Raw genomic sequence first — 72,089 nt, 5'->3', positions numbered from 1 at the left:
ACACGTCTCTACCAAATAGTGACTGCACAGTGACACCTCTGACACACGACACGTCTGTACCAAATAGTGACTGCACAGTGACACCTCTGACACACGACACGTCTGTACCAAATAGTGACTGCACAGTGACACCTCTGACACACGACACGTCTGTACCAAATAGTGACTGCACAGTGACACCTCTGACACACGACACGTCTGTACCAAATAGTGACTGCACAGTGACACCTCTGACACACGACACGTCTGTACCAAATAGTGACTGCACAGTGACACCTCTGAAACACGACACGTCTGTACCAAATAGTGACTGAACAGTGACACCTTGACACACACGACACGTCTGTAAACAAATAGTGACTGCACAGTGACATCTCTGACACACGACACGTCTGTACCAAATAGTGACTGCACAGTGACACCTCTGACACACGACACGTCTGTACCAAATAGTGACTGTACAGTGACACCTCTGACACACGACACGTCTGTACCAAATAGTGACTGCACAGTGACACCTCTGACACACGACACGTCTGTACCAAATAGTGACTGCACAGTGACACCTCTGACACACGACACGTCTGTACCAAATAGTGACTGTACAGTGACACCTCTGAAACACGACACGTCTGTACCAAATAGTGACTGCACAGTGACACCTCTGACACACACGACATGTCTGTACCAAATAGTGACTGCACATTGACATCTCTGACACACAACACGTCCGTACCAAATACTGACTGCACAGTGACACCTCTGACACACGACACGTCTGTACCAAATAGTGACTGCACAGTGACACCTCTGACACACGACACGTCTGTACCAAATAGTGACTGCACAGTGACACCTCTGACACACGACACGTCTGTACCAAATAGTGACTGCACAGTGACATCTCTGACACACAATACGTCTGTACCAAATAGTGACTGCACAGTGACACCTCTGACACACGACACGTCTGTACCAAATAGTGACTGCACAGTGACACCTCTGACACACGACACGTCTGTACCAAATAGTGACTGCACAGTGACACCTCTGACACACGACACGTCTGTACCAAATAGTGACTGCACAGTGACACCTCTGACACACGACACGTCTGTACCAAATAGTGACTGTACAGTGACACCTCTGACACACGACACGTCTGTACCAAATAGTGACTGCACAGTGACATCACCTCTGACACACACGACACGTCTGTACCAAATAGTGACTGCACAGTGACACCTCTGACACACGACACGTCTGTACCAAATAGTGACTGCACAGTGACACCTCTGACACACGACACGTCTGTACCAAATATTGACTGCACAGTGACACCTCTGACACACGACACGTCTGTACCAAATAGTGACTGTGCAGTGACATCTCTGACACACGACACGTCTGTACCAAATAGTGACTGCACAGTGACACCTCTGACACACGACACGTCTGTACCAAATAGTGACTGCACAGTGACACCTCTGACACACGACACGTCTGTACCAAATAGTGACTGCACAGTGACACCTCTGACACACGACACGTCTGTACCAAATAGTGACTGACTGCACCAGTGACACACCTCTGACACACGACACGTCTGTACCAAATAGTGACTGCACAGTGACACCTCTGACACACGACACGTCTGTACCAAATAGTGACTGCACAGTGACACCTCTGACACACGACACGTCTGTACCAAATAGTGACTGTACAGTGACACCTCTGACACACGACACGTCTTTACCAAAAAGTGACAGCATAGTGACATATATGAAACACGACACGTCTGTACCAAATATTGACTGTACAGTGACACCTCTGACACACGACACGTCTGTACCAAATAGTGACTGCACAGTGACATCTCTGACACACGACACGTCTGTACCAAATAGTGACTGCACAGTGACACCTCTGACACACGACACGTCTGTACCAAATAGTGACTGCACAGTGACACCTCTGACACACGACACGTCTGTACCAAATAGTGACTGCACATTGACATATTCTGAAACACGACACTGTCTGTACCAAATAGTGACTGTACTGTGACTGATACCATCTCTGACCAAATAGTGACTGTCCTGTATAACACACGACACGTCTGTACCAAATAGTGACACCTACAATAACATCTGAGACACACGACACGTCTGTACCAAATAGTGACTGCACAGTGACACCTCTGACACACGACACGTCTGTACCAAATAGTGACTGTACAGTGACACCTCTGACACACGACACGTCTGTACCAAATATTGACTGCACAGTGACACCTCTGACACACGACACGTCTGTACCAAATAGTGACTGCACAGTGACACCTCTGACACACGACACGTCTGTACCAAATAGTGACTGCACAGTGACACCTCTGACACACGACACGTCTGTACCAAATATTGACTGCACAGTGACACCTCTGACACACGACACGTCTGTACCAAATAGTGACTGCACAGTGACACCTCTGACACACGACACGTCTGTACCAAATAGTGACTGCACAGTGACACCTCTGACACACGACACGTCTGTACCAAATATTGACTGCACAGTGACACCTCTGACACACGACACGTCTGTACCAAATAGTGACTGCACAGTGACACCTCTGACACACGACACGTCTGTACCAAATAGTGACTGCACAGTGACACCTCTGACACACGACACGTCTGTACCAAATAGTGACTGCACAGTGACACCTCTGACACACGACACGTCTGTACCAAATAGTGACTGCACAGTGACACCTCTGACACACGACACGTCTGTACCAAATATTGACTGTACAGTGACACCTCTGACACACGACACGTCTGTACCAAATAGTGACTGCACAGTGACATATCTGACACACGACACGTCTGTACCAAATATTGACTGTACAGTGACACCTCTGACACACGACACGTCTGTACCAAATAGTGACTGCACAGTGACACCTCTGACACACGACACGTCTGTACCAAATAGTGACTGTACAGTGACACCTCTGACACACGACACGTCTGTACCAAATAGGTGACTGTACAGTGACACCTCTGACACACGACACGTCTGTACCAATATTGAGCTGCACAGTGACCACACCTCTGACACACGACACACGTCTGTACCAAATAGTGACTGTACAGTGACACCTCTGACACACGGACACGTCTGTACCAAATAGTGACTGCACAGTGACACCTCTGACACACGACACGTCTGTACCAAATAGTGACTGCACAGTGACACCTCTGACACACGACACGTCTGTACCAAATAGTGACTGCACAGTGACACCTCTGACACACGACACGTCTGTACCAAATAGTGACTGCACAGTGACACCTCTGACACACGACACGTCTGTACCAAATAGTGACTGCACAGTGACACCTCTGACACACGACACGTCTGTACCAAATAGTGACTGCACAGTGACACCTCTGACACACGACACGTCTGTACCAAATAGTGACTGCACAGTAAAACCTCTGACGCACGACACGTCTGTACAAAATAGTGACTGCACAGTGACACCTCTGACACACGACACGTCTGTACCAAATAGTGACTGTACAGTGACACCTCTGACACACGACATGTCTGTACCAAATAGTGACTGCACAGTGACACCTCTGACACACGACACGTCTGTACCAAATAGTGACTGTACAGTGACACCTCTGACACACGACACGTCTGTACCAAATAGTGACTGCACAGTGACACCTCTGACACACGACACGTCTGTACCAAATAGTGACTGTACAGTGACACCTCTGACAAATACGACGTCTGTACCAAATAGTGACACAGTGACACCTCTGACAACACGACACGTCTGTACCAAATTAGTGGACTGTACATTGATATCTCATGAGACACAAAGGTCCGTACCAAATACTGGACCGCCCCCCCCGCACAGTGACACCTTCCGACACACGACACGTCTGTACCAAATAGTGACTGCACAGTGACACATCTGACACACGACACGTCTGTACCAAATAGTGACTGCACAGTGACACCTCTGACACACGACACGTCTGTACCAAATACTGACTGCACAGTGACACCTCTGACACACGACACGTCTGTACCAAATAGTGACTGCACAGTGACACATCTGACACACGACACGTCTGTACCAAATAGTGACTGCACAGTGACACCTCTGACACACGACACGTCTGTACCAAATAGTGACTGCACAGTGACACCTCTGACACACGACACGTCTGTACCAAATAGTGACTGCACAGTGACACCTCTGACACACGACACGTCTGTACCAAATAGTGACTGCACAGTGACACCTCTGACACACGACACGTCTGTACCAAATAGTGACTGCACAGTGACATCTCTGACACACGACACGTCTGTACCAAATAGTGACTGCACAGTGACACCTCTGACACACGACACGTCTGTACCAAATAGTGACTGCACAGTGACACCTCTGACACACGACACGTCTGTACCAAATAGTGACTGCACAGTGACACCTCTGACACACGACACGTCTGTACCAAATAGTGACTGCACAGTGACACCTCTGACACACGACACGTCTGTACCAAATAGTGACTGCACAGTGACACCTCTGACACACACACGACACGTCTGTACCAAATAGTGACTGCACAGTGGACACACCTCTGACACACGACACGTCTGTACCAAATAGTGGACTGCACAGTGACACCTCTGACACACACGACACGTCTGTACCAAAATATTGACTGTACAGTGACACCTCTGACACACGACACGTCTGTACCAAATAGTGACTGCACAGTGACATATCTGACACACGACACGTCTGTACCAAATATTGACTGTACAGTGACACCTCTGACACACGACACGTCTGTACCAAATAGTGACTGCACAGTGACATCTCTGACACACGACACGTCTGTACCAAATAGTGACTGCACAGTGACACCTCTGACACACGACACGTCTGTACCAAATAGTGACTGCACAGTGACACCTCTGACACACGACACGTCTGTACCAAATAGTGACTGTACAGTGACACCTCTGACACACGACACGTCTCTACCAAATAGTGACTGCACAGTGACATCTCTGACACACGACACGTCTGTACCAAATATTGACTGCACAGTGACACCTCTGACACACGACACGTCTGTACCAAATAGTGACTGCACAGTGACACCTCTGACACACGACACGTCTGTACCAAATAGTGACTGCACAGTGACACCTCTGACACACGACACGTCTGTACCAAATAGTGACTGCACAGTGACACCTCTGACACACGACACGTCTGTACCAAATAGTGACTGCACAGTGACACCTCTGACACACGACACGTCTGTACCAAATAGTGACTGCACAGTGACACCTCTGACACACGACACGTCTTTACCAAATAGTGACTGCACAGTGACATATCTGAAACACGACACGTCTGTACCAAATAGTGACTGTACAGTGACACCTCTGACACACGACACGTCTGTACCAAATAGTGACTGCACAGTGACACCTTACACACGACTCTTTACCAAAAAAGTGACGCCATTGACATAAATGACACGTCTGTACCAAATAGTGACTGCACATAGTGACACCTCTGAACACACGACACGTCTGTACCAAATAGTGACTGCACAGTGACACCTCTGACACACGACACGTCTGTACCAAATAGTGACTGCACAGTGACACCTCTGACACACGACACGTCTGTACCAAATAGTGACTGCACAGTGACACCTCTGACACACGACACGTCTGTACCAAATAGTGACTGCACAGTGACACCTCTGACACACGACACGTCTGTACCAAATAGTGACTGCACAGTGACACCTCTGACACACGACACGTCTGTACCAAATAGTGACTGCACAGTGACACCTCTGACACACGACACGTCTGTACCAAATATTGACTGTACAGTGACACCTCTGACACACGACACGTCTGTACCAAATAGTGACTGCACATTGACAACTCTGACACACGACACGTCTGTACCAAATATTGACTGTGCAGTGACACCTCTGACACACGACACGTCTTTACCAAAAAGTGACAGCATAGTGACATATATGAAACACGACACGTCTGTACCAAATATTGACTGTACAGTGACACCTCTGACACACACACACGACACGTCTGTACCAAATAGTGACTGCACAGTGACACCTCTGACACACAACACGTCTGTACCAAATAGTGACTGCACAGTGACACCTCTGACACACGACACGTCTGTACCAAATAGTGACTGCACAGTGACACCTCTGACACACGACACGTCTGTACCAAATAGTGACTGCACAGTGACACCTCTGACACACGACACGTCTGTACCAAATAGTGACTGCACAGTGACACCTCTGACACACGACACGTCTCTACCAAATAGTGACTGCACAGTGACACCTCTGACACACGACACGTCTGTACCAAATAGTGACTGCACAGTGACACCTCTGACACACGACACGTCTGTACCAAATAGTGACTGCACAGTGACACCTCTGACACACGACACGTCTGTACCAAATAGTGACTGCACAGTGACACCTCTGACACACGACACGTCTGTACCAAATAGTGACTGCACATTGACACCTCTGACACACGACACGTCTGTACCAAATACTGACTGCACAGTGACACCTCTGACACACGACACGTCTGTACCAAATAGTGACTGCACAGTGACACCTCTGACACACACACACGACACGTCTGTACCAAATATAGTGACTGCACAGTGACACCTCTGACACACGACACACGTCTGTACCAAATAGTTGACTGTACAGTGTGACACTCTGACACACGACACGTCTGTACCAAATAGTGACTGCACATTGACATCTCTGACACAAAACACGTCTGTACCAAATAGTGACTGCACAGTGACACCTCTGACACACGACACGTCTGTACCAAATAGTGACTGCACAGTGACACCTCTGACACACGACACGTCTGTACCAAATAGTGACTGCACAGTGACACCTCTGACACACGACACGTCTGTACCAAATAGTGACTGCACAGTGACACCTCTGACACACACACGACACGTCTTGTACCAAATATATGACTGCACAGTGACACCTCTGACACACGACACGTCTGTACCAAATAGTGACTGCACAGTGACACCTCTGACACACGACACGTCTGTACCAAATAGTGACTGCACAGTGACACCTCTGACACACGACACGTCTGTACCAAATAGTGACTGTACAGTGACACCTCTGACACACGACACGTCTGTACCAAATAGTGACTGCACAGTGACACCTCTGACACACGACACGTCTGTACCAAATAGTGACTGCACAGTGACACCTCTGACAAACGACACGTCTGTACCAAATAGTGACTGCACAGTGACACCTCTGACACACGACACGTCTGTACCAAATAGTGACTGTACAGTGACACCTCTGACACACGACACGTCTGTACCAAATAGTGACTGCACAGTGACACCTCTGACACACGACATGTCTGTACCAAATAGTGACTGTACAGTGACATCTCTGACACACGACATGTCTGTACCAAATAGTGACTGCACAGTGACACCTCTGACACACGACACGTCTGTACCAAATAGTGACTGCACAGTGACACCTCTGACACACGACACGTCTGTACCAAATAGTGACTGCACAGTGACACCTCTGACACACGACACGTCTGTACCAAATAGTGACTGCACAGTGACACCTCTGACACACGACACGTCTGTACCAAATAGTGACTGCACAGTGACACCTCTGACACACGACACGTCTGTACCAAATAGTGACTGCACAGTGACACCTCTGACACACGACACGTCTGTACCAAATAGTGACTGACTGCACACACACGACACTGTACCAAAATAGTGACTGTACAGTGACACACGACACGACACGTCTGTACCAAATAGTGACTGCACAGTGACACCTCTGACACACGACACGTCTGTACCAAATAGTGACTGCACAGTGACACCTCTGACACACGACACGTCTGTACCAAATAGTGACTGCACAGTGACACCTCTGACACACGACACGTCTGTACCAAATAGTGACTGCACAGTGACACCTCTGACACACGACACGTCTGTACCAAATAGTGACTGCACAGTGACACCTTTGACACACGACATGTCTGTACCAAATAGTGACTGTACAGTGACACCTCTGACACACGACACGTCTGTACCAAATAGTGACTGCACAGTGACACCTCTGACACACGACACGTCTGTACCAAATATTGACTGCACAGTGACATCTCTGACACACACACGACACGTCTGTACCAAATAGTGACTGTACACAGTGACACCTCTGACACACGACACGTCTGTACCAAATAGTGACTGCACAGTGACACCTCTGACACACGACACGTCTGTACCAAATAGTGACTGCACAGTGACACCTCTGACACACGACACGTCTGTACCAAATAGTGACTGCACAGTGACACCTCTGACACACGACACGTCTGTACCAAATAGTGACTGCACAGTGACACCTCTGACACACGACACGTCTGTACCAAATATAGTGACTGCACAGTAACACCTCTGACGCACGACACGTCTGTACCAAATAGTGACTGCACAGTGACACCTCTGACAAACGACACGTCTGTACCAAATAGTGACTGCACAGTGACACCTCTGACACACGACACGTCTGTACCAAATAGTGACTGCACAGTGACACCTCTGACACACGACACGTCTGTACCAAATAGTGACTGCACAGTGACACCTCTGACACACGATACGTCTGTACCAAATAGTGACTGCACAGTGACACCTCTGACACATGACATGTCTGTACCAAATAGTGACTGCACAGTGACACCTCTGACACACGACACGTCTGTACCAAATAGTGACTGCACAGTGACACCTCTGACACACGACATGTCTGTACCAAATAGTGACTGCTCAGTGACATCTCTGACACACGACACGTCTGTACCAAATAGTGACTGCACAGTGACACCTCTGACACACGACACGTCTGTACCAAATAGTGACTGCACAGTGACACCTCTGACACACGACACGTCTGTACCAAATATTGACTGCTCAGTGACACCTCTGACACACGACACGTCTGTACCAAATAGTGACTGCACAGTGACACCTCTGACACACGACACGTCTGTACCAAATAGTGACTGCACAGTGACACCTCTGACACACGACACGTCTGTACCAAATAGTGACTGCACAGTGACATCTCTGACACACGACACGTCTGTACCAAATAGTGACTGTCTGACACACACACCAAAATATTGACTGCACAGTGACACCTCTGACACACGACACGTCTGTACCAAATAGTGACTGCACAGTGACACCTCTGACACACGACACGTCTGTACCAAATAGTGACTGCACAGTGACACCTCTGACACACACGACACGTCTGTACCAAATAGTGACTGCACAGTGACACCTCTGACACACGACACACGTCTGTACCAAATAGTGACTGCACAGTGACACCTCTGACACACGACACGTCTGTACCAAATATTGACTGCACAGTGACAGTGACACACTGACTGTGTACAAATATGACACGTCACAATGACACCTCTGACATAGTGACTGTACACAAATAGTGACTGCACAGTGACACCTCTGACACACGACACGTCTGTACCAAATAGTGACTGTACAGTGACACCTCTGACACACGACACGTCTGTACCAAATAGTGACTGCACAGTGACACCTCTGACACACGACACGTCTGTACCAAATAGTGACTGCACAGTGACACCTCTGACACACGACACGTCTGTACCAAATAGTGACTGCACAGTGACACCTCTGACACACACACGACACGTCTGTACCAAATAGTGATATGTGACTGTACAGTGACACCTCTGACACACGACACACGTCTGTACCAAAATAGTGACTGTACAGTGACACCTCTGACACACGACACGTCTGTACCAAATAGTGACTGTACAGTGACACCTCTGACACACGACACGTCTGTACCAAATAGTGACTGCACAGTGACACCTCTGACACACGACACGTCTGTACCAAATAGTGACTGTACAGTGACACCTCTGACACACGACACGTCTGTACCAAATAGTGACTGCTCAGTGACACCTCTGACACACGACACGTCTGTACCCAATAGTGACTGCACAGTGACACCTCTGACACACGACACGTCTGTACCAAATATTGACTGCACAGTGACACCTCTGACACACGACACGTCTGTACCAAATAGTGACTGCACAGTGACACCTCTGACACACGACACGTCTGTACCAAATAGTGACTGTACAGTGACACCTCTGACACACGACACGTCTGTACCAAATAGTGACTGCACAGTGACACCTCTGACACACGACACGTCTGTACCAAATAGTGACTGCACAGTGACACCTCTGACACACGACACGTCTGTACCAAATAGTGACTGCACAGTGACACCTCTGACACACGACACGTCTGTACCAAATATTGACTGTACAGTGACACCTCTGACACACGACACGTCTGTACCAAATAGTGACTGCACAGTGACACCTCTGACACACGACACGTCTGTACCAAATAGTGACTGCACAGTGACACCTCTGAAACACGACACGTCTGTACCAAATAGTGACTGAACAGTGACACCTCTGACACACGACACGTCTGTACCAAATAGTGACTGCATAGTGACACCTCTGACACACGACACGTCTGTACCAAATATTGACTGCACAGTGACACCTCTGACACACGACACGTCTGTACCAAATAGTGACTGCACAGTGACACCTCTGACACACGACACGTCTGTACCAAATAGTGACTGCACAGTGACACCTCTGACACACGACACGTCTGTACAAAATAGTGACTGCACAGTGACACCTCTGACACACGACACGTCTGTACCAAATAGTGACTGCACAGTGACACCTCTGACACACGACACGTCTGTACCAAATAGTGACTGCTCAGTGACACCTCTGACACACACGACACGTCTGTACCAAATAGTGACTGCACAGTGACACCTCTGACTGACACACACACACACGTCTGTACCAAATAGTGACTGTACAGTGACACCTCTGACACACGACACGTCTGTACCAAATAGTGACTGCACAGTGACACCTCTGACACACGACACGTCTGTACCAAATAGTGACTGTACAGTGACACCTCTGACACACGACACGTCTGTACCAAATAGTGACTGCACAGTGACACCTCTGACACACGACACGTCTGTACCAAATAGTGACTGTACAGTGACACCTCTGACACACGACACGTCTGTACCAAATAGTGACTGCACAGTGACACCTCTGACACACGACACGTCTGTACCAAATAGTGACTGCACAGTGACACCTCTGACACACGACACGTCTGTACCAAATAGTGACTGTACAGTGACACCTCTGACACACGACACGTCTGTACCAAATAGTGACTGCACAGTGACACCTCTGACACACGACACGTCTGTACCAAATAGTGACTGCACAGTGACACCTCTGACACACGACACGTTTGTACCAATTAGTGACTGCACAGTGACACCTCTGACACACACAATGTGACACACACACACACGTCTGTACCAAATAGTGACTGCACAGTGACACCTCTGACACACGACACGTCTGTACCAAATAGTGACTGCACAGTGACACCTCTGACACACGACACGTCTGTACCAAATAGTGACTGCACAGTGACACCTCTGACACACGACACGTCTGTACCAAATAGTGACTGCACAGTGACACCTCTGACACACGACACGTCTGTACCAAATAGTGACTGTACAGTGACACCTCTGACACACGACACGTCTGTACCAAATAGTGACTGCACAGTGACACCTCTGACACACGACACGTCTGTACCAAATAGTGACTGACTGTACAGTGACACCTCTGACACACGACACACGTCTGTGTACCAAATAGTGACTGTGCACAGTGACACCTCTGACACACACGACACGTCTGTACCAAATAGTGACTGCACAGTGACACCTCTGACACACAACCCGTCTGTACCAAATACTGACTGCACAGTGACACCTCTGACACACGACACGTCTGTAACAAATAGTGACTGCACAGTGACACATCTGACATACGACACGTCTGTACCAAATAGTGACTGCACAGTGACACCTCTGACACACGACACGTCTGTACCAAATAGTGACTGCACAGTGACACCTCTGACACACGACACGTCTGTACCAAATAGTGACTGCACAGTGACACCTCTGACACACGACACGTCTGTACCAAATAGTGACTGCACAGTGACACCTCTGACACACACGACATGTCTGTACCAAATATTGACTGTACAGTGACACCTCTGACACACGACACGTCTCGTACCAAATAGTGACTGCACAGTGACACCTCTGACACACGACACGTCTGTACCAAATATTGACTTCACAGTGACACTTCTGACACACGACACGTCTGTACCAAATAGTGACTGCACAGTGACACCTTTGACGCACGACACGTCTAGTACCAAATAGTGACTGCCACAGTGACACCTCTGACACACACGACACGTTTGTACCAAAAATAGTGACGGTGCACAGTGACACCTCTGACACAAACACGTCTGTACCAAATATTGACTGCACAATGACACCTCTGACACAAGATGACACGTCTGTACCAAAGTAGTGACTGCACAGTGACACCTCTGACACACACGACACGTCTGTACCAAATAGTGACTGCACAGTGACACCTCTGACACACGACACGTCTGTACCAAATAGTGACTGCACAGTGACACCTCTGACACACGACACGTCTGTACCAAATAGTGACTGCACAGTGACACCTCTGACACACGACACGTCTGTACCAAATAGTGACTGTACAGTGACACCTCTGACACACGACACGTCTGTACCAAATAGTGACTGCACAGTGACACCTCTGACACACGACACGTCTGTACCAAATAGTGACTGCACAGTGACACCTCTGACACACGACACGTCTGTACCAAATAGTGACTGTACAGTGACACCTCTGACACACGACACGTCTGTACCAAATAGTGACTGCACAGTGACACCTCTGACACACGACACGTCTGTACCAAATAGTGACTGAACAGTGACACCTTTGACACACGACACGTCTGTGCCAAATAGTGACTGCACAGTGACATCTCTGACACACAATACGTTTGTACCAAATAGTGACTGCACAGTGACACCTCTGACACACGACACGTCTGTACCAAATAGTGACTGCACAGTGACACCTCTGACACACGACACGTCTGTACCAAATAGTGACTGTACAGTGACACCTCTGACACACGACACGTCTGTACCAAATAGTGACTGCACAGTGACACCTCTGACACACAACACGTCTGTACCAAATAGTGACTGCACAGTGACACCTCTGACACACGACACGTCTGTACCAAATAGTGACTGCACAGTGACACCTCTGACATACGACATGTCTGTACCAAATAGTGACTGCCACAGTGACACCTCTGAACACAACGACACGTCTGTACCAAATATATTGACTGCACAGTGACACCTCTCTCTGACACACGACACGTGTGTACCAAATAGTGACTGCACAGTGACACCTCTGACATACGACACAACTGTACCAAATAGTGACTGAACAGTGACACCTCTGACACACGACACGTCTGTACCAAATAGTGACTGCACAGTGACACCTCTGACACACGACACGTCTGTACCAAATAGTGACTGTACAGTGACACCTCTGACACACGACACGTCTGTACCAAATAGTGACTGCACAGTGACACCTCTGACACACGACACGTCTGTACCAAATAGTGACTGCACAGTGACACCTCTGACACACGACACGTCTGTACCAAATAGTGACTGCACAGTGACACCTCTGACACACGACACGTCTGTTACAAATATTGGACTGCACAGTGACACCTCTGAACACACGACACGTCTGTAACCAAATAGTGACTGCACAGTGACATATCTGACACACGACACGTCTGTACCAAATATTGACTGTACAGTGACACCTCTGACACACGACACGTCTGTACCAAATAGTGACTGCACAGTGACACCTCTGACACACGACACGTCTGTACCAAATAGTGACTGCACAGTGACACCTCTGACACACGACACGTCTGTACCAAATAGTGACTGTACAGTGACACCTCTGACACACGACACGTCTGTACCAAATAGTGACTGCACAGTGACACCTCTGACACACGACACGTCTGTACCAAATAGTGACTGTACAGTGACACCTCTGACACACGACACGTCTGTACCAAATAGTGACTGCACAGTGACACCTCTGACACACGACACGTCTGTACCAAATAGTGACTGCACAGTGACACCTCTGACACACGACACGTCTGTACCAAATAGTGACTGCACAGTGACACCTCTGACACACGACACGTCTGTACCAAATAGTGACTGTACAGTGACACCTCTGACACACGACACGTCTGTACCAAATAGTGACTGCACAGTGACACCTCTGACACACGACACGTCTGTACCAAATAGTGACTGCACAGTGACACCTCTGACACACGACACGTCTGTACCAAATAGTGACTGCACAGTGACACCTCTGACACACGACACGTCTGTACCAAATAGTGACTGCACAGTGACACCTCTGACACACGACACGTCTGTACCAAAATAGTGACTGCACAGTGACACCTCTGACACACGACACTCTGTACCAAATAGTGACTGCACAGTGACACTCTGACACACGACACGTCTGTACCAAATAGTGACTGTACACAGTGACACACCTTGACACACGACACGTCTGTACCAAATAGTGACTGCACATAGTGACACCTCTGACACACGACACGTCTGTACCAAATAGTGACTGCACAGTGACACCTCTGACACACGACACGTCTGTACCAAATAGTGACTGCACAGTGACACCTCTGACACACAACACGTCTGTACCAAATAGTGACTGCACAGTGACACCTCTGACACACGACACGTCTGTACCAAATAGTGACTGTACAGTGACACCTCTGACACACGACACGTCTGTACCAAATAGTGACTGCACAGTGACACCTCTGACACACGACACGTCTGTACCAAATAGTGACTGCACAGTGACACCTCTGACACACGACACGTCTGTACCAAATAGTGACTGTACAGTGACACCTCTGACACACGACACGTCTGTACCAAATAGTGACTGCACAGTGACACCTCTGACACACGACACGTCTGTACCAAATAGTGACTGCACAGTGACACCTCTGACACACGACACGTCTGTACCAAATAGTGACTGCACAGTGACACCTCTGACACACGACACGTCTGTACCAAATAGTGACTGCACAGTGACATCTCTGACACACGACACGTCTGTACCAAATACTGACTGCACAGTGACACCTCTGACACACGACATGTCTGTACCAAATAGTGACTGCACAGTGACATATCTGAAACACGACACGTCTGTACCAAATAGTGACTGCATAGTGACACCTCTGACACACGACACGTCTGTACCAAATAGTGACTGTACAGTGACATCTCTGACACACGACACTTCGACGACACGTCTGTACCAAATAGTGACTGCACAGTGACACCTCTGACACACGACACGTCTGTACCAAATAGTGACTGCACAGTGACATCTCTGACACACGACACGTCTGTACCAAATAGTGACTGCACAGTGACACCTCTGACACACGACACGTCTGTACCAAATAGTGACTGCACAGTGACACCTCTGACACACGACACGTCTGTACCAAATATTGACTGCACAGTGACACCTCTGACACACGACACGTCTGTACCAAATAGTGACTGCACAGTGACACCTCTGACACACGACACGTCTGTACCAAATAGTGACTGCACAGTGACACCTCTGACACACGACACGTCTGTACCAAATAGTGACTGCACAGTGACACCTCTGACACACGACACGTCTGTACCAAATAGTGACTGCACAGTGACACCTCTGACACACGACACGTCTGTACCAAATAGTGACTGCACAGTGACACCTCTGACACACGACACGTCTGTACCAAATAGTGACTGTACAGTGACACCTCTGACACACGACACGTCTGTACCAAATAGTGACTGCACAGTGACACCTCTGACACACGACATGTCTGTACCAAATAGTGACTGCTCAGTGCACTATCAGAAACACACAGTCTGTACAAATAGTGACTGACAGTGACACCTCTGACACACGACACGTCTGTACCAAATAGTGACTGCACAGTGACACCTCTGACACACGACACGTCTGTACCAAATAGTGACTGCACAGTGACACCTCTGACACACGACACGTCTGTACCAAATAGTGACTGTACAGTGACACCTCTGACACACGACACGTCTGTACCAAATAGTGACTGCACAGTGACACCTCTGACACACGACACGTCTGTACCAAATAGTGACTGCACAGTGACACCTCTGACACACGACACGTCTGTACCAAATAGTGACTGCACAGTGACACCTCTGATACATGACACGTCTGTACCAAATAGTGACTGTACACTACACATCTCTGACACACGACACGTCTGTACCAAATAGTGACTGCACAGTGACACCTCTGACACACGACACGTCTGTACCAAATAGTGACTGCACAGTGACACCTCTGACACACGACACGTCTGTACCAAATAGTGACTGCACAGTGACACCTCTGACACACGACACGTCTGTACCAAATAGTGACTGTACAGTGACACCTCTGACACACGACACGTCTGTACCAAATAGTGACTGCACAGTGACACCTCTGACACACGACACGTCTGTACCAAATATTGACTGCACAGTGACACCTCTGACACATGACACGTCTGTACCAAATAGTGACTGTACAATAACATCTCTGACACACGACACGTCTGTACCAAATAGTGACTGCACAGTGACATCTCTGACACACGACACGTCTGTACCAAATAGTGACTGCACAGTGACACCTCTGACACACGACACGTCTGTACCAAATAGTGACTGCACAGTGACACCTCTGACACACGACACGTCTGTACCAAATATTGACTGCACAGTGACACCTCTGACACACGACACGTCTGTACCAAATAGTGACTGCACAATACGTCTGTACCAAATAGTGACTGAACATTGACACCTCTGACACACGACACGTCTGTACCAAATAGTGACTGCACAGTGACACCTCTGACACACGACACGTCTGTACCAAATAGTGACTGCACAGTGACACCTCTGACACACGACACGTCTGTACCAAATAGTGACTGCACAGTGACATCTCTGACACACGACACGTCTGTACCAAATAGTGACTGCACAGTGACACCTCTGACACACGACACGTCTGTACCAAATAGTGACTGCACAGTGACACCTCTGACACACGACACGTCTGTACCAAATATTGACTGTACAGTGACACCTCTGACACACGACACGTCTGTACCAAATATTGACTGCACAGTGACACCTCTGACACACGACACGTCTGTACCAAATAGTGACTGTACAGTGACACCTCTGACACACGACACGTCTGTACCAAATAGTGACTGCACAGTGACACCTCTGACACACGACACGTCTGTACCAAATAGTGACTGTACAGTGACACCTCTGACACACGACACGTCTGTACCAAATAGTGACTGCACAGTGACACCTCTGACACACGACACGTCTGTACCAAATAGTGACTGCACAGTGACACCTCTGACACACAACACGTCTGTACCAAATAGTGACTGCACAGTGACACCTCTGACACACGACACGTCTGTACCAAATAGTGACTGTACAGTGACACCTCTGACACACGACACGTCTGTACCAAATAGTGACTGCACAGTGACACCTCTGACACACGACACGTCTGTACCAAATAGTGACTGCACAGTGACACCTCTGACACACGACACGTCTTTACCAAAAAGTGACAGCATAGTGACATATATGAAACACGACACGTCTGTACCAAATATTGACTGTACAGTGACATCTCTGACACACGACACGTCTGTACCAAATAGTGACTGCACATTGACACCTCTGACACACGACACGTCTGTACCAAATAGTGACTGTACAGTGACACCTCTGACACACGACACACGTCTGTACCACATTTATTGGCTGACACACAAGTGACACCTCTTATACTCACGGACACGTCTGTACCAAATATTGACTGTACAGTGACACCTCTGACACACGACACGTCTGTACCAAATAGTGACTGTACAGTGACACCTCTGACACACGACACGTCTTTACCAAAAAGTGACTGCACAGTGACATCTCTGACACACGACACGTCTGTACCAAATAGTGACTGTACAGTGACACCTCTGACACACGACACGTCTGTACCAAATAGTGACTGCACAGTGACACCTCTGACACACGACACGTCTGTACCAAATAGTGACTGCACAGTGACACCTCTGACACACGACACGTCTGTACCAAATAGTGACTGCACATTGACACCTCTGACACACGACACGTCTGTACCAAATATTGACTGCACAGTGACACCTCTGACACACGACACGTCTGTACCAAATAGTGACTGCACAGTGACACCTCTGACACACGACACGTCTGTACCAAATAGTGACTGCACAGTGACATCTCTGACACACGACACGTCTGTACCAAATAGTGACTGCACAGTGACACCTCTGACACACGACACGTCTGTACCAAATAGTGACTGTACAGTGACACCTCTGACACACGACACGTCTGTACCAAATAGTGACTGCACAGTGACACCTCTGACACACGACACGTCTGTACCAAATAGTGACTGCACAGTGACACCTCTGACACACGACATGTCTGTACCAAATAGTGACTGTACAGTGACACCTCTGACACACGACACGTCTGTACCAAATAGTGACTGCACAGTGACACCTCTGACACAAGACACGTCTGTACCAAATAGTGACTGCACAGTGACACCTCTGACACACGACACGTCTGTACCAAATAGTGACTGCACAGTGACACCTCTGACACACGACACGTCTGTACCAAATAGTGACTGCACAGTGACACCTCTGACACACGACACGTCTGTACCAAATAGTGACTGCACAGTGACACCTCTGACACACGACACGTCTGTACCAAATAGTGACTGCACAGTGACACCTCTGACACACGACACGTCTGTAACAAATAGTGACTGCACAGTGACACATCTGACATAAGACACGTCTGTACCAAATAGTGACTGCATAGTGACACTCTCTGATACACGACACGTCTGTATCAAATAGTGACGGCACAGCGACACCTCTGACGCACGACCTCGTCTGTACCAAATATTGACTGTACAGTGACACCTCTGACGCACGACATGTCTCTACCAAATAGTGACTGCACAGTAAAACCTCTGACACACGACACGTCTGTACCAAATAGTGACTGCACAGTGACACCTCTGACACACGACACGTCTGTACCAAATAGTGACTGCACAGTAAAACCTTTGACACACACGACCCGTCTGTACCAAATAGTGACTGCACAGTGACACCTCTGACACACGACACGTCTGTACCAAATAGTGACTGCACAGTGACACCTCTGACACACGACACGTCTGTACCAAATAGTGACTGCACAGTGACACCTCTGACACACGACACGTCTGTACCAAATAGTGACTGCACAGTGACACCTCTGACATGTACATAAATCCTCTGGGTATCAATTTCTGGTATTCTATAGTAAATAATAATAAAAGAAGAGACGGATCATTGAAGTACATGTATGTAAACCTTGAACTGAGGGATTGATCAACTTCAAGTTTGAATACCGCCTACAAATGTATACATGGTCCATGTACACAGTACTTATACATCTTACCAGTTATACATAAAATATAACTGAAACCATATACAATTGTGTGTGTGTTGGGGGGAAGGGGATGTACCTATATTTATAATATGAAACATGCTATACTTTATATACAATGAATGATATCACAGTGCAGTTCATGCTTATGAATTTTGCTCTAGAATTACAACCTGATAATGCATTTTGTATATTTTTGTAAAGAGAAATTCAAATATACTTACTCAACATAAATGTGCCTTGGAATCCTTGGTGCAGTTACAGTATAATTCAGCTGTCAATGTAAGTTCATAACAACTGTTATGTAGGCTTGTGTCATCAATAACGTCGATATCGCTTCAAAGTTTGTTTGTTGAATATCCTAATCAGAAGGTTGGTCATGTTGTTTTGGTAACGATTTAGGTAAAATATCCACATACATTTGCACATGGCCCGTGTTGTAAATCGAAAGTGGCTGTCCCGCTCAGGAAATACCCCACTACTATAAATAGATATCGCTGTCGTCAGCATCATATAATTCTTGTTCTTCGTCAAACAATGTTTTAAAATTCATTATTCTAATGATAAATTTAATATATTTCTTGTGTAAATTTTATCTTATATTTATATCGTTTGAGAAAATCAACTCAGAATCGATGCCCATCTTCCTCGCACAGGTGCTTGTTTTGTACCGATGACGTCAACATATTAGAAATTGTACCGGACCGCGATTTTCGTCGAAACTACTAGCAGATTTGTAGAGGCAATAGAAAACTTATTTCGGCATGTAATGAATTACAAATTTGTGTATTTTGACCAGTGGTTTCTCGGCTTTCGTGGTATGTATGGTAAATAGATATTTTGCTTATTTTGTATTAGGATTTCGTCGAAGTTTACTGTGTAGTACACATGGTACTTATTACATGTACTAATGCTACGAGAAAAATAATGTTAGAACGAATTTCTTTCAATATAATTAGTCACACATAAAATTGACATTATCAACTACAAAATCCGTGAAATACAAGTATTATTTCTTGCTACTTGTTGCATAATTCGAGATACAATGTCGAATCTTCGCTCCGGCGATTACGCCGTCTGACACACGACGTCAACAATTTGAAAATGCTCGGAATTAAGTTGGCATGAATTTTTAACTATTGAAAGAGAAAAAAGACGATGCCATATGATTTTTTTCTCAGAACAAAAGTTGTCGGCTATAATCTATAGTTTTACAGGATGTAAACAGTATCCCGATACCTCAACAAATAAGGATATTGCGATTTTTCTAACACCGACACGAAAATGCGTAGAAATGCGTAGTTGGGAGTTAAGGGGTTAAAAGTGTATACAATGGAACATGATTTTGAACGAATCTTTAATGTACTTTCGAACTGTGACACTAACGACATTAAGGAAAAGCTTTGGAAGTAAGTTATTATAACTGGATTAACACTAGATGTAAAAATAAATAAATTCACATTGTCATTACAGTCTGTCCCCGATAGCATAACACTTCTCATTCTACAAAAATGACCAGGATTGTATATCGCCGTGTTCTAATTCCTTATTACTAATCGATGACTAATGTATGTGCTTATATCCGCGTATTTTGCGCCCGATAGGAATGAGACTTATTCACGTACAACGTGATACCCGATAACGTTTGTGCAGTACTAGTATCTCCAGTGGAGGTGGAACGTAACTATTTGTAATCTTCCCGCTGAAATAACGTTAGCGCGGGATATCATCTTTTGACGTTATTCCATCACCAATAGAAACAATAGTCCCGCACAAACGCTATCGGATATCACGTGATACGTGAATTATTCCCATTTGCAAAAATAAATCGCCGTTGAATACAATTCACTTAAATTCAATAGAGCGCTTTCACTGTAAATCGTGAAATTCAATCGGCGCCAAAATGTCGATGTGTATGACAACGCCACTAGGTTATAGTAACTTGTTAATAAAACAGGTGACCGCCTTATATCCCTACGGCCCAATAATACGAAAGCCCATTAGGCCTAAGGCCAGTTAGTCCGAAGGCCAGATAGTCAGAAAACAGATAATATAACTGGAATTTATAAGCGAACAGTACTCGAAATGAAACAAACGTATATTACATTTTTCGATGCAAAAGATTTGCTGTAAACTTGCTAAGGTATACTTACATGTATGTGAATTAAAAAAACAACATAATATTGAAATACGTAAACGTATCTGATGTTAAAGATTACATACATTTTATGTGTACAATGCAATCCTGTTTAACATTTCCCCCAAAAAATAACATTATGCGGCCCATTTCCGTCAAACAAGTCAAAGAAAGGGGAAGGAACCGCAAAAATAAGGCGTTAAATAAATAGAGGTTACATAATGAGTGGTTGTTGAATATTGAATTTATTCTACACGAGTGAGGTCTTTTTTAAAATTCTTTTTTTATAACTTTCAAAAAATAACTAGTGTGAAATAAATTCAATATTCAACAACCACGAGTAGTGTGACCTGTTTCTACTCTATTCTATTCGTTTTTATCCAATAGAAATACGGAAGAGATACGGCAACGTGTATTTACCGAAATATGCAAATAAGGTGTAGTAATATTTTCATCAGCAAAAAGACACTAATTGGTATTCAAAAGTCATCGTTTGACAAAGAATCCATGGATATCAAATTCTTCGAATTGGGAACATCTTTAGGGTTAATTAAAACTCATTGAACGTCTTATTCAGTTCAAATATTCATAGTTGCTTCCAGAAAATAAAACTCAATATTGAACTACATGTAAATTGCAATCGCAAGACACGGCATCGTCTATTTCCCGCCAGATTATCATCAAGATCAAGTTCGTTTCATACTAGTTAAATCTACGAAAATCATGTGAAATTCTTGTCCGTCATGTATTATTAGTACTTATGGTCTACTTTACATGTATGAAAACGTCACTTATTTTGAAACAATGACCACGACGCGTTCAAACATCAGTTTTGGACGTCAAGCGGCGATCACAGCATAGAATGACGTCATTTGATTATTGATGACGTTGACAATGATGACGTGACACTGAGAAATAAGTAGTTCGGTCAAAGTTCACCGAGTCACAAGCCAATCAAAATGCGTACAGAGTTTATACCACGTGTGGTATAAACAAATTCTTAATCAACAGCTGAAGTGTTTATTTAACGGTCTGAGAGTTGAATACCACAGCCTGTTGTGGTAGAAATGTATATATTGTACAATAAGATTTGAATATAAACATCATTCATTCACGGAACAGTTTTAATCCTAACGCAATACAGTGCACATAAGGCTTACAATCGGACATCTTAAAGCTTGTATGTTTGTAAGATAATCCATAGAATGTATGCTTGTTAGATATTTTATAAATGTAACATATTAACTTTTTTTATTTGTTTATTTACTTTTTTAAAATTTTGATGTATTTTTGACTTTGCAATGCTCCATGAAGAAATGACAACTTGCCGTCAATAGAAATTGTCAGATTAGCAGTGTTGAAAAATGTTTTCGTTAATTATTACAACTATATAATTAATAATATAATATTTACTAATTTTCGGACTAACGGGCCTTCGGACTATTGGGCCTTCGGACTATTAGGCCGTAGGGATATAAGGGTATCACCATACAACATCATGCATTAGAGTTTGTAAACAGAATGTGGTGTCTATGTGTGGGGAAATGTAGATCATAATTTGTAATATCTATATTTAATTATATTGAATCAAGAACGTAACGTGAAAATGATGATATTAACTGTTTCCAGGTTTTACTTAAGTTTCTGGACATGACATTAAGAGCTGCTAGACCAAGGTCGATTTCCAAAATAGACATGGCCAACGTGAGAATCAGTTTGGTGGAATCATACCATTTGTCTCAATTTAAAGTGTTTTCCCAGAATAAATCTTAATAGTAAATGGAAATCAGACAATGGTCTCAGTAAACGTGGTCAGCAGGAGGTTATCGGACACTGCCCGGCGTGATAATTAATATCTATGAACGTCAAACAAGCGTATAAGTCAAGGCCAAATAACCCCTCTACTGCAATGCCCTCCTGCTATAAGACAATGCATTTGCATTAAACACGTATCAATTAAATTACATAGTGGATATATGGAATATAAAGCATCCATGCAGCATCCATTAGTGGCTGTCACGATTTTTGTTATACACACTGTATATTATATTGTATCAAAATACGAAGACCTGCGAACATTTTGATATTATGTTTGTCAATAGCAATAATATTTGTCGGCTTTTTAAAGAATGATTCATTGCTTTTCAAATCGACAGACATGTTGTTTTCCCTGAAATGTTTTCTTTTGTTATTGTTGTTTTCCCTGAAATGTTTTCTTTTGTTATTGATCAATTTGCAGGCGATGTGTATACAGTATATGTAATCTTAATCACGTCTACATCATTAGAAGAATTTTGCAAAAGAAACTGATTTCGATAAATGTCTCCAGGTCTTGCTATAAACACCTTACATTGTATAGTGTATGTTAATCTGCTTTCATATCATCCGTCATCGTTGATGAATACTTAAATGTTTCATTAGTGTTCTGTTGACCTTATAGCAAACGTATTGTAGAGCAGTTAGGTAACGTACGTAGTGAAGCTGTAATCGTGAGAAAGATAAGCATTTATCGTACATTGTGAAGCTGTATTCGTGAGAAAGATAAGCATTTATCGTACGTTGTGAAGCTGTAATAGTGAGAAAGATAAGCATTTATCGTACATTGTGAAGCTGTATTAGTGAGAAAGATAAGCATTTATCGTAAATTGTGAAGCTGTATTAGTGAGAAAATGTTCCCGGCGGCCACGGCAGCCCCGTTTCAAACCACCGTGGACAAAACGTGGTGACCGCGAGACAACGTGAGACAACGCAGAAGGACGTGATAGACAAACGTGAGCGGTCGTGATTACCGTGGATGCCGTGCCAGATTTTTAAACTGTCAAAAAATTTGCCACGGCAGTCACGTTACAGATGATGAACGTCAGAGGACGTAATAAAACGGAATTGACGTAACAAAACGTAACAGCGCGTACGAGGCCGTAACAAAACTTCCAGACGGTCCGTGGTGGAACGCGCAGCAAGCACGTTCCCGGGAATCTCACGGTGATTTCAAGTTTTGTGACGTTCTGTTTCGTTTTTTTCCACGTTTTGCCACGGTTGATGCAGATTGACTGCACGTTTTGTGCTGGTTGGTCCAGGTTTGTCAAGGTTTTGATGGCATGCCAAGGTGGACGATAGCCGTTCTGATGCGTTCTTTCAAGGCACATCACGGCTTGTAGCGGTTGAAAGCCCGACGTAATACGGCATGTTACGTCCTATTACGGTCTTACGTTGCAAGCAATATATGATAGAGTATCATTGCCTTGCCTAGTGCATTTTGCTAATTTTTGAAATTATTTGTTTTAATAGATAGAAATAGTCATTATCAAACACATTTAAACCATCAAATTATTGTAAAAGGCAGATTAAGTGATAGCCATTACAGAAGAAAAAATTTGCGTAGAAACACTTGGCTATAATAATTATATATTTCTTTTAACACAATTTGTAACTAAACGTGTTTGAAATTACATTTTCGGCAATAAATATTGTTTCATTAGCTCCAAAAAAGCCCGTAATCAGGCTTTCATCCTTAGTAAGCCTTGGCGGTCCGTGAAAAACGTATCGGAGCTTGATCAAAACGTGTTTTAACGTAGCAGACCTCATCAGATCGTAACAGGACTAGAGAGAACGTAATGTTACAGTTATCCTTGATAGACCGTGCTAAAGCCGTAGTGTACCTTTAACCTCCGGGAACACCACTTTCCCCTGTATCCACGGTCCACCACGTAATCCGTAAAAGACCGTGGCAAAAGTTCACAAGACCTAGCTCAACTTGAATACAGAGACAAAAATAGCCAAAATTCCACGACGCACCACGTTTCGGGAAAACAGTGCTACCGTGGTCGCCGGGAACATAGTGTAAACCCAGCATAGCACCTTCAATAACGCTGCATGTCTACTCACGTTCTCTGCTGTGCCAGCCGTGCCGTTCGTTCCCCTATCGGATGAGGAGAGGTTCTTTTGTAGCCACAGACTCTAATATTGTTAGCCCGTATACTCGGCGGATCGAGTTACTACCCTACATATGTGTATGGCCGATATAATGAAGTTTTAGGCCTGCATGTAATGAACCCGTAGTATGCTGGTATGTTCATCAAACGGAAACCACTTTTAACCCTGAGCCTGAATATCTAACGGAATTTTCACGTGTATGGTAGCATACGTTATCGCAACACAAATCAGGTAAACCGTTTTCACGATACCAATCGCTACATACAAATGTAACATATCTATCAAACTGCATGCGGGTATCCTACTGCACAATAATATGGTTTATGTGGAATTAATGTATTCATATATGTAAACAGAATTGTAATTTAATCAGATTTAAATGATCAAATGATAGTTATCAAAGTGCATTAAAACTTTTCATTCTAAGGAATACATCTCACTCAGCGCCATTGTTGAAAACTGAAGGCTATTTGGTCATCGATATGATATGTTTGTTTGTTTGTTTGATTATTTTAACGTACTATTAACAGCCAGGGTCGTGTAAGGACGACCTCCCATGTATGCAGTGTGTAGCGTATGTGAAATGTGAGGTGGGTGTTTTGGAGACTGTGGTATCTTTGGTAATCTACACAACATTTGCAATTGTTATGCAGAGTTCATTTTTGGACAAGTCTGCTTTTTGTGGTGTTGTGAGCCTGTAAAAACCATGGTAACCAAATTTGTTTTGTTTTTTTAAATGCAAAAAATTGGGATTTTCAACCCAAAATTACACCCCCTCTAGGAGAATTTTTCTTCTTGAACACAGTTTAAAACCAAGCATCACTGCCGTGATAGCGGAACTGAGCCTATTTCGACATAGGTATATCATTAAACTTTTGAGCAATCTTACCTCGTACCCCGGCTATCAATTTCTGCTGCTACAGTATTGAGTTTTTCCATCTTAGACGCACATTCGGATATCCTCTAAGCCATTAATCTCGAACCCATTTTGGGGAATTTCTTTATGCAAATGTGAAGCTTGCATATAATTCTCTAGATTGAATTCACCAATTTTAGGACATATACATTTTTTAATTTTTTATGCATATAATAAAACAGGGGCTTTCTGCTTAATAAAAATCTCACCCATGGCCATTCGGTCTTACTGTACACTGCTACCTATACTGACAACGGGCGAACCAGTCTTCAAACTCCCTGTTTGCCTAGCGCTAAGCAGGAGCAGAACTACCACTTTCATAGACTTTGGTGTGTCTCGGCCAGGGGAAAGAACCCAGAGCCTTCCCCCAGGGGCGAATGCTCAACTCCAGGCCAAAAGTGAGGCGGTGCCAAAGGAGGCATTAGGAAACATAAAGTCAGTTAGGAAGAAGAGAAAATATAATATCCTAAATGTAGTCGCCTTTTACGATCATGCATTAGGGGCAGCAGGTATGTGTAATTCTAAAGCACTACCTAATGTCGTAGTTCACGTTGCATATAGATCCATAGCCATGCTATTATATTATACTATTAACAGCTACCTCACGGACGCTCTCTCCTGAATATTGTTTTTAGTGATCATGTGATCATGATACAGTGGCCCTGTAGATAGGGCTTTAGAACTGAACCAGCTGCCCCCATGGCACGATTGTAAAAGGCGACTAAATTTAGTATCTTATCTTTTTTCCTAACTTTCTTCTTCCTAACGCCTTCTGTCGGCTGAGCGCTTGCGACAGTGATGTTGACTCTGGGCCCTGTCCCCTGGACGAGACACACCATAGTCTATAAAAGTGGTAGTTTCTGCTCCTGTTAAGCGCTCAGCCTTAAGGGAGCGGAACGACTGGTTCGACCGTTGTCAGTATAATGTGACTAGGTGGGGTATGTTGTTTGGTGTCTTCGGCGGCATGCTTCAGTGATATAGAACTATAAAAAGAGCAAGAGTCCCTCTACACAAGACACAAGATGAATATACCGCAGTCTCCCAAAACATGCATCGCATACTACATACACGCTGCATACCCACTACATGGGATGCCGTCCTTACATGACCCTGGTCGTTAATAGGACGCTTATTCAATCAACCAAACAATCAAAATGATAGAGTGGTCAATTTATGTCCTGGTTCCGTGCGATAGTGAGACTTGACCTTGGCCTGATTTATAGTGCTTCCTGTCTGAAGCATAGTACCATATACTGCATAGTGTTTAAATTTCACGGGTGTAAAATTTCGCAATTTCCTTGTTTGGCATTTGAGTTTATTTTCGCGAATTATCTTCATTTAGATGATGGGTTATAATATGTAAAGCCATGATTTTGATACACTTTGCGAGGTATTAAACTTCGCGAGTTTGGGTGGATCCGCGAATTTAGCAAAATTAAAACTCTCCGAGTATTATCATCTACACAGTATACATAACATCAGTTCATCTTATACACCAAGCTTATCTGAATCACAAACGTTAAGTCGAATACTTCCTATCAATTTTAATGACTCCTGGTCTTGTCGTGTGTGTGAGTGGGAGGCCTGAACCCAAAGCCCCAATTGCATATACTGTGATGTCTTAATGAGTCCCTTAATTAATGGGACCCGGATTTAGTTCCTTTGGCTGTTACTGGGTCGAAGGTACAGACATCAACGAATTGTTTCTTCTACAACAAAAGGTAATATGTCCAAAATTGCCGTAACTGAAATACATGATACATGGAGTAGTGATGGTTCTGCTTCCTATGAAAGAAAATTGAAATAAACTACTTCATTTTATCGCTAAAACTGAACTTAAAAAGACAAAAATCCCATTCATCCACTTTACTTTCAAATGTTATTGATTCTAATTAGAAACACACTTAAGAAAAAAAATCGAATTGGATTCTGACGGAAGCGGAAAAGCTCTGGTACTCCAAGAGGACATCCTAACTTTTGATTTTTTAAGTCATGATATTGAATCGTCGATAACGCATTTGGACTCTGTACTTTGAGCGATCAATTGGCACTACATGCCGTGAATTCCCTGTATGAAACGTTACGTGTGAAGCCATGTTTGTTACGAGTGATAATAATGATTAACATTAGTTAAACGTTTCTTCATTAAAATTGTATTTTTTACTTTGTTCTTTCAGTTCGACTATACTACAATACAGATTCATTTATCGTTACTTTGAAACAGAATTATCGTAGATGAACGACGTGAAGGATACCTTAGAGTGCTCTAGGTTTAGTTACATTATGTTTTCTCAAAAAATGCCATTAAATCGGTTGGTTGGTTGATTATATCAAAGCCCTACTAACAACCATGGTCGTTTAAGGACGGCCACCCGTGTATTCGTGCGTGTTGTCGGCATCTTTTGTCTGTACAGTGGAACTGTTGCCCTTTTTATAGTGCTATATCACTGAAGCATGCCGCCGAAGACACAAAAAACAAGACACCCCGCACGGTCAAATCATATTGACAACGGCAAAACCAGTCGTCCCAATTCCTTGTTGAGTGCTCTTTTTTATAGACTTTGTGTTTCAATCAGTGGAAGAACTGTTCACAGCCCTTTTTAATAGTGTCAAGGGAGACTATATCACTATAAGAAGCATTAGCGCCTTTTACATTTATGCAATAGGGGCACAAAACAAGCGGCCACCCCGCATACGGTCAAATGATTGATCATATACGTGACCTGTCGGAACGGATAGCAAACGCAGATCGCATATAGAACATTAATTCCGGTTATGTGACCTTAAGTGCTAATTAAGCCAGGTCAATGATATAATTCATTTAAAGATACCTAAAATCCCTTTAGTTTTTTCAACGTAAAAAAATGTAACCAAATTGTAAATACAAGATCATTGAACGTCTTTCAGTTTGTAACCATGTCATACCAATATTGAAACGCTTTCAACATGGCCAATATGAATGCCAACTGGGCAGAGGCAAATTCAACATGAAGCGCGCTAGATTGCCTCTGTCCAGTTGGCATTCATATTGGCTATGAATGCCAACTGAAAGACGTTCAATGCTTAAATATTTCTTGTCTACTTGCAATAGTGGAGCTCTTGCCGTTATTATAGTGTTATCTTAATCAAAAATGGTGGCGAAGACATTGAACAAGACATCCTAACCGCTCGCATTATACTGAGGACAATCTAATTGTAGTGTGTGTTAAACGGTTCAGTTAATTGCGTATACCACCTCTGTTATGTAATATGTTAACGCATGCGTAGTACATGTACAAGTTATGTAAAAAAGAGGCCGCATGGCGACAGTGTACCTTCAATGTTTTTTTTTTATTATTATTATTAATTAACGTCCTATTAACAGTTATGGTCATGTAAGGACGGCTTCCCAAGTATGCGGTGTGTTGCGTGTATGTTGTGCGAGGTGCGTGTTTTGGGAGACTGCGGTATATTTGTGTTGTGTCTTCTTATATAGCGGGACTGTTGCCCTTTTTATAGTGCTATATCACTGAAGCATGCCGCCGAAGACACCAAGCAACACACACACCCGGTCACATTATACTGACAACGGACAAACCAGTCGTCCCACTCCCGTTATGCTGAGCGCTAAGCGACACCAAAGTCTATAAAAGTGGTAGTTTCTGCACCTTCAATGGTGTTTAGTTATTATCTTGTATGTATGGGATTGTTTACTGTTTAATGCACAATACGTACAGATGTAGCTACATTTATTATCACTACAAGTTATTTTAAATTAGATGAAATCGCAATATTTTATTGCTCTGATTCAGCGTCAATTTGACCACGCTGGAAAAGGTGGCTGCGGGCTTTCGAATTATATGCGGGAGTGAGAGGGGTGAACGACCCTGCCCAGAAGAGGTCTCTTCTAATTTATTGTTCATTGTACAGGACATATTTTTCAGGACAGAAACCTAAATGGGAAGGACGTTTATGAAACAAAAACTGTTTGTACCCTGAATGACAATTTAACACCAGAGGTCAATATTCCATACGACACTTGCTCAGATAATGTCACAGAAAGATGAAACAATAGAACGGTTCATAACTCGACCAAGGCAGAAAGCGGAGACATGCGAGTTCGGAGACATTAATGCTGTAAATGTACAGATAAGAGACCATGTTATTGAGAAATGTGCCCAAAATAACCTCCGTCGAGAGGTTTTGGAAAAGGAGAGAACACTCACAATGACTCAATTACAAGAAATCGCACGAGCTATGGAGCAATCAGAAAGACATACTAGAAGCATAGAAGGCATTAAGGAGGAAGTAAACAAAGTAGCATGGGGCACCAAAAAAGGAGGAAAGTAAGACCTTTTCTAAATCATGTTAAGATTACAGGAAGTCCCGAACCATAGTGATAGGACCATATTATAGCCGTGGGAGAGAAGGACACTTAACCAAAGTCGATACGTGCCCAGCTGAAGGACAGAAATATAGGAAATGTTATGGTGTTGGTCATTTTGAAGTAAAATATAAGACGAAAAGCCAGAAACATACAGTTCGTCGATAAAAATAAACCGGGATATTATGCATTCACTGTTCATGGAAAACATATATCACAGAATAACATTACAATGAATGTAGGAGGAGTCCAGATAGAGGCTATCGTTGACTCGGGAGCCAGCCGTAATATTATCTACAGGGACATCTGAGAGACCATTCAGAAAAAGTCTGCTAAATGTACATCCACGAAGTGTGACAAACAGATATATATGTATGGTAGCCAGACACCTATTCCAGTGTTTGATCGTGTAGTCTTTGGTGATAGGTTCGAAACCAATGTAGAGTTTCTAGTGATTGAGGAGAGTCAGACTCCTCTTGGCAAGGACGTATCCATAAAGCTAGGAGGTCTGAGGCAAGGACAAGTAGCGTCAACTACCCAGACACACAGGCTGACTTCATCAAAAGTATCGACATCAATCAGCGATCAAAGACGATCTAATGAGGAAATATCTAAACGCGTTTCGCGGGCTCGGAACTTAAAAGAGCTTTGAACTTCAGATATCACTTGACTCCGAGTCAAGCCTATTGCACAAACACTAAGGAGAATGTCGTAAAATCTGAGGGACAGACTGGAGAGAAAAAAGGAACATGGAGACTTAAACATTATCGAGCCAGTACATGGGCCAACATCTTGGGTTTCTCCGATCGTAGTGGTAACTAAGGGTGATTCGGACACCAGACTGTGTGTAGATATGCGCAGGCCAATACTGCTGTACAACGTGAACTCTATATCCAATTCCTACCATCGACGAGGTATTAAATATGAAATGTAGCAAAGTATATAGAAAAATAGACATCAAGGGGGTATACCGCCAGATCATGTTGGCTATAAATTCTAGAGATATCACAACATTTGTAACCCACAAGGATTTGTATAGGTACAAATTCAAATTATTTTTTTATTTTAGTGGGGGAGGAGAAATAGGTTCCCATGTACCCCTCTGGCAGTTTTTCGAAACATGGTTTTTTAGGACCGATATGATGTCTAGTTTCATTTTATGCTTGTTGCCATTGACAACTAATGTCTCATGGGGGTCATATGGCGGCCATCTTGGATTTCAGGTATCAAAAATGGCCAAAATGACACATTCGCATAGATAGAGAACCAGACAACATTCAGAGGCAAATAAACACATTTTTTGATATGATTGATACATGCTGAATACGATTAAACCATAATAATGACGTTATGTCTTGTCATTTTAATGAAATGACGGGAAAATAATAAAATTTTCAGCTTTTTTTCCCCTAAAAAATCGATAAATGTCATAATTACATCGCAAGTAAAACAATTGATGGACAAAACACCTGGTACCAGTCATTTCGAATTGCACTTACTCTTGTGTAAACATACGTGTATTCTAAAAGGATTTTATGTTTTTTTAGCAGAAGAATCGTGGACATCCCCCTCCCAACACTACTCATAGAGAAAAAAAATCTCATAACTATTATTACATAAATTACATATTTCCTGATCTATGATTCAGACAGTTCCAAACAACAATTACATTTTTAACAGCCAGGGTTATGTAAGGATGTGCCAGGTTTATTGGTGGAGGAAAGGCGGAGTTCCCGGAGAAAAAACACCGCCAGCAGTCAATACCTGGCAACTGCCCCTGTAGATTCGAACAAGCTAGCTACACATAAGTGGAGGGCTTGTGGTAATATGTCGAGACATCATACCAATCGGCCATCGCGGCCCCAATTACAACTAGACTGTGGTTAGAACCGTAATAATCCACTTTCTCACATAGCTAGCCATGTAAGATAGAGTTGTCCAATGAAAGACAGCTATGTAAGTACAAAGTTGTGACGTCACAATTGCCGAACAATCAAATGACGTCATATCAGTCAAAGTTGACGTCATTTTTCTTCTATTTCGATCGATTTGCCGGATTTATTTACCATTTCATTTGTTTAATTTGCATTTAAAACCGTTTTATTTAAGATTTCTTGTTTATATTTATTAATATAAACCAAACTTTGATGAGCTCTTTCGAATGGCGTTCTTATTTTTAAAATCGATCAATTATTTAAGAAGTTAAGATTTTGTAACAAAATGGCTGCCTCACCTTTCGTGCAAGTAACTCGACAAGCAATGTGAGAAAATAACTCTTTCATATGTAAATTATGTAGGATAGAACTATTCCACCCTCGGGTACAGAATTTTGGGTCAGAAACCTCGGCAAGCCTCGGTTCTGACCCAAAATTCCGTACCCTCGGGTGGAATAGTTCCTTCCTACATATGTACATATGAAAGAGTCATATACTCTTTTAGTGAACAACTGTAAACATAGAACTTTTCGGCTCTTGCCAGAACGAAACGTACCACTGTGTTCGAATTATTATCCTTGATTTTTTTGTCCTGAAGACACGATTGTATAGCACAGCTCATTCCAACAAAACGAAATCCTTTCGGTGTCACGACTGTTACTTTGGATTTCAACAAACTGCTGCAGGTTGGCGTGGGATTTCATCACTCCAGGAAAATAAATGTACACATCTATTTCGACGATTCCCTCATACTCCACCGAGTCTAGGAATCATTGGGGCGATGACAGATGACAGGTTGGGGGACTTACCTCGACGGCCATTGCCAGTCGAGGGAGTGGTATGGGGATCAGGTTTCCGAGCACATCAACGTGCTGGGGATAAGGCTGTTCGGTTGGCTCTGCAGGCTTTTCGGAAGATTCTACATTCCAAGGTGGTTTGTGTGAATACATACAACTCTACAGTTGTCGCGTATCTAGAGAGAAAGGGTGGGGGCAAAGTCCCACGTCCTTTGTGCCCTCGTCATTCGTGTTCTCCTCTTCTGTCAGGAAATGCGGTTGACTGTCTTAGTCCAGACAGGTTGAATGTTCTGACGGATACTCTTTCCAGGCGCCGCAAGCCGGTTGTGACAGAGAGGCAGCTAAATCTCCCGATCTTCGAGGGCATTTGCTAGGTGTGGAACAGACCTCATATAGACCTTTTCTCCACTTCGCCACTAATTGTCCACTTTTGTTTCTCCGGTGCCAGACCAAATGACTTGGGCTGTGGACGCTTTATCTCTAGATTGGGAGGGGATACATGCTTATGCATTCCCTCCATTCAACCTGGTGGGCAGGGTTCTAATAGAAGTTTCAGGAGCATCATTTCCCCCTCCTTCTGATAGCGCCCCTGTGACCGAGACAATCCTGGTTTCCGGAGCTCTTGTCGTTTCTGTTGGTGGATACTCCTCTGGTTTTCCCACTCAGAACAAATCTCCTGCGCCAGCCTCAGTCCCGGAAGATCCATTCAAGAGCGTGGAAGGTATCTCAGGAGGCCTCGCTCAGTCAGTCTTTTCTTAAGACGTGTCAGCTCGCATCGCCCGATGAATAGGTCTTCCTCACCTGCCGTCTAACAGTCATGGAAGATTGTCTGTGATTGGTGTATCGGCAGTAAGATTGATCAGGTCAAGGCCTCTGCCCAGCTGATTGCGGATTCCCATCTCTATTTTTTTTAGGGAACGCAAACTTGCCTCTAGCACTATTGCAGGCTATCACATGGCTATTTCCAGTGTACTGTATTCTCCTGGTAGATCAGAGTACGGTAGTTAGCTCCACAATGGAATATATCACTTGTGTTACTAAAAGGGGCTCCTTAAGAGCCTTTGGTATCGGTCTCCATTAAGGTTTTAACTTTTGACTTCCTGTTTGCTTTTGCGTCAGGCCGTAGGAGTAGTGATATCCATCTATTCACTTTTCGTGCTTCGTTGGGCCAGATATAGCTCTGTTACCCTACTCACTGATCCTGTCTTTTTGGTAAATATTCACAATCTCTATTGAGTCGAAGGAGAATGATCGGCTGCTTTGTCCCAGTCGGACGCTTGGGTGTTCCCTTGACAAAACAAGGGGGCGATGTACTATTCTTGCCCTTTAAACAGGGTCAGCAGGATTTCTCCTCCCAGTACATCTCCAGATGGATATGTCAGGTGATCAGGGTTGCTTATGAGCATTCTAATTATCAATCTGAGGCGAAATGAAAGGAGATGGTCCATGAGGTTAGAGCCCTTGCGGCTTCTTTGGCTCTCCATAATGGGTCCTGGTTCCAGGACATCATGTCTGCTGCCTTTTGGCGTGGTCAGACTACTTTCAATGACTTTTACCAACGGTCCCTGTCCTCTCATTCTAATTGACTGTTTTCCTAGGATCCTGTTGTTGGCGGCCCAGTTTGTGACTGTTCCTCCTCAGTAGATATTATATGTATTTGTAATTTTTAACTTATGCGAGCAGGTATCACCATGGTACACCTTTTTCAAGGGGATGTATATCCAAAATTGAAGGAGATTAGTTCGAACCCAGTTGTTTTCACTAAAAAGAAATAAATTATTACGGTTATCGGGAACTGCTTGAATTATGGATAAAACATGTGAACTAGCCTTTGGATACAAACTGGATCAGGGAATATCTTATATTTTTTTTAATTATTGGGGAGGGGGTTGGAGGTCATCTCGCTTCTGCTGCTAAAAACCATAAATATATCCTTTTATAATGCACATATGTTTAGACAAGAGTCAGTTCAATTCAGAATAACTGTAACAATGTGTTGACAGAATATTTGGAGTTTTAATTTATTTTAATTTTATTTTTTGTTTTTCAATTTTTTGTCTTCTGCATTTTCTTTTCGGTGTGTATGGGGGGGTTCCCTCTATTTTTCCCACCTCACTCATGCGATCTATCTTTTTATAGTACACATGTGTTTACACAAGGGTTAGTGCAATTCGAAATGACTGTTACAAGGTCATTTGTCCATCAATTGTTTTACTTGTGATGTAAATTATGACATTTATCGATTTTTTAGGGGAAAAAAGCTGAAAATGTTATTGTTTTCCCGTCATTTCACAAAAATGACAAGATACAACGTCATTATTATGATTTAATCGTATTCAGCATGATTCAATCATATTTAAAAATGTGTTTATTTGCCTCTGTGTGTTGTCTGGTTCTATATCTATGCGCGTATATACGAATGTGTCATTTTGGCCATTTTTTGTTAGATTTTTATGGGGGGAGGGGGGGGGCTCTCTTTTTCCGACCTCATTGATGTGATCTATCTTTTTAGAGTACATATATGTTTACACAGGAGTTAGTGCAATTCGAAATGACTGTTACAAGGTGATTTGTCCATCATTTTTTTTACTTGTGATAAAAATTATCACATTTATCGATTTTTTAGGGAAAAATAGCTGAAAATTTTATTGTTTTCCCCGTCATTTCACAAAAATGAGAAGACGTAACGTCATTATTATGATTTAATCGTATTCAGCATGTTTCAATCATATTTAAAAATGTGTTTATTTGCCTCTGTGTGTTGTCTGGTTCGGTATCTATGCGCGTATATACGAATGTGTCATTTTGGCCATTTTTTTATATTTTTTTTATGGGGGGAGGGGTCCCTCACTTTTTCCGACCTCATTGATGCGATCTTTCTTTTTATAGTACACATATATTTACACAGGGGTTGGTTCAATTCGAAATGACTGTTACAAGGTGATTTGTCCATCAATCTGTTTACTTGTGATAAAAATTATGACATTTATCGATTTTTTAGGGGGGAAAAGCTGAAAATTTTATTGTTTTCCCGTCATTTCATAAAAATGACAAGACATAACGTCATTGTTATGATTTAATCGTATTCAGAATGTTTCAATTATATCGAAAAATGTGTTTATTTGCCTCTGAATGTTGTCTGGTTCTCTATCTATGCGCATATATGCGAATGTGTCATTTTGGCCATGTTTGATACCTGAAATCCAAGATGGCCGCCATATGACCCCCATGGGACATTAGTTGTCAATGGCAACAAGCATAAAATGAAACAAGACATTATATCGCTCCTAAAAAACCATGTTTCGAAAAAATGCCAAAGGGGTACATGGGAACCTATTTCTCCTCCCCCACTATTTAGGTTTTACAGCCCATCAGTACAAAATACAACATTATTACAAAGCAGGCACTGCACTAAAGCAGTGTAGAGAGGACAGGTTACATGTACACATGTATAATAAATACATAGAGAATATACCGCTTTATTTCATGGCAATAAATTATTTGGTTAGCCTCATAAATGTATTTACTTAACATACACAAATCTTTCAAATTAGTTGCGCTTAGGTACAAACGGTTGATGTTTGGGTTGAGCTGTGCATATGAAATGTTTCAGAAAGTTATACAGCAAGTGTTGCAAGGTTGTGGGGTGTGTAAAATATCAAATGATATATAGTAATGTATAAAAATACGTGAATTCAACATGTCAAAACGTTTGTTGATGGGTCATGTGTTGTCAGAAAATTGGTCCATCTGAGGTCACAGTCGTACTTGATGCACGCGAACTGTCTACTCCGAGTGAAGTACGAAGTTTCTTAGGTCTTGTGAATTTGCTAGTAATTCCGTACCGTTACGGAAGTTGACAAAGAAGAATGATGAATTTGTCTGGGGAAAAGAGCAGCATGTTGCTCTTAATGCATTAAAGCAATGCTTATCACAGGCTCTATGTTATTTTGACAAGAACGCGTCGACACAGGTCATCACAGATGCCAGTGCAGTCGGTAAAGGACCGCCTTTGAACAGGAATCACAAAGTGGTGAATCTCGTGTTATTTGTTACGCAAGTAGGAGTTTAAGTGGTATAGAGAAACGTTTTTCGCAGACTGATAAAACAAAACCTTGCGCGAGAGTTGGAAGATGGGTTCTCAGATTGCAACCCATGCCAACCGGTACAAGATTCGATATATTCCAGCTTCGAGAAACATAGCCTTGCTATCTCGACTTCTATAACTTCCAGAGGAACGAGATCGTAGTCAGGAGATAGGCAATGAATATGTTAAATGTGTTGCCAAGGAAGCAACTCCGATTGCTATGACAACTTGTGAACTTACAGAATGGTCAATGGCACAAATATGAGTATACTGCTTATTTACTTACCTGTACGAAATGAGCTAACTGCGATAGGAATTAAGAAGAACTAAGCTAGTTGTTCCACGGTCATTACGTGAACGTGTTCTCAAATTGGCTCATGAAGGTTGAAGCAGAGGCTTCGGATTAAAGTCTGGTGGCCAGGTGTCAACAACGCGGTCGATAATTTTTGTAGAAAGTGTTATGGTTGTCATTCAGCCATGTAAACCTGAGTCTATGAATAGGCGTGAGTTACAGTTGTTACCATGGCAACATATTGCGGCAGATATGTTAAGGCCGTTGCCAACGGGCGATTACTTATTTGTCTTGTGGATTATTATACATGTAGTCGTTGGTTTGAAGTTGAAATAACCAAGGTGATCGGACGCTCCTGGAAAGACGACCTAAATTCTGCTAATCTGCAAATCCCGCGAAGTTTTTGTATGAAGGGAAGATGAGCACAAGACCTTCAGATTTACATCATTGTCGTGTAGATTAATTCCGAGGTGAAAGATCGCTATACTAGTGGGGCGACACCTGAAGGAGTGTCGCAGGTAAATGAAGAGATGTGAAAGGGAGATGGTGGCATGATATCAACAGTTTTGAAATGTGTTGTATATATACAAGTGGGGCAACACCTTAAGGGATGTTAAGGATGAAATGAGAGACGTTAAGGACCAAAAATTGGTAACTCTTGGTAATTCAAAGATTTTAGCCCGTTTGACACCGTGACCTTATATTAAGGTCAAGTCCGTTTATTTGAACATTCTTCCATTTCAGCATACTACAGACCCAACATTAGGTCTGTAAGACTATTGGCGGATCGCGCCGATGTTTAAGCCACGCCCCCAACGATTCAAGGGAGATCACTCCTGTTTGCTCCGACATCGGCAATGTAAACAAGATGGCGACCGCCAAATTTTCAGATGACTTTTCATCCATAATTACCTTATTATTAACCAATCGTTTAACAAAAACGAAGGACAATACCGTTTTTCAGTGATTTTGAAATAAAAACTGTGAAATTGTCAATTGATATTTTGCAAACTTTCACACATGTATATTGCAGTCAATGCAAGTCAGAGCACCAGTATTCTGTAAATATTGAAGTAGGCCTATCGCTCTCTAAAAACTTGTTGAGTGACATTCTTTATTCATGTTTTAAAGCATGGTTAGTACTTATTGTGTGTGGAAAAGTATCTCCAATTCAGCTTTGTTTCTCCAGCTATAATTCCAGTATATTTTGTATGTATTTTTTTTGTCTTCTGACAAGGTCTGTAGGTGATTTTTCAAAAGCCTAATAGGGCCCTATATAGGTTGAGGTAGGCCTAATAATCATGGCAGGATTTTTTTCATAAATAAAAACACATAACTAGACAGTAAATAAATTTAATGATTTAATGAACATATAAATTTAAAAATCAATAATACAAAAAAAAACCAGAGTATTAAGGTAGAATATTGATGTGCAATGAATTAAACAGGACAGAACTAATGTAACTGATATCTGCTGTACATCATTTATAAGCACCTGCAATATATCACTATCCCTAAATCTTTATGGTTAAATTTATCATATTAAGATAGGTTTGTTGCAAATATGTGTTGATCAGTTCAGTAGAATTTTAACATTATAGTGTAATTAATAGAAAAATCTGTATCTATTGTCATTATAACACTTCAAATGTTGAAATACATAAAATTGATAAATTAATGTTTTGTTTAAATTCATATACAATAAATGCATTAAATGTTCATTAAAAGCACACTGACTATACATAAATCAAATGTTTCAATTTACAGAGTGATCGAGCATGAGTGGACAATGTTCCCATGTACTGGCACTTATCATGATCCTCACCAAGATAGTTATAGGCCTAACTGTACATGTACATGTATATGTGCTGAATAGTCAACTCTTTCGTGACTGACAAGTACAACTGGCTGTGTGTTTTCCTCTTCAACTTGTTCCCCAATCAATGGCACTCTGTTTGAAAATAAATAAACAGAAAAAAATAATTCCATGTCTTTATTTATTGCATATCTCTCAGTCAATTTTCAATTTAGCTGACATCCAGCAAGTATCATATTCAAATAGGGTTCACCTCTTTACAGAAGATACCTGTTACCTGGTAAGGAAAGTTTCTTAACTTTAGATTTTCCCATAACTTAGATGAAATGCTCTACATTGGAAACTTTTAAGTTAAGGATAACTTAATATTTCTTAAGTTAAGTTAAGAAATATTCATGAAACATATTGAAATTAGGGTCTATACATATGTAAATAAATCAAATCAGACATCACAATGACTTTAAGACTGATTAATATACATGTACACAGAATATAAAAAAATCACAGACATGATGCAACAAATGATAAAATTAATGATTAATATTGTAACTATACATGTATAGGAACCTGATCACTTCCCAAAGCTGTTTTCAGCAGGTTGTGGCAGGCTTGTACATAAAAGTACAATACACCAAATTAAAACAAATATATAGGTCACATTTCAATAATAAGAGACATTAAATACATTAATTATTAAGAAAGGTTTGGTATAGATTTTGGAATGCACATGTATATGAAAATTTGAAATTTTTTTATCAATAATCTGCTTAAAATATATCATTTAATTAAATATATTCTATTGCATTATCAAATATGTACTTTAAAACATTATATAATGAAACAGACAGTGGATCAGGGATGGTTGGCCCTCCATGTTTAAAGTTCTGATCAGGATTAAAAAAGATATACGGTTTATAGTGTAAGAGTTCAAATAATTACTTTAAAACAACTTTAGAGAGACTAAGTTTTTTTTCCATCTTGGCAAGTTTTACATAAATCAGAAACTTAAATGCATAGTGTAAAGGTCTCGGTGTGTTAGGAATATTAATGTATGTACTACATGTACACAGTACTTTCACTCCCTATAAAAATGCACTAGTTATATGACAGTACTGATAATGCATTCTTGAATCCTTATTTTAATTATTTTAAATTTTAAATGATTTTACCTAGTCACTAGGCTATACATTGTATCAGAGATTTAAATTTAAATCTCTGATTGTATATGCACTTGATTTGTCATATATCTTTTTTAAGAAAATTGGAATTAGAATGACATTAATGTACAAAACTACCGATGGCAATCGTACATTGTATATAGATCATGAATACAGACATAACGAGGCTCTACTCTACTGACAGAAAAATATTTTCGTCTAAACCATTACACATGCTTGTACATGTATTGTACACTTTGGGCCTATGCATGTACATAGGAAGTTCGGTCACGGCCACACATGTTACCGACTTTATACCTTCAGAAATCAGTAGGTCTTGATAGTAACAAATTTAGAACTAATACTTCTTGATGATCTGTATAAAATATGACATATGCACAACAGAATATTTTATGAGTTACTTACATACAGTTTTACCTATGAACACATGTGTAACACGCGTACGTAGACGTGCTTTCAGAACATCAGCTGTTGCCTCGGGCGGTTTTATCCACTTTTCCAGCGATCTTCCTGGTTCAGGAAAGGGGTTGAATAAAACATTTCTAACAAATTTATCAGGAAGCGATTGTGTGCTGTTATATTTATCCCAACACCAACGTTAACCCGCATTCTCAAATTACACACGCCGTACAAGTCTACAGTGTTGACGTAAACAAATGGCTGTGATGTCGGAGCATTCGATTTGGCGGCTAAGGTCACGTGCAAAAGGGGGCGGTACCAAGCAGTTTGATTGACAGCTGGCGATCCGCCAATTGACAAGAACAATACAACCAGCACTCCCAATTCAAAACTAGTAGCTGCTTCTTTTACAACTTATCCTAATCTTCGAAAGGTAGTCCTACTCCTTTATGTCTCATCCTAATTTTAATTTCCAACATGAATGTACACACTACATGTAACACACTTTTTTTGGTGAATTAGATAGCTTACAAGATTTTGAATAATAATATATAGTAATTATGGGGGGGGTGTGTGTTATGAATTTCCGTGTTTAAGTATATATACGCTCTTCGTCCGTTATTGTTGTACAAACATAAGGGGAGATAACTCTTTGGAAGAAGAGCGGTTACCATGGGCATGGGGACATGCGTCTCAGTGAAATATGATGCTTCATCACCCCCCCCCCCTCCTCCCCACCCCCAATGTTATTATTTCTCAGCCACGTGATCTATTTCAACTAATCACAGACACTGTTATAAACATGAGGTATAATAGATTTCAATATCTTCCATTATCCTCGGAAATTCTGTATTGCTAAAAAAAATACTAAATTAGAAAATTGCCTCCCTTTATTCAATCCCAATTAAAATCTCTCATGTAGCCTGTCATTGAGCTAGAACAGCTTACAGGGTAATACTTCAATAATAAATAATAATTAAGACTTTGGTAATGAAAGCACACCCTTTCAAAGTCAGTTTTCAGTAGTAATGGTCAAATTAGTTGAAATTTTAATTTTAATATTGAATCAATCTATAGTTTATCATCTTTTCCTATTAGTCCAACTTTGCTTTTACAGTACATACTCTTCCATGAAGAATGTTTGTTTTTGCCATGTTACAGCATATGTTAAGTTCAGTAATTAAAACTTTAAAATGTTTAAAGTTTAAATCATGTTATTATCAAACGTATTGATTTTAAAGAGTTTCATCTGTATGATTTATAGATGTATACCATATAATATTATCAATGCAACAAATTTCAAAGAATTCTTGTAAAAATGTTAAATTAGTGAAGGAATATACAATTGTGTTTTTCAAAGAATCTGTAAGTAGGGGGAGATAATTCCATATTGCAGAAATATTTTGGGCACCACGAAGCCATCATTTGATCTTGCTTTCAGCATATAGCTTGAATAGTAATTCTTAGTCAAAATCTGTTCAATTTAAACAATATACATATATTTTTTATCAAAAATGCTCTTATTCCTTTAATTGAGAATAGTTATTATAATATTTTTTTTTCAAAATGAAGATAATGTATACACATTGTTTTGTATTTTGTTTTTATTTTATATATCCTTTTTGAGGAGAGGGAGAGGGTTTTTTTCAATTATGAACTCTAGTCAAATTTATACTTCATGTATACACTGTACATGCACATCCACATGTATATTTGTATTCTAAGCATGCTACGAGACAATACCCCTTGGGCTCCCTTATACCCCAGCCCAACCCCAAACCTACAATTGTACATTGTACCTTTATAGCTATTGTATGTATATTTCGCCACTTTGACACTAATTCTGCCCTCTGGCCATGAATTGTTTTACCTGAAATTTAACTTACATGCTGGCTCAGGTATACATACGGCCATCATACATACTAGTTCAAGAGATCTAGTATAGAAAAGGATGTGATTACGTGAATGAACGTGAAACCAGATATTTAGATAATATATTATATAAATTTCTGGTAAAACCTATAATCTAGTTAGAATAAAAGTAGCTACATGTACACTGTATCTAAAAATACAAGTTATTTATTTTTTAATAGTGTGCCTATGTATATGTCTATGAAAATTACATTAGTGCTGTTGCTATTAATGAACGACACTGTGATTCTAAATGTGTTTCTTGATGTGTGGGATTGCCCAGAAAAATTGACAAGTTTAATTGTCCATGCACACTGTTGGAATTATACTTTCATCCCCATATTACAATTGTTAGTAATTGTAAGGATCCATATAGTATCCGGAAAATTAATTCATTTATTTATTTCAAAATGAATATAAGTTATACCACAAATTTCAATATACTTGTATTTCTAAGGTTATACTGGAACATGTGTGATCACAGGCACTGTAAAACTGAAGTGCATTGCATAGTGCACTAGAGTTAACATCGTAGTGCTCTAAAGTTAACATCGTAGTGCACTTGAGTGAACACTGTAGTGAACTGGAGTTCACATCGTAGTGCACTAGAGTTAACATCGTAGTGCACTAGAGTTAACACTGTAGTGCACTAGAGTTAACATCGTAGTGAACTGGAGTTCACATCGTAGTGCACCAGAGTTAACACTGTAGTGAACTGGAGTTCACATGGTAGTGTACTTAAGTTAACACTGTAGTGAACTGGAGTTCACATTGTAGTGCACTCTACAATGTTTAGTCTAGTGCACTACGTTGTTCACTACGTGCACACTACAAAGTGCACTAGATACCAAGTTTAGTTTGCTCCCAACTGTATGCTTGTAGCAGTGATATACTACTGTAGTTTTACATGTTTCTAAATGAAAAAGATGTGAAAAACAAATCATATTAAAGAATCCTATATCCAAATTTCTGCAATAGATAAACTGGTTCTAATATATAAATAATGACATGATACCCAGTATAAAAGATTTGGAAATGCCATGTATATGAGTATGACAGACATCACAAGTTTTGTATCCATATATGTACCCTGGAAATATGCATGTTCATGAATAATCATATAAAAGGCTGGATCTGCTACCCCCATTTTATCGAAAAGAAACTATTTTTCCTCATATCAGTAAGAAATTGATAATTATAGACAATATCGTCCTCGTTGAACACTCAATGCCTTACAAATACATACATTTTAGAGAACAAGAAAGTTAAACAGTGTTTTTACATAGAAAATCACAAAAAAATACTAAAGCTACATGTTTTCATGGATATATCGCGCAATTAATCAAGTTAAAATATCCAGAATTTATGTATTAAATATTGATTGCATGACACCCAACAGGTCATTAAGAGGTAGTTTAAAAAGTAAGTTCGAACCTTGTGTTTTTGAAATGAATTTTAGTTAATTATATATATAAATGCATTAAAGTGAGCAAATAAACCAATTACCTCCTCTTTCCCATCACAGGTGAAAATCTTGTTTTCTACCTGCAATTAATTTTAAGCCAAACACACGATGATTGCCTAATATTTGTCCCTGCAATTCATTAATATTGGTCACTAATTAGGACGCACTGGTTATCAATGGTTATTTAGAAGGAGAAAAAGATGGAGTAGCTTGTTTGGGGCTGTCACTAAGGTTGCAGAGTGGTAAAGATGTCTCGACATATTTACCACAAGGGGCTACAAGTTTGAATTCCATTTGGGGTAGCTGCTAGGTACCGACTGCTGGTCAGTGGTTTTTCTCTGTGTACTCTGACTTTCCTCTGGGGTACGGACAAAAGCCCCCCCGGACAAAAGCCCCTTAGGACATAAGCCCCTAGGACAAAAACCCCTTGGACAAAAGCCCCTCCATACTAATGGAAAAGAGGACAAAAGCCCCTCCATTTTTCAAAAAAATTAAATTCAAAAATATAGTAAAAAAAATATAAAATATTTTCTTATATCAGTTTTTTTTCTTCAAATATACATGTAGTTCAAAATAAGACACAATGTAATAATTTACTGGATTATTGGGATTTTACTAAAAATTTTATAAATTGATTTCATGATTTATAGAAAAAAAAATGTAAAAAATTATGTTGATGTTAATCTAATTATGACACTATATGATAGAAATATTTTGTAATTAAACATACTTTCCTAATTATCTATATATAATCAATGCAAACATCAAGCTGTTAGCCTGGTAGGTGTGTTATGATAAAGTAAACATTAATGGTTTCTTGTATATATAACATTCTAATGTCTATGTATACATGTTTTTTTATTCTTTCTTTGATATCAATAACTCAAAAATTAAAAGAATTCAAATGATCACATCATAATTATGCTTTTTTTATTATGTTTGACACTCTTCTCTGATAATACCCAATGTATCAAATAGCAAATAAATATCTAAAAAAATAGGAATAAGAAAAAATACATTATTTTATAAAGAAGGGGCTTTTGTCCGGAGGGGCTTTTATCCTAAGGGGCTTTTGTCCGGAGGGGCTTTTGTCCTAGGGGCTTATGTCCGGGGGGGGGGGGGGGGCTTTTGTCTAGGGGGGCTTTCGTCCTACACTCCTTTCCTCTATCATCTTCTTAAATGACCCTGCAATATATGCTGATTCCGATATTTTATTTAAACATTGGCATGATATAAACGATTTTGAAATGTTTTGTGTGTAATTTTTATGTAAAAGTCAGAGCCACAGTGGCCAAGTGGTTAAGTTGTACCGACAAAAAAAAAGAAGGCACAGCTATGTTTGGCTAGGCGATTGGGTGCCGTAGATCGTGAGTTCGAGGCCCGGATTTTATTTCTCTAAAAAAAAAAATGTACCGACATATTACCACACTGCCTAGTTCCACCTCTGGGTCATGAGATTGAATCCCATTTGGGACAGTCGCCAGGTACTGACTGCTGATCGCTGGCTTTCCTCCTTATCAAAAAGAAACTTCTTTTTTTTCTCATATAAATAAGATAATGGTAATAGTAGACAATATCGATCTCGCTAAACAAGAAATCTATTAGATTAGTACATACATTTCTATATTTTGGCTATTTCTTTTAATTGTGTTAAGCATTATGGTGGAAAACATACCTAGAAAATGAATAAATAAGCAAATTGCCTACCTTTATTAAATCCCAGTGAAAAAAAAATCTGCGAACATGTAAAGAATAAGTAATAAAAAAAGTTTCAAAAGCAAATCATATTTTTATTGGTACAATACCTTAACCGATATTTTTTAAATGTATCTCATTTTTAGCATACATATAAAAAATGTAGAAAAAAATCAATTAAAAGTTTAGTTGGTCTCTGAAATGCTCGAAACTGAAGAGGCTTTTGAGTGTTTGATATAGATATCTACAGTACATTTAATTTTTAAAAACCTGTTGTTAATATGCCCCCTCCCCCTAAGTGTACAGTAACTTTTAGGTATTAATGTAACAGTTGTGTACGATAGGCCTACGTGTCATGTAAAACTGCAGTGCATATCTAATCTGTACCAGATTTTTCAGGTTCGTCTTCTTTCGTTGTCACTTACATGTATATTTAGTTTACGGGTATCCCTTGCCCAACATTGTCGTATGGACACTTTCGCTTTGATGTCATCACCACCGTGTGGTAATGACACCGGAACTAGGTACCCCTGAAGCGAGAGTGAGAAAATCAGGATTTGAACAGAGCTAAGATTGTCGCTTTTAACCGCATTTTGAGATTTTTTGGATACTGACATTTAGTACATGTGTTTCCGAATATATCAGCCACACAATGATATTTACACAATGTAAATGGTTTTCGAGAAGTGTCACAAAAAAAACTTGACAGATGTAAACATGCCCACCACACCAAGGGAGGTACCGACGTAAATCGCCAGTCGTTAGAACAGATGCTGGAAAAGAACTCTCCATCTTACATGAATACATAATTTAGTACTACATTACTCTATTATAATACATAAGGGCAGTTTCACAGGAAATATACTTCTCAGTCCCATCTATTTATGCTATGGGAACACTGTAAAATCTCGGTGGTGGACAGCTGATACATTTATTTTAATTGGCGGGTGTACGGCTCATAGCAAACAAAGGTGTACGGCTTATAGTGGTATTGGTAATCATTATCATAAAGATAATAAATGAGGTGTAAAATTATATAGATAATATTTGTTTGATGATTATACACATATTTTTTCAGTCAGATGACATATAGCGTCAGCGAAATTAGAACAAATTTCCCGACAATACTTTCACAAGGAAAAAGTGCTTATTAGAACATTTTATGTGGATTCGATCTATTGTATCATTCGAGACTTTTAAATTACAAACTCTCGCCAAATCATTTGAATATTGTGTAATAAGTTGTACTGAAATACTATGATCAATTCATTTTACTTTTAATATTGTTATTGGTAATTCTTTGATTTATTGTTGTCGGTCTAACTCTGTAGTAATTATATCTTTTTTACCGTATAGTGTCAATTGAGTAGTATTAGGGAGACCGGTCCGACCAGGTTGACACGTATCAAAACAACGCTGAAGTCAAAACACTCGTAATAGGCCTGACTAAAAGTATGAATCAAATGCACGTTCTATTTACCAAACAACTTGAACTTTTGAGGTCAGACGTGGCATCCATGCTAAATGTAAAAATGGAAACAGAACTGAAAAATCTACAATCAACGATAACATCCGAAATGGAGACAAGCGTGGAAAAAGTTACGGTTAGAATTCGATAGAAAATTAAAAGGTTTGAAAGACTCGATACAAACGACACCCACCTGCCCCGGGCCACGTATCCGATACAAACGACAAAAAACTTAAAATAGCAATTAAAAATTTACCAGTATTGGAAGAAGAAAATGGTGAAAACAAAAATGAAATGACATTACAGAATGTGAAAACATTGGTACGTGACGGTCTAAAATTAGCGGACATACAAATCACACATGCAGAACGTAAACAACCGAAAGGTAGATATGCGGGTGTTGTGATCGCTTCAGTGGACACGATTGAAAACAAAACAAAAATAATGAAAGAGAAAAAGAAACTGAAAAGTACAGACAACTACAACAATGTGTACATTGACAGTGACAAATCAAAAAGTGAGCTTGAGACAGAACGTACACTACACACAGTCCTAAAAGAAATCGGCAGAAATAATAAATACCGAGTACAGGGTACCCGATTAGTGCGTCGTACACGTGATCATGAGCGCAACTCAGGCCAGGATGACTCGTACAGTGACTCGGCGCGTACGCGTGCACGTGGTGAACAAGTGCATAACAGTGACACACACGTGAATGCTCATGACAGTCGTCCGCGGGACAGAAACCACAGAAATGGGGGATACCAACACAGAGACAATAGTTTTTCAAACTCATGGAGAATCAACGGCACAAATTCAAATAGACGTCAAAATGACAGGTTTGATAACAGAACCGAATGCGATAACAGGGACACGCGTGACCGACTTACGCCTAGGCCCACACGTGGTAACGTAAACAACCATCACGTGGGCAGGGACCGTCAAAACACACGACACTATAATGAACGTAGATAGGGAAACGGAGAATCCCGTCTGTCTCTAGGATTTTGGAATTTGGCAGGGTTGTCAGTGAATAATAAAAACAATTTTGACTTTAGACAAAAAGTAATCACCGCAATGAACTTTGACATTTTTGCGGTGTGCGAGACATTCCTGAGAGGTGATGAGGAACCACATATCAATGGATATCGATGGATTGGAAATAACCGGAAAGCTTTACATCAAAAAGCTAAGCGGGGAAGCGGCGGTGTAGGAGTTTTTATAAAAAATGACATTTACAATTCGTACGAAATTAACATTTTAAATGATAATACGGATGACATTTTATGGATAAAACTCAGTAATGGAGCAGAGAAAGACCTTTATTTTTGTGTGTGTTACCTACCACCCCAACATTCAACAAGGTCAGCGGAAAGTGATGCTTTTTTTCCATAACCTATTGGAAAGTATTTATTCTTATCAAACCTTGGGTAACATATGTATAGCAGGAGACTTCAATGCCAGAATAAGCGATTCAGCTGACTTTATTGAAGGTGTTGATACAATACCCCCTAGACACTCAATTGACGACGGATCAAATCATTATGGTGATGTTTTTATTGACTTTATGATTGAAACCAATACTTGTGTCTTAAACGGTAGATTTGGATCTGATGATTTTACTCATGTCTCAAGAAGGGGCAGATCAGTTGTCGATTACGTTATAGTTCCGCACGAACAATTATTTTTATTTGATAGTTTTAATGTACTTTTAATGTCAGACATTGTGCGCAACCTAGGCCTGGAGGGTCACACCAGCGTACCCGATCATTCTATACTCGGATTTACTATGGGAACAAAACGGACAACAACAAGAAATCAAGAAAGTATCCCGGATTCCAGCAAAAAATATAACTTATCGACGTTACAGTCAGATTTTCTAAGTGATGCCGAAAGTATCGACGCAATAAACTCGACAATCCGGATAATCGAGCGAAATCTGGAGGATAATGGAGATATTGATCAAGCGTACTCAAATCTTAAAGATCTCATATTCACGGAAATGGACAAGCGGGTGAAAATAACGCGAAAAACTGTTGGTCGGCCCAAAACCAAATACCTATTGAAACCATATTGGAACGACGAACTCCAAACACAGTGGAACATTGCTCATGAGTGTGAACGTTTATGGCTGAAATTTAAAGGGTCTCGTTCGGCAAAACACAAACTTAAGGAGAGTTTTTGTCGGGAACGGAAAACGTTTGATCAGCTTAATCGTAAATATAAACGGCGATTCCAGTTAGAGGAACAATCGAAACTTAATTCTTTGTTATTAGAGAACAATTCTAGAGACATGTGGAAAGAGATTGGCAAGCTCGGTATGGCAAATGCACGACAAACGGAAATCCCCATGGAAACCGTGAACACCGATGGTAACATAGTTCGTGAAAAAGACGAAGTCCTCGAATGTTGGAAAAATAAATATGAAGAACTCTACAATAGTCATGGTGATTCAAATGATTTTGACGAGACTCATCTCGCTGATGTAAAAACGAAACTAGAGACAAATAGTGTAGAGGTTTCTAACACGGTAGATGTTACGTCCCTTAATACACCATTTACCAGGGAGGAAGTACGGAAAGCTATCGCGCGTGCGAAAAAACAGGAAATCACCAGGTTTTGACAATATTCCAGTAGAGGTTCTCCGGAACGACGCGTGTGTGAACATACTTCTCAAGATTTTTAAATACTCCTTTGACAATAGTACTGTACCAAAAGATTGGACTTCCGGAATAATTCATCCTATCCCTAAGTCGGATACGAAAGACTTCACCAATCCGCTTAGTTACCGCGGGATATCGCTTTTGTCTGTACCCAGTAAAATTTATACCGATATCCTAGGACAACGCTTAAACACCTGGCTTGAACGTCATAACTTACTAGCGGACGAACAAAACGGCTTCCGTTCGAAGAGGAGCTGCCTCGACCACATCTATTCGCTTTATAGTGTGTTAAATAACCGAAAACTTTCCAGAGACTCGACGTTCGTTTGTTACGTAGACGCTAAAAAGGCGTTCGACACCGTCAACAGACATTGCCTATGGTACAAACTTAAAGCTATTGGCATAAGTGGATTATTCTTGGACGCGGTGAAATCTCTCTATTCACAGTCGCGATGTGCGGTACGGCTGAACAATCACGTCACCGATTGGTTTAACGTCAACAACGGCGTAAAACAAGGTTGCAATATTTCGCCGAGTTTATTCGCCATATACATCAACGACCTTGCAGAGGAAATCAATAACCTTCGATGTGGAGTCACGATTGGTGATAGCATGATCTCTATTCTTCTTTACGCTGACGACGTGGCGTTATTGGCGCCGGATGAGCCCTCCTTACAACGGATGATGAATTGTTTGCATAATTGGTGTTGGAAGTGGCGTCTTACGGTCAACGTCGAAAAAACCAACGTTATTCACTTTAGAAACAAAAGTGTACCAAAATCGAATTTCCAGTTCACATGTGGCGATCTTAATATCCAGACTACCGATCGCTATAAATACTTGGGTATATGGTTTACGGAACACTTAGACATGGAGCTTACTGTCAAGGAACTAGCGAAATCAGCAAGTCGAGCACTCGGCGCACTATACAGCAAATTTAGATTCGCGGGTGGCATGTCGTTTGGTGTTTTTAAGAACCTTTATGAATCGTTAGTGGAGCCCGTACTTTTCTACTGTGCCGGTATATGGGGAATTAACTCTTACCGTTTTGTTCAAACCGTGCAAAACAAGGCCGGGCGCTACTTCCTTGGCTCCGGAAAAAATGCTTCAAACGTGGCGACAAGAGGCGACCTTGGGTGGAACTCGTGTGCAACGAAACAGAAAATAGAAGTATGTAGCTATAGGCTTTGGCAAAAACTCAAGTGTTGTGAACCCCGGCGTCTCATAAAAACAATTCATATCTGGTCACTCTCTCGAGGAAGAAGCTGGGATAAACGAGTGGAATCCATGTTAAATATACGGAACTTGAACTCTCTATTAGAACCTACCCCTTGTTATATATCAGGTCTCAATAATGCAAAACTAGTATTCAAACAGGAGGATGTAACTAACTGGTATAGACAAATGTGGAACGACTCCGGTCAAGACAACAGAAATAAGCTTAGGACCTACCGAACGTATAAAAATAATCTTGCTCCGGAACCATATGTGACGTTAATAATGAACTATAAAACATCGACAAACCTTAGCCAAATTTCGCTGTGGGAACTTGAAACTTAAAGTAGAGACGGGACGGTATTCTCATCCTGTTATACCTTTACAGGAGAGAAAATGTACTTTGTGCAATTCAGGCTCTATAGAAGATGAGACTCATTTTCTGATAGATTGTGACTTTTACTCAGATTTGAAACTTTCTCTATACAACAAAGCATCTTTTTATTTACCAAACTTCACAAACCTTGATTCTTCTCTTAAATTACAATTTCTTATGCAGAATACGAACCTCCAATCCACGTTAGCGGCCACATTATATAACATGTACAGACGAAGATTATGTTTTGATTTTGTTTAATAATAATATGTACTAGTACATGCTTTTAAGAATCCCAACCTATATAATGATACTGATCAGGTATCTCCTTACCGATATACGATAGAACAGGCACCATTTTACGATCGTGACGAATTTTTTAACTGGATAATTTGATACTTTTTAAATATATATATATTCTTTTAAGTGTCTCGTAAGTCAGATCTGGCTGGGCATTTTTATTCTAATTGGTAAATTATTTATCATGGCTGTTTTTTACCCTGTTGTAAAAATGTGTGACACTCTAATAAATAAAATATTGTATTGTATTGTATTGTATTGTATCGTATCCCTAGGACATTGGACAATTAATTCACCACTGACACTTGAATTCTAAATGCCATCTGTTTATCTTCCGTGTTTTTGTTATTGTTATATAATCCTATGTGTTATGCTTTGTGATGAGTTACATGTAAATAGGGTCTAGAGCTCGGACGGCACGGGTCGATTTTCGGATACTCCGGGAATCGCCTACCGACTTCTAGGAAGTTATATTTAATAAATTCATATTTGGAAAATTATTTTGCATCTTTGGATTTCGTCCTTTTAATGGAAATATATCACAACGACGTCATCTCCGTTGTGAAAATACGTACATCTATAGACGCGTCACCATCTGGATAGTTAAAAATAGGAATGTTGAGAAACCTGATTTTTTCAGTTTTAACATATTTTATTGTCAATTCAAAAGACAACGGGGAGTTTTTTTACGATTTTGAAAAGCCTTCTGCGTAATATACAATGACGAAACAGGAGACAATAGACATAGACAATATTAATAACATTAAAATACAAAATTTACATTTTTATAAAACTGTAATATAATAATGGAAAAGTTAAATTTAAATATATTACAAAATCTTTTGCTGGACTTTATAGATTAATGCACGTGTCTGAAAATACTGTGGTTTATATGATCAATATAAAGCTCGCTGCCACGTAGTTTAACTTTCAAATGTATATCAATATTCAAGTTTATTAAGTTATATAATAAAATAATTCTGCAATTCACATATTTATTACATTGGAAGAAAAAAATGATAAACACTCTCACACTTATGACCACAGATACAATTTGGGCTGTTGGCGAAGTTTACACGAAACAAGTTTCAGTGGCTACATCGATTTCTTATCTTGTATACAATATTTGTAATTCTGTCACAAAAAATTGTAATAGGCTTGATCTTTTCATCAGAATTACATGATATATATTTTTTTTTAAATTGCTAACGAAGGTGATGATCTAGTAGCTTCATCCAAGCCATTCAACATAATTGCAGAGAGAAGAATGTATAAAAAGAAGATTTAGTTAGAGAAAGTCTGTGACTAGGTTTATAATCGCTGTTACTTAATAAAGGCCCACTACCTTTCCGAAACAGCTTTCAATTTTTAAAATGGGAATGTAAAACGAGATTGATAATTTTGAAGAGTCGCAAAAGTTAATAACTTACGTTGATACTACAATCATCACCATCTTCTGAAAATTTTGATTAAAATAAATAAATGATATTTTCATAACGCGGGTCGTCTTATGTTTCCCGCCGTTGTCCTCAATACCGCGCGATAGTTGAATATTATTGCGCCAGATGGCAAAACATCGAAATGAATCTCCACAGTTATCATATATTACGCAGGGAATCTTGCATATGTTTGGTATTGTTACCTCATCTAATGCCTTTATGATATGTATTTTCTTACGTTATTAATCTTTTTTTTTTTTTTTTTTTTTTTAACCTTTAAATTTTGCTCAGGAAAGGTATATATAGTGGGCCCTTTAAAGCATAGTTATTAGTATCAGCGACTTTTGGAGGAAGTAGTGAATGGAGAAAATTTGGTGCTAAATAATCCTCGATTTTGTTGACTAAACTGTTCGTTTTCTACATTTGCGTCTCTTATAAAGTGCCTCATGGCCCGTTTGGGGTGGCCAAGTGGTTATGATGTCCCGACATATTACCATATACCCTCCACCTCTGGGATACGGGTTCGAATCCCATGTGGGGCAATTGCCAGTTACTGACGGCTGGCCGGTGGTTTTTCTCTAAGTATTCCGGCTCTCCTCCACCAACAAAGCTGAGTAGCTGACACGTCCATACATCATCCTGGCTGTTAATATGGAAGTGTAAACCCAAAAAACTCAAAACGTTTTTTTTTTCCGAATATCAAAAGCTAACACAATTACAAATGATAATATATTACAGTCCAGATGGTTAAATTGATATAAAGTATTAAAATAAACACCCCCGATAGATGTTCAAACCAGAGGCAACTCACACTCTTATATTCCTTTCGAGTATATTGAGTTAGTCACGGGACGCAATTTGGAGCCGCGCGGATGAATTTAATGATGGTGGTCCAAATTCACGAACTTTTGGTGTTATATCTGTACCTAACGTACGTTCGATGAATTTGATTACATGATTCATCAAAAATAGGGTATGCGAACACATATACCATAGTTACAGTGTTATATATATATTGCAATATCATGATTTTACTTTGTAGAAAACAAAAACCATCCCACGTGTGTAAATGTTATTGTATCGTGATATGTTGTCTCCCTTTGTCTGCTGTTCAGAGTTTTTAGTTCATATGTGTTGTCTCCCCTTATGTGGAGCTCTCCAAATAAATGAGTGAATAAAGTTATGAAAGACATGAAAAGAAGATGGTCTTTTTTCTACCTCACAGCCAAGCGACGACATTACATTTAGCCAACAATGTTATTAGACCATAACATGGTGGAGAATCCTAACTCGGACTCGTTTTACTAACATTTGAAGTAGGTGTTTGATCCAAATATGTGACTGTTGTGCAGTAATCGTTTTGTGTGTGGCCGCCCACGGGTCGACCACGTGGCGTGGAAATGGCAGATATGAAGATGCTTTAGTTTATGCAATGGTGATTCACTATTAACATTTGAATATTTTATCTGAACTCTTGAATTCATAATAATTCCTACTAATGTACTGAGGATTTTAGAGACCTTTGATTTGGACTTTCCAAATTTGAAATGCTCGTTTTCGCTCCATGATAATGAACTGGGGAAGTAACTCTCAATATCACATGGGAAAAACCCGAAAAACAGCGATGTCATTCAAAATCCTCTACAAAACAAGTGACAGGTACATTTAAAGAACGTCGGAATTTAAAGAAACCTAAACACTCCAAATCCCCATCTCAGAAACGGCATGATAGACAGAGAGCCGAGAAGTGGAGAAACACACATTTAAAGAAATGTATGGAAAGTGCTACTGTTAATTCTGACAGTTGTACTGTAAACACATGTAAACAGGAATCATCAGCTGATGTGATACCACAGAAGTTCAAGTCTTCAGTGATGACACAGACAGTTAAGCCAGCTGTGAAAATTAACCCTTCTGTACCGACTCAGTGTAATGCTGTGGACTTAGTTAAGGTAAAAGCTCCAGGGAGGGCTGAAGTTGGTTGCGAGTTCCTTAGTTCCTAGTTCCGTTTAATAAACGGAACTAGGAACCAGACCCGAGTTCCGTTTAACTTAAACGGAACTAGGAACCAGACCCGAGTTCCGTTTAACTTAAACGGAACTAGGAACCAGACCTGAGTTCCGTTTAACATACATACTGGCCAACGAGCGGAGTTCCGTTTATTAGGATTTCTATCTCTAACTGCATGTTCAATTGCCTATTATAGACAGAATCGAACTTAGAGCTTCCATGAATAATACAGCACAGAATTAATCTCCTTAACACAAGTTTCCTTAAACGGATCTGACACCTAGACTCCAGTTCCGTTTAACTTAAACGGAACTAGGAACCAGACCCGAGTTCCGTTTAACATACATACTGGCCAACGAGCGGAGTTCCGTTTATTAGGATTCCTATCTCTAACTGCATGTTCAATTACCTATTATATACAGGAATCGAACTTAGAGCTTCCATTGATAATACAGCACAGAATTAATCTCCTTAACACAAGTTTCCTTAAACGGATCTGACACCTAGACTCCAGTTCCGTTTAACTTAAACGGAACTAGGAACCAGACCCGAGTTCCGTTTAACTTAAACGGAAATAGGAACCAGACCCGAGTTCCGTTTAACATACATACTGGCCAACGAGCGGAGTTCCGTTTATTAGGATTTCTATCTCTAACTGCATGTTCAATTGCCTATTATAGACAGGAATCGAACTTAGAGCTTCCATGAATAATACAGCACAGAATTAATCTCCTTAACACAAGTTTCCTTAAACGGATCTGACACCTAGACTCCAGTTCCGTTTAACTTAAACGGAACTAGGAACCAGACCCGAGTTCCGTTTAACATACATTACTGGCCAACGAGCGGAGTTCCGTTTATTAGGATTCCTATCTCTAACTGCATGTTCAATTACCTATTATATACAGGAATCGAACTTAGAGCTTCCATTGAATAATACAGCACACAGAATTAATCTCCTTAACACAAGTTTCCTTAAACGGATCTGACACCTAGACTCCAGTTCCGTTTAACTTAAACGGAACTAGGAACCAGACCCGAGTTCCGTTTAAGCTTATACGGAACTAGGAACCAGACCCGAGTTCCGTTTAACAAAAGTACTGGCCAACGAGCGGAGTTCCGTTTATTAGGATTCCTATCTCTAACTGCATGTTCAATTGCCTATTATATACAGGAATCGAACTTAGAGCTTCCATGAATAATACAGCACAGAATTAATCTCCTTAACACAAGTTTCCTTAAACGGATCTGACACCTAGACTCCAGTTCCGTGTTTAACTTAAACGGAACTAGGAACCAGGACCCGAGTTCCGTTTTAACATACATACTGGCCAACGAGCGGAGTTCCGTTTATTAGGATTCCTATCTCTAACTGCATGTTCAATTACCTATTATATACAGGAATCGAACTTAGAGCTTCCATGAATAATACAGCACAGAATTAATCTCCTTAACACAAGTTTCCTTAAACGGATCTGACACCAAGACTCCAGTTCCGTTTAACTTAACGGAACTAGGAACCAGACCCGAGTTCCGTTTAAGCTTATACGGAACTAGGAACCAGACCCGAGTTCCGTTTAACAAACAGACTGGCCAACGAGCGGAGTTCCGTTTATTAGGATTCCTATCTCTAACTGCATGTTTCAATTGCCTTTTATATACAGGAATCGAACTCTAGAGCTTCTGATGTATACTACAGCACAGAATTAATCTCCTTAACACAAGTTTCCTTAAAACGGATTGACACCTAGACTCCAGTTCCGTTTAATAAACGGAACTAGGAACCAGACCCGAGTTCCGTTTAACTTAAACGGAACAAGGAACCAGACCGAGTTCCGTTTAACTTAAACGGAACTAGGAACCAGACCCGAGTTCCGTTTAACTTAAACGGAACTAGGAACCAGACCCGAGGTCCGTTTAACATACATACTGGCCAACGAGCAGAGTTCCGTTTATTAGGATTCCTATCTCTAACTGCATGTTCAATTACCTATTATATACAGGAATCGAACTTAGAGCTTCCATTAATAATACAGCACAGAATTAATCTCCTTAACACAAGTTTCCTTAAACGGATCGGACACCTAGACTCCAGTTCCGTTTAACTTAAACGGAACTAGGAACCAGACCTAGCTCCGTTTAACACAAATACTGGTCAACCAGCCGGATTCCGTTTATCAAAATTTCTATCTGTAATAAGATGTTTAATTACCATTATAATTCTGAAATCGAACGTAAAGCTTCCATGAATTAATACAACACTTAATTATTCTATATCACAGAATTTCTTCAGCGGGTTTGACACCTAGACCCCAGTTTCGTTTAACTAAATCGGAACTAGGAACCAGACCCGAGTTCCGTTTAACACAAATACTGGTCAACCAGCCGAGCTCCATTTATTAGAATTTCTACCTCTAATAAGATGTTTAATTACCATTGTAATACAGGAAGCGAACTTAAAGCTTCCATGAATAATACAACATAGAATTTCTTCAACGGGTTTGACACCTAGACCCTGGTTCCGTTTAACTTAAACGGAACTAGGACCCAGACCGGGTTCTATTTAAGCTCAAACAGAACTAGGAACCATATTCGAGTTCCGTTTATTTGATCGGAACTAGGAACCAGACTCGAGGTCAGTTTAGAGCCGACGCTTGCATAGATGTGACTTTTTTAGATATATTTTTACAGGAATTGTCTTTGAAATTTCAGGACCATGTAATCAAAAGTAAAAATCATTTCAGTGTAGATTTCTTTACACGAAGTCGACAAGGAGACCTGTTCTGTTCTGTTTAATATTATGCGGATCTAGGAACCAGTTCCTAGTTCTGTTTAAGCCGATGTTGGCCTATACATTGCCTTTAAAGACTTTAATGAATATCCTGATGCTTAATAGTGCCCCGTATCGCAATACGGGTGCCTTATAGTAATTAGGTTGTCGGTCTATCTGTCCGTCCGTCTGTACGTCCGTCCGTCCGTCCGCCTGTCCTTTTTTAGTTCTTTTTTTTTGTTACCAAGAAGTCTTAAATTGCAGATGTAGGTTACCTTAGTGCCCTTGTTCTGCATATTACATTTTTGGGCCAATCGGTCAATATGATGGCCGACAGAGAAACAATTTTGATTTTGGTAGTTGAAGATATTTATCTCTATTAAGCACCAAAGGGATCTGTCTGAAATTTCAGAGGTTGGTTTCACCTAGGTTCCTAGTTGCGTATAAGGCATTTTTGAACCGATCTATCAACAAGATAGCCCCAAATGGGCCATACCACTCAATCAAACAAAATCAACAAGATGGCCAAGAGGCAGTCATCTTGGATTTTTAATATTTATTGTTTAAAAAGCAGAGAAAATATTCCTCTTTCGTCAGACATACATCATTCTTTGGTACGCGCCAAGAATCCTCTAAGATATCTTGTAATATATATACTGTCATCAATCATTTCGAAATCAGAGCTTCAATTGTACATTTCATTGTTAAGATATTACTTTTCCTAATCGCAAAGCACCTTGAGCGGGGCCTATTTTGACTTGTCAGTGTTCTAGTATTTAACAGTAATCGTCTTCGGAACCTTTAGGAACATATAATCACAGAAAAACTCAAATATAGCGTAGAAACGGAGTCGAAAAAACCATGCCCGATGAGTTCCGTTTAAGATCATACGAATCTAGGAATTAGACCCGAGTTCCTTTTAACCCAACGCAATCAAATTCCATATTCAGTTCACGTGCTTTTACTGACCAATGAGTTCGTTTATTATGATTCCCACGTGTAATAAGATGTTTAACTGGACATTTTTTCATTGGACAATATGACGGGTGTTTATCTAACAAGGAAAAGTGGTCAATGGCATTCATATCTTAACTCGAGTTATGAAGAAGAATTTTTCCTCATCTCGCACGCTTAAGTTAGCCCTGTTGCACCTCAGTTTTGGTCAAAGGTTCAAGCCCCCTGGTTATGCAATACACGATAGACTGCCGTCCTCTTTGCCTGCTAAGCTTGAGTGTTGAACTCTGGAAACTTGGTCAATGAACCAGGTAGTGTTCGGCTCCAAGGAGCACCACACGATGGAGAGGCTGTTGCGTCTCTCCATCCAGAATGTCATATATAAACTTGAAAACTTCTGCCCTGAACAGGACATTGAGAGGATTGGCTTCTTTGAAGGTGTCATTACTCGTCAATGTCAGACGTGGTCCCTTCTGCCTTTTTGAAGAGAATTCAGACGTTGAAGGCCATTACCTCACAGAGGTCAGTACCACCAAAAAAGAAAGCTAGAAATTCTGCTCCCACTGTTATATGCGACCGAAGTCAAAGCCTTATTTCAATGGTAACATTGGGAAGGGTAGGAAGAGTACAAATCATTGGGACAAGACGAAAAGTTCCTGATTCGTCTCTCCGTCCTTGCTCGTTCCATACGAAAGGTCTGTTCTTGAGAATTCAGCCAGTCTCAGATTTAAGTCCTCCTCTCGTAAATTAGGGCTTGGGTAAGGCAACAATTCTCCATCTGTGAAGGTCTCGATATTCCTCGTTTTCATCTTCCTGTAGGAGATCGTCAGTCCACCTTCTTTCTAGAGTCAATGGAAGGATATCACCCAGGACCCTTGAGCCTTTTCTGTAGTGAAGGAGCAGTTTGGCATTCCATACTTGCGGCATCCGCACTTTGTGTCAAAGTATGTATTTTTTCCCTCCTTTCGGGGGATCCGGAGATGGCAGTTTCCATCCGGGAGGAACTAAGGACCATGCTTTTAAAGGGCGCGGTCGAGGAGGTGCCTATTATGGAATACACACTTGGCTTCTATTCCAGAATAATTCTGATCCGCAAGAGGTTTGGAGCTTGGTGTCCCATCAACTGCTGCTGGTTGTAGTGTGATTTCTGCACTCTAGGGAAGACATGTTCACAACTATGTCGACGAATTCCTAATGACCCATCTAGTTCGGGAATCTTTGGATCGGAAACACCCGTCTGGTCATGAAACTTTTTTGCTTAGAGTTGGCTTAGTTCCTTAAAGAGTATGAGGTTCCCCTTCTTAAAACATTGTTCTTCTTGGGAAACCGTTTCCACGCGGTTCATGGTATTGTCATTCCAACTTTGAAGAAATTCGAGAAGGCCAGAGATATTCCTCTGACCTTCAACGGCTGGCCCCTCGTTGGTATCTAAATATTCTGTGTTATCTCAACTCATGGGGTTGCTCGGTGGTGTACTCTGAAAGGCAATTACAAATGTATTTCAGGGGGTTTCGTTGTCGTCCATGCCAGCTCCCACCGTTAACATGTTCACGGATGCGTTCATGAAAGTGTTAGGGGCTTTACCTCGACATCCATTGCCAGTCGATGGAGTGGTATGGGGAACATGCAGAAGATGATGGACTCTTCTGTTTTCTCTGCAGACATTTTTAGAAGATTCTGCATTCCAATGCAGTTTGAATGGCTACGGACAAACTCTACAGTGGTCGCTTATCTCGAGTGAAAGGGACACCAGCTCACGTCCTTTGTGCCCTCGCTATCAGTATTTCCGTATTATTCCTATCTATAAGGAAATGCAGTTAACAATTTTAGTCAAGCATCTTCCAGGAAGCGCAAATGTTCTGGCGGATAATCTCCAGGCGGCGCCAGCTGGTTATGACAGAACGGCATCTATATCCCTCGACCTTTTTGCCTCTTTTCTCAATAATCAGTTGTCAACCTTTGTCTCTCCGTGGCAAACCAAATGGCTTGGGCCATAGACGCAGGGTTCTACAGAAGTTTCCGGAGCATTATTGCTCCTTCTTTCCGATAGCGCCACTGTTGCCGCGTCAACCCCTGGTTTTCGGAGCTCTTGTCGTTTCTGGTGGCTCGTCCCTCGTTCTCTCACCAAAAACAAATGTCTTTCGTTAGCATCGGCCCCAGACGTTACCTTCACGCTTGGACGTGATTTCAGGAGTCCTAGCTCAGACAGGCTTTTCTTCGGATATGTCAGCTCGCATCGCCCGATCAATTAGGTTTTTCTCCTCTGCCGCCTCCAGTCACGCTGGAAATCTTCTTTGTTTGGCGTCAGGAAGATTGATCCGGTCATGGCCTCTGCCCAGCTGATTGCGAGTTTCCTTCTCTGTCTTGTTTAGGGAGCACAATCATGTACTATTGCAGGCTATCACACAGCTATATTGCCAGTGTACTTTCTTTCCGTGGTAAACCAGAGGTAGGATCTTCATTTCTTTGTTTTTCATTATTCGGGGGTTTCAATCTGGACAGGCCTAAACGTACAGTAGTTAGCTCCACAGTGGAACCTAGAAAACTCGTTTTAGAGTCATAAATGGGGGTGGCTTCGGCTTCTAATGGGCCCTTTAGGATCGGACTTCATAAAGTTTTTAAAAAAACTTTTAAGACTGGTCTTTCTGCTTGCTGTTGCCGTCAGGCCACATGAGAAGTGATTTTTAATGCATTGTCTTTTCGCTCTTCGCGTATTTCATGGTGCAAGAGCTAGCTCTGCCGTTACCCTTCTCACTGATCCTGAAATTTGGGCAAAGAATTGGGAACCCAGGGTTTTTCGCCCCATTCCATTAGAAATCCCTTTTCCTGTCAGTCTCTATTGAGTTGGGGAGAATTATCAGATGCTTTGTTCCTGTCGGGACCTTAAAACAGGCGTCAGCAGGATATCTCCTTCCAGTCCCATCTCCACATTGATATGTCAGGTGATCAAGATTGCTTATGAGCCGTCTAATGATCAATCTCATGCGGAATGCACGGTGAGGGCTCATGAGGTTAGAGCCCTTGCGACTTCTTTGGCTCTCCGCAATAGGTCCTTGTACCAGGACATCAATGTCTTCTGCCGTTTGGCGTCTGGTCAGTCTACTTTCACTCCTCTCCGGTCTCTGTCCTTCCACTCTGATGGGACTGTTTTCTTGGGCCCAGTTTCGATGACTCAGTCTGTGACTGTTCCTCCTCAGTATACATTAAATGGCATTTATGGTCTTTTAACCTTATGCGAGCAGGTTTCACAATGGTGCACCTCTTCCACGGGGAGGTATTATCCGATTTTTACCTTTGTTCATTTGTTGGACAAAACCCTGTTTTATATTCATTATTCTCTGCCTGGGGCCTGTCCCCTACATTTACCATTTGACTGGGCTGCCTGGCTTCGGACTCGCCATTACGGGTAAGAAAGACAAATTCGCATACTAAAGTTACAGTAGCGTATTACTGTAAAGAAATTGAGGTTTTTCAATGTAAAACAATTTACATGATGTAAAAAACTAACAATGACCTTTATGGGGTTCCACTCTCTCAGTCCTCCTCCCTTTCTTTCCATCAGAGGTCATTTGGCCTCGTGGCTACATAGAGGTGTTTAGGAAGGGACATCATTCTATATACTCTCGTCGAGTAGAAATAAGGTACAGTAGGGGCGAGACGGGATTCTCAAAATATAATGTTTTCAGGGCTATAAAATTGGTGTATGTAGTGAAATTTGAATTATAAAGTTATAGTAAGTATTATATCATGAAAGTGGCTTAACATTGAAAAAAACTCTAATTTCCTTATAAAAGACTTTCTTCTCTAAAACTAAGCACGATATATAACAACTCATATTGCAAAGGTTAGTATCTGTATGGGGCGAGGATACAAAATTATAAAAAGGGTGTGGCTTATCCCCTTGGGCCTGAGGGGCGGGGCCAAAAGGGGTCAATTTGTTTATTTTCCATATGATAAAACGGCGCGGGACTTTTTCTCTCTTAAATTTAAGGTTATGGGCATCGTACTAAGTTACTCCCAAATTGCGGATGGTAGCTTCCTTAAGCAAGAGGAATTCAAAATTGTAAAAAATGCTGGGACTTTTGGCTCTCTAATAACTCTATCTACCCGACGATCCTTTTCTATCGACTCTATCTGGCTCCCTCTACTCTAATCGTCTAACCACTATTGAATAGCACTCATAATCATATGATATTGAAAGCATTCATTAATATGATGGAATTAAAAAATTAAGAAGGACAGCAAATCGTGGACGCCCTGTTTATTGCATATTTTTTCCAATTAGTAAGAGTTTTTTATTTGTGTGACAATTAACTTTTACATCTTTTTCATAAAACAGCGTGATTCTATCTGTTGTATTCTTTTTCGTGCAGTCTATTTTTGTTGTTGACTCACGAAACGGATATTCTTAACTGAACGCTCAAGATCAATAGGACAATATACATGTATATTTTAATCGATTTTCGGAAGGCAGTTTTGGTTTATGCTTATGCACGTTCGATAAAATGCACATCAATTTAACAAGATATTAAAATATCAGAAAAATATTAATTTGAAATACTCCTTCACATAAAAATAAAAATAAATGGAGAAAAATAATCTAGGAATCTAAATATTTCGATGAAACATTGTTAGATTTAAAATTAAAAATAAAAATCCTTTTACCATTGGGGATGAGATAAAAGATATCTGTAAAAATTATGGCAATCTGCCAATTTAAAATTTCATTCAACGCCCAATTAATAACTTCGATTCACTCGGTCCTTTGGAAGTTGAAGCTAAGGTCCATGCTATGGCAAGACTTTGATTCGAATTATATAAGATATCATCATAATATTATTATATTCGATATCAGGCCCTTCAGGTCAGATGAGCTTTACAAATGTTTATAACAAGCGTTTGGGGTTATATACGGAACTCAGGTCTGGTTCCTAGTTCAGTTAATTAGCTTAATCGGAACTCGAGGTTGGTTCCCCTAGTTCCGCTATAACGTTTCTAACGGACTAGGGTCTGGTACCTGGTTCCGTTTAAGTTAAACGGAAAATGAGGTTTATGGTGTCAGATCCGTTTAAGAAAATTGTGTTATATGAGATTTAATTATGTGTCGTTTCGATGCTGAAAGCTCAGAGTTCGTGATTCCGATATATAATATGTAATTGAACATTCAATTAGGAAAAATCTATAAAACGGAACTCGGTCGTTGGCCTGTACTTTTTGTTAAACGGAACTCGGGTCTTGGTTCCTAAGTTCCGTATAAGCGTAATACGGAAACTCGGGTTCTGGTTCCTGGTTCCGATTAATTTAAACGGAACTGAGGTCTAGGTGTCAGATTCGTTTAAGAAAATCTGTGTTATAGAGATTAATTCTGTGTCGTATCGCTGCTGAAAGATCAGAGTTCGATTCCGATATATAATATGTAATTGAACATTTTCAAATTAGGTAGGTAGAAATCCTAATAAACGGAACTCGGCTCGTTGGCCATAGTACTTGTTTGTATAAACGGAACTCGGGTCTGGTTCCTAGTTCCGTATAAGCTTTAAACGGAACTCGGGTATGGTTCCTGGTTCCGTTTAAGTTAAACGGAACTGAGGTATGATCCGTTTAAGTCTAGGTGTCAGAATCCGTTAAGAAAATCTGTGTTATAGAGATTAATTCTGTGTCGTATCGCTGCTGAAAGCTCAGAGTTCGATTCCGATATATAATATGTAATTGAACATTCAATTAGAGGTAGAAATCCTAATAAACGGAACTCGGCTCGTTGGCCAGTACTTTTGTTAAACGGAACTCGGGTCTGGTTCCTAGTTCCGTATAAGCTTAAACGGAACTCGTTTCTGGTTCCTGGTTCCGTTTAAGTTAAACGGAACTGAGGTCTAGGTGTCAGATCCGTTTTAAGGAAATTGTGTTATAGAGATTAATTCTGTGTCGTATATTGCTGGCTGAAAGCTCTAGAGTTCGATTCCGATATATAATAATGTAATTGAACATTCAATAAGATGGGTAGAAAATCCCCCCCATAATAAACGGAACTCGGCTGTTGGCCCGAGTTCTTTTTGTTAAACGGAACTCGTTGTCTGGTTCCTAGTTTCCGTATTTAAACGGAACTCGGGTCTGGTTCCTGGTTCCGTTTAAGTTATACGTACTGAGGTCTAGGTGTTCAGAAACATTTTTATGGAAATCTCAGTGGTTATAGAGACTTAATTCTGTGTCGTATCGCGCTGAAAGCCAGAGTTCGATTCCGTAAAACTTAATAATACGGGAACTCGGCTCGTTGAACATTCTAATTAGAGGTTATAATCGGAACTAATAAAACGGAACGGTCTGCTCGTTTGGCCTAGTTTTTGTTAAACGGAACTCGGGTCTGGTTCCTAGTTCCGTATAAGCTTAAACGGAACTCGGGTCTGGTTCCTGGTTCCGTTTAAGTTAAACGGAACTGAGGTCTAGGTGTCAGATCTCGTGTAAGAAAATCTGTGTTATAGAGATTAATTCTGTGTCGTAATCGCTGCTGAAAGCTTAGAGTTCGATTCCGATATATAATATGTAATTGAACATTCAATTAGAGGTATAAATCCTAATAAACGGAACTCGGCTCGTTGGCCAGTACTTTTGTTAAACGGAACTTGGGTCTGGTTCCTAGTTCCGTATAAGCTTAAACGGAAAAAAAAGTTCCTAGTTCCGTTTAAGTTAACGGAATGCTCTGAGTTTTCCTGGGTCTAGGTTCAGTTCCGTTTATTAAACGGAAACTAGGAACTGAATAACTCGCTTATATAAGTTCAGTCGTTTTGCTTCCATGGAAGTAGCTCAAAGTAATTCATTACGTGATATGTTATAATATCGATGAACAATTAGCAATTGAACATGTCATTTTCCTAATATTAAAAACTGGTTTGAATCATAATCAGAATGTTTTTTCAACATCAAAATCGTTTTTAAAACTTGCGTATAGTTAAACGGAACTCGTGCGTCTGCAGGGTTCCTTGTTTCAATTATCATGTTAAACGGAAATGAAGTTGGCGATTTCTATAACCTTTAAATAAGGTAAATTTACCATCAGTAATAGAGATCAACCAATTAACTCGGGTCGTGTCGTATCCGTTTTCGTGAAACAGTTAGTTGATTCATATATAAATTCGTAATACAATTATGCCCATTAGTCCACGAAAATCTAATTAAAATACAATGAGAACGTCAAAATTAGTGTTAAGATAAATCCGGAACTAATCATAATATCAAATGTTCACGTACAAAACGATATAGACATATGGAATTGTAATCTTCCGCACTCGTTGCCTTCGATGAATTTTGGTTCCTAGTCCATTGTTACAGCTTGCAGAACGAACTGCGCTTTCCATAAGATCCTTATTATACATGGAAATTTTAGAGCATTGTTTATTTTCGTATGGTTACCTTATCAATATTGATAGTTGAATTCCAATTACTTTAATATGTCATAATTAATTGTTATCATCATTTAAAGAATGAGGATATTCGTAAGTATATCTAAACTTCACGTGGAGGTATATTACATACCATGTCACAGTTTTGTTAAACTAATCGGTGCTAGACCAATTTACTTTGTTTTGCAATATCGGGCCATCACCAGTCAATACCTACAATACCGAGTTGTAATGTTAACTTAACTGACCATAATACCCAGTAATCCGATAATGAAACATGTTTAGAGATAAAAAAATCTCGTGAGTAAAATTTGGAACTTTACAGTAGCATGGATCTAATATACATGCAGGAAAAGATCTTGCACATTAGATATATATAACTAATTATGGAACACCTTAAATGAAGTTTATATTTATACGCTTTTCGTGTCCAATTCACCTCAATTTTAATTCGGAATCGGGGTCTGAAGTTGTGTGGCGTTTTAGTAGTAAATAAACTGTTATCGGAGGACTCGCTTATTCAAGTTAATGAACGTCACCCAATCTAATAGTCGTTCCTAATTTTAAAAATGCGTGTTCAATGTTAAGTTGTATTTCAGAAATTTTTAATTGAAAAATTCGTCAATTTTATTCCATCCTTCTATAACAGATCATTTCGTAAAAGGATCATAAAATTTCTAAAATGGTGGATATATATTAAATAAAGGAAAACTGTACCATCGACTCGTATGGCCAGTATGTTTATAAACATGTAACGTATTGACATAATAATAAGTTACTAAAATCATGAATTACGTTAACTATAAATCGACAGTTCCTATAATCCAATTGTAAAAAAATTTTCTAGGTACCCCACGTCTCCTTTCCAATTATGTTCAGTTAACATTAATTCCATTTTTGTCGGAAAACTTTCAAACCACCTAGTAACCCGTATGTAATTCAAGATTACACGTATTGCCAAATCCTAATAGAAAACTAACCCCATAATTGTAATGTATTCAGTTTTACGTCAATATATGGCTTTAATCCTAAAATTTATTTATAAAACTCGGGTATGGCTTATGAGTGTATCCTCCAAATCAACTATGTCTGATCAGAATAAATAACAATAATGCACTCTTAGTCAATCTGTTGATATTAAGTTAAGAAAAAATTAAAAAATATCACGTTGAAAATGTATACGATTATTTGTATACACAATACCTGAGGTACGATTCAATTATATGCAGTAAATATCGTTGAATTTAGCAGTTAAAAGGTCTGAATTAGCTTTGTACAAAATTTAGGAGTTAAATATACAATAACTGCTCTGTTAACAGTATCCAATTTTTGTTTAAAATAGTCGTAAAATTTCTAGTTGAGGCAAATCCGCTGAAATTTTCATCATAAAATTCCGTTTAATTTCATTTAATATGTAATTAACGGTATCAACCAATCTAGAGGTATCGATTCATTTAACACTTAAATACAAAATACTGCATTGAATTTATCGCTCGTTAACCTGATATTAAAGTTGTAAACAAGGAAATCAGTAAAGTTCTGGTAAACATCTGGGCCATGTGCAAGCATTTAAAATACATTCCAACATTGGTTCAACCAACGTTTAAGTAATTTACACATTGCACTCAACTTCCTTAAATTCCTAGTATTTAATGAAAAATTGATGCATAGAAGGATTAATCGTCAGGGTAAAATCCAAAGTTACAATGCGTTGCCAAGGAATAAACCGAACAACAGAGTCTATGTTTTTTATTGTAACTTTAAGTTTACATTCTAAAAGAAATTTCCTTCTTTTATGGAATACCTTTTGTATAAAATCATAAATTTATACGGTACACCGAAATTGTTGGTTACTATAACACTCAGAAGTTGGATAAAACGGTACGGTAAATCATATTACACACTTACAAGCTAGGGAAAGAGTGGTAAAAATTTTTAATCGTTCATATAAGTGTTGGTAATCACGGGTTTAACCACTCAATACTTTGTTCACCCTTGCCATTGTAAGTAAAGTACTGATTGAATATTATGGGAACAGTTCAGAATATTTCATTAATTATGGTATATTGCTAAGGCTCGAACAGTTGACTTATGGTTTATTGTGAAGCTGCTTGTTAAATAATCGGTTTTATAGAGAAAAATGTTATCTGGAGAAGATTTATATCAGAATTTGTTATTGCTTGATGGCACCAAATAACAAAATATCGTGTATAAACTGTAGTGACTATGCCAATACTATCAACCTTTGAGTTTGGCAATGCAATCGGATCCTGCAAAGCTAGGACCAGATTGTTTATAGAATGGCTCGCTTTAAATGTCGATTGTTTTTAAATTTGCCAATAACTAGTTGAATTATCAAAAGTTCACAAGTGCAATGCTTTTACCACTATAGGGTAAACGGAAAACATATAATATTTCAATTTAAAACATGGACACACGCTCTTTATAAATTTGCATTTTTCAATTATCTAGTTTCAAAACTCGTCGTATTTCGTGAAGAGTACTTCTTGTATTACCATACCACGGAACATTACTCAGAGATAACTTCCTAATCCACTTTCCAATATTTACTTAAAACGGAATGCGGGTCTTTGCTATTTATGCTTAAAACACTAAATCTCCGGGCACCCTTTGCTTCCGATTTTCTAACAAACTGAGATTACCTAGGCATATCAATTCCACACTAAGGATGATGTAGGTTTACCTCAATGCAATTCAACGAGTTTATGTCTTCTCCTGTAATCATACATTCGATTCCTATAATATTAATGTAATAAAAAATTACATCCAGCTTGAACAAATTACTTATCAATAGACTAAAACAAGTTAGCCGGGTTTGAATACAACAATTTCTGTCAAATATATCGGCCAGTTTGTGAAGTAAACAAATACAGGTTTGGTAAATTTTTAATCACCGGCGCTTCGAATTTTAGTATTATAAGCATAAGCTCATAAAAGTGTCTTAAAATTTAAAAATGTACACAAAATGTGCACACTCCACACACAAACACTTTTATACACAGATACACACTTATTCCTGTCCAACTGTCTAATCTTATCTACGTCCGTGTCATATTAAACTTCAGACTGTTGAAGGTGGACATGTACAAATTGTAAATGTTATAATGTAACAGGTGTAACAGGAGAGGAGAAAATGTAGCGGCCAGGCCGGGATTTCGAACCCGGGACCTTCCGAACACTAGCCGAGTGCTCTACCGAGTACCCACTGAGCTACCTGGTCACCGATGATCGACCCAGTCCAATCCTGCTATGCTCCTCCCTCCTTTCTCGAAGACACGAGACCCTTCCAAACACCACCACCATGGGTTATTTAGTTAGGCGCCAATTTTGTAACGGGAGAAGAGAAAATGTAGCGGCCAGACCAGGATTGGAACACGGGACCCCCCGAACACAAGCCGAGTGCTCTACCGTCTGAGCTACCTGGTCACCGATGATCGACCAAGTCAAATCCCTCTACACAGGTGAAAAGAAAATATAGCGGCCACACCGGGATTCGAACCCAGTACCTCAAAACACTAGCTAGCGAAATGCTCAACCGCTGAGCTACCTGGTCACCGATGATGATCAGCCCAGTCCAATCCCACTACACTCATCCATCCTTTTAAAGTTTCAAAGACAGTATTGCCCAACAGAAGTTTCTCAATACCCGATGTCTAATATTATTGGATTACGTAGACATGGAGCTGAGAAAACTAATTTTGGACGATTCATGCTTATTTCTCATTTGTTTCTATTTTAAGATTTTTCAAATTATCATGTTGTGTGAACCTTCATAGAAATAAGTTATTATGTTAAAATAATTGTGTGTTTTCATAGAATCAGATATTCAGTTATCTTCATTCTAAGAATCTTAACAGCCAGTGTAAAGGGGATGCACGTATTATGGGAACAAAACTTAAAGGACACACATAACACAGGAGCTTGATGTTCTGTCAATAATATAAAGCATAAATACATGTATACAGTATATGAATACTATATAAAAACATAATATATATCATTAATGCATAAATAACTCTATATTATAACTGGCAGGCAACTAATTCTCACCAAGTACCAATTCTTGCCATGGCATCGCATGTGTATATGAATGGTTATTTTCATGAAGTCCTATTCTGATAGAAGATGCTACCATGCAGTTTTCCACAAATTATTGCTTGGAAATTCATAAGTAATAATACGAATTATTTCAATACACATGCGATGGCAAGAATATTAATTTGTAGGTATTTGGCAAGAGTTGGTTGCTGACCAGTTTATAAAAGCACATGTTTTTATATACATTTAATATATAGATTTTTTATATACAGATATGCTATGTATTATTGACAGAAAGTCAAGCTCTTTTGCTTATACTTAGTAATTTAGTGGTTCTATTTTGTAGAGTACAAGACCAGTACTGAACATAAAACAACATGGATGAAGACGAGGGTCTAAAGGCACTTATTGTTCAGAGAAGCCAGCGACAATCTTATGCTCGTATGATTTCTTGGGAGTTTAACGATGCTGACCAA

The 72,089-nt window shown here is 40.5% G+C and overlaps 1 protein-coding gene and 1 long non-coding RNA gene across 2 annotated transcripts in view; one reads left to right on the top strand and one right to left on the bottom strand.

Annotated features, from left to right (window-relative positions):
• Window positions 1–39,840: 39,840 nt before the first annotated feature.
• LOC138316848 (uncharacterized) lies at window positions 39,841–42,093 on the bottom strand. Its single transcript, XR_011207664.1, has 2 exons — window positions 41,901–42,093; window positions 39,841–40,452 (listed from the first exon to the last, which is right to left on the bottom strand). It is a non-coding gene; the product is annotated as an uncharacterized lncRNA (long non-coding RNA).
• A 28,322-nt stretch (window positions 42,094–70,415) lies between these two features.
• LOC138314037 (uncharacterized) overlaps window positions 70,416–72,089 on the top strand; it is a 7,055-nt gene continuing 5,381 nt past the window's right edge. The window contains exons 1-2 of the mRNA XM_069254238.1: window positions 70,416–70,448; window positions 71,960–72,089. The exon at window positions 71,960–72,089 is cut by the window's right edge and continues 865 nt beyond it. Coding sequence (XP_069110339.1) covers window positions 71,991–72,089 — 99 coding nt within the window. The 5' untranslated portion in view covers window positions 70,416–70,448; window positions 71,960–71,990. The remainder of the gene's footprint in view (window positions 70,449–71,959) is intronic.

This window comes from Argopecten irradians, chromosome 2 (genome assembly GCF_041381155.1).
Source record: "Argopecten irradians isolate NY chromosome 2, Ai_NY, whole genome shotgun sequence".
Classification (NCBI taxonomy): domain Eukaryota; kingdom Metazoa; phylum Mollusca; class Bivalvia; order Pectinida; family Pectinidae; genus Argopecten; species Argopecten irradians.
This window is presented reverse-complemented; position numbering and strand designations above follow the sequence as displayed.